The sequence below is a fragment of the Papaver somniferum genome, chromosome 3 (assembly GCF_003573695.1).
Source record: "Papaver somniferum cultivar HN1 chromosome 3, ASM357369v1, whole genome shotgun sequence".
NCBI lineage: Eukaryota > Viridiplantae > Streptophyta > Magnoliopsida > Ranunculales > Papaveraceae > Papaver > Papaver somniferum.
In genome coordinates, this window is record NC_039360.1 from 7,005,117 (window position 1) to 7,077,205 (window position 72,089).

A 72,089-nucleotide genomic window follows, 5' to 3' on the forward strand; every position below is an offset into this window, starting at 1 on the left:
ATATCATAGAATATTATCAGGTGTAAAAAGGAACAAAATATTTTAGGTCATTTTTACGAAAGCTAAGCATGTGCTACCTATGCTTTTCTTTAAAAATTCGGTTTTGCTCTTTGGACCTTCAATTCCAGTAAGAACGAAAAAAGGATGGCTCCTTTGAAAGTTTACATATCATAGAATAATATGAAGTTTAAAAAAACAAAATATTTCAGTTCATTTTTAGGTAAGCAAAGTGTTACAGCTGCCTATGCTTTTCGTTAAAAATTCGGTTTTGCTCTTTGGACCTTCAATTCCATCAGAACTAGAAAAATGAAGGATCATTAGAAAGCTTACATATCATATACCAATATCAAGTTTAAAACGAACAAAATATTTCAGTTCATTTTTAGGAAGCAAAGCGTGTAAAGCTGCTTATGCTTTTCGTTAAATATTCGGTTTTGCTCTTTGGACATTCATTCCAGTCAGAACTAGACAAATGATGGATCATCAGAAAGCTTACATATCATAGAAAAATATCAAGTGTAAAAAGGAACAAAATATTTCAGATCATTTTTACGAAAGCAAAGCGTGTACAGGCCTATGTGTTTCGTTAAAATTCGGTTTTGCTCTTTGGACCTTCAATTCTAGTCAGAACTAGATAAATAATGGCTCATTTGAAAGATAACATATCATATAAAAATATCAAGTGTAAAATGGAAAAAAATATTCAGGTCATTTTTACGAAAGCAAAGCCTGTACAACTGCCTACGCTTTTCGTTAAAAATTCGGTTTTGATCTTTGGACCTTCAATTTCAGTCAGAACTAGACAATGATGGCTCATTGGAAAGCTTACTTGTCATAGAATAATATGAAGTTTAAAAGGAACAATATATTTCGTTCAGTTCATTTTTAGGTAAGCAAAGCGTGTAGAGCTGCCTATGCTTTTCGTTAAAAATTCGGTTTATCTCTTTGGATCTTCAATTTCAGTCAGAAATAGAAAAATAATGGCTCATTAGAAAGCATAAATATCATAGAAAAATATCAGGTGTAAAAAGGAACAAAATATTCAGGTCATTTTTACGAAAGCAAGCGTGTGCTGCCTACGCTTTTCGTTAAAAATTCAGTTTTGCTCTTTGGACCTTCAATTCCAGTCAGAACTAGACAACTGATGGCTCATTAGAAAGCTTACATATCATAGAACAAATCAAGTTTAAAATTGAACGAAATATTTCAGTTCATTTTAGTTAAGCAAGCGTGTATAACTGCCTATGCTTTTAGTTAAATTCGGTTTTTCTCTTTGGACCTTCAATTCCAGTCAGAACTAGACAAATGAGGATCATTAGAAAGCTTACATATCGTATAACAATCAATTTAAAAGGAACAAAAAATTTCAGTTCATTTTTAGGAAAGCAAGTGTGTACAACTCCCTACGCTTTTCGTTAAATATTCGTTTTTGCTATTTGGACCTTCAATTTCAGTCAAAATAGGTACCTAATGTATAATTAGAAAGCTACATATTATAGAAAAATATCAAGCTTAAAAGGAACAAAATATTCAGTTCATTTTTAGTTAAGCGAAGCGTGTATATGCTTTTCGTTAAAAATTCGGTTTTGCTCTTGGACTTCAATTCCAGTCAGAACTAGACAAATGAGGCTCATTAGAAAGCATACATATCATAGAACAATATCAAGTTTAAAAAGGAACAAAATATTTCATTTCGTTTTTAGGTAAGTAAAGCTTGTCCAGTTGCTTACGCTTTTCGTTAAAAATTCGGTTTTTGCTCTTTGGACCTTCAATTCCAGTCAGAACTAGACAAATTATGGCTCATTAGAAAGCTACATATCATGGAATAAGATGAAGTTTAAAAGTAAAAAATATTTCAGTTCATTTTTTGGGTAAGCAAGCGTGTACAGCTGCCTACGCTTTTCGTTAAAAATTCGGTTTTTGCTCTTTGGACCTTCAATTCCAGTCAGAACTAGACAAATGATGGATCATTAGAAAGCTTACATATCATATAAAAAATATCCCGTTTAAAAAGGAACAAAATATTTCAGTTCATTTTTAGAAAGCAAGTGTGTACAACGCCTACGCTTTTCGTAAATTCGTTTTTGCTATTGGACCTTCAATTTCCAGTCAGAAATAGATACTAATTCTAATTAGAAAGCTTACATATTATAGAAAAATATAAAGCTTAAAAAGGAACAAAATATTTCAGTTCATTTTTAGTTAAGCGAAAGCGTGTATAACTGCCTATGCTTTTCGTTAAAAATTCGGTTTTGCTCTTGGACCTTCAATTCCAGTCAGAACTAGACAAATGATGGCTCATTAGAAGCATTACATATCATAGAAAAATATCAAGTTTAAAAAAGGAACAAAATATTTCAGTTCGTTTTTAGGTAAGCAAAGCTTGTAAGTTGCTTACGCTTTTCGTTAAAAATTCGGTTTTGCTCTTTGGACCTTCAATTACAGTCAGAACTAGAAAAATGATGGCTCATTAGAAGCTTACATATCATGGAATAATATGAAGTTTAAAAAGGAAAAAATATTTCAGTTCAATTTTGGGTAAGCAAGCGTGTACAGCCTAGCTTTTCGTTAAAAATTCGGTTTTTCTATTTGGATCTTCAATTTCAGTCAGAATGAAAAATAATGGCTCATTAGAAAGCATAAATATCATAGAAAAAATATCAGGTGTAAAAAGGAACAAAATATTTCAGGTCATTTTACGAAAGCAAAGCGTGTGCTGCCTACGCTTTTCGTAAAAATTCAGTTTTGCTCTTTGGACCTTCAATTCCAGTCAGAACTAGAACAATGATGGCTCATTAGAAAGCTTACATATCATAGAACCAATATCAAGTTAAAATTGAACGAACTATTTCAGTTCATTTTAGTTAAGCAGCGTGTATAACTGCCTATGATTTTCGTTAAAAATTCGGTTTTTCTCTTTGGACCTTCAATTCAGTCAACTAGACAAAGATGGATTCGAGAAAGCCTACATATCATAGAAGAATATCAAGTTTAAAAAGGAACAAAATATTTCAGTTTATTTTAGGTAAGCAAAGCGTGTCACTGCCTATGCTTTTCGTTAAAAAATTCGGTTTGCTCTTTGGACCTTCAATTCCAATCAGAACTAGACGAAGATGGCTCATTAGAAAGTTTACATATCATAGAACAATATCAAGTTTAAAAATGAACAAAATATTTCATTTCGTTTTAGGTAAGCAAAGCTTGTATAGTTGCCTATGCTTTTCGTTAAAAATTCGGTTTTTTGCTCTTTGGCCCTTCGATTCCAGTCAGAACTAGATAAATGATGTCTTCTTAGAAATATTACAATCATAGAACAATATCAAGTTTAAAAAGGAACAAAATATTTCAGGTCATTTTTACGAAAGCAAAGCGTGTACAGCTGCCTAAGTTTTTCGTTAAAATTCGGTTTTGCTCTTTGGACTTCTATTTCAGTCATTAAATAGCAAAGCGTGTACAGCTGCCTAGTTTTCGTTAAAAATTCGGTTTTGCTTCTTTGACCTTCTATTCAGTCATAAATAGACAAATAATTTCTAATTAGAAAGCATACATATCATAGAACAATATCAAGGGTAAAATTGAACAAATAATTCAGTAAATTTTTACGAAAGCAAAGCGTGTACAGCTGCTTATATTTTCGTTAAAAATTCAGTTTTGCTCTTTGGACCTTCAATTCCAGTCAGAACTAGACAAATGTATTCTTATTAGAAAGCTTAAATATCATGAACAATATCAAGTTTAAAAAGGAACGAAATATTTCATTTCATTTTTAGGTAAGCAAGCTTGTACAGTTGCCTACGCTTTTCGTTAAAATTCGGTTTTTGCTCTTGGAACCTTTAATTTCCAGTCAGAACTAGACAAATGATGCTCATTAGAAATATTACAATCATAGAATAATCTGAAGTTAAAATGGAACAAAATATTCAGTTCATTTTTAGGTAAGTTGTACACGCCTCTGCGTTTCGTCAAATTCGGTTTTGCTCTTTGGATATTCAGTTTCGTTAGAAATAGACAAGTAATTCATCATTATAAAGCATACATAGCATAAAACATTATCAGGTGTAAAAAGGAACAAATATTTCAGGTCAGTTTACGAAAGCTGCCTATGTGTTTCGTTAAAAATTCGGTTTTGCTCTTGGGACATTCAATTCTAGTCAGAACTAGATAAATAATGGCTCATGAAAGATAACATAGCATAGAAATATCAAGTGTAAAAATGGAAAAAAATATTTCAGGTCTTTTTACGAAAGCAAAGCGTGTACATCTGCCTACGCTTTCGTTAAAAATTCGGTTTTGCTCTTTGGACCTTCAATTTCACTCAGAACTAGACAAATGAGGCTCATTAAAAAGGTTACATATCATAGAACAATCTCAAGTTTCAAAAAAGAACAAAATATTCCAGTTTATTTTTAGAAAGCAAAGCGTATACAACAGCCTATGCTTTTCGTTAAAAATTCGGTTTTGCTCTTTGTACCTTCTTTTCAGTCAGAAATAGACAAAAATGTCTCATTATAAAGCATACATATATCATAGAACATATCAAGTGTAAAAAGGAACAAAATAATTCAGTAAATTTTTACGAAAGCAAAGCGTGTACATCGCTTATGCTTTTCGTTAAAATTCGGTTTTGCTCTTTGGACCTTCAATTCCAGTCAGAACTAGACAAATGATGCGCTCATTAGAAGATTACACTATCATAGAACTGATATCAAGTTTAAAAAGGAACAAAATATTTCAGTCATTTTTAGGTAAGCAAAGCGTGTACAGCCCTATGCTTTTCGTAAAAATTCGCGTTTTGCTCTTTGGACTTCATTCCAGTCAGAACTAGAAAAAATGATGTCTCATTAGAAAAGCTTAAATATCATAGAACAATATCAAGTATAAAGGAACAAAATATTTCATTTCTTTTTAGGTAAGCAAAGCTTGTACAGTTTGCCTACGCTTTTCGGTAAAAATTCGGTTTTTTCTCTTTGGACCTTCAATTCCAGTCAGAACTAGACAATGATGGCTCATTAGAAAATTACATATCATAGAATAATAAGTTTAAAAGGAACAAAATATTTCAGTTCATTTTGGAAAGCAAAGCGTGTAGCTGCCTATGCATTCGTTAAAAAATCTCGGTTTGCTCTGTAAATCTTCAATTTCAGTAAGAAATAGACAAATAATGGCTCATTATAAAGCATACATATCTAGAATGTTATCAGGTGTAAAAAGGAACAAAATATTTTAGGTCATTTTTACGAAAGCAAGCTGTTGCTACCCATGCTTTTTTTAAAATTCGGTTTTCTCTTGGACCTTCTATTCCAGTCAGAACTAAAAAGTATGGCTCCTTTGAAAGTTTACATATCATAGATAATATGAAGTTTTAAAAAAAACAAAATATTTCAGTTCATTTTAGGAAAGCAAAGCGTGTAAAGCTGCTTATGCTTTTCGTTAAAAATTCGGTTTTGCTCTTTGGACCTCAATTCCAGTCAGAAACTAGAAAATGAAGGATCATAGAAAGCTTACATATCATATACAATATCAAGTTTTAAAACGGAACAAATATTTCATTCATTTTAGAAAGCAAAGCGTGTAAAGCTGCTTATGCTTTTCGTTAAAAATTCGGTTTTGCTCTTTGGACATTCAAATTCCAGTCAGAACTAGACAAATGATGGATCATCAGAAAGCTTACATATCATAGAACAATATCAAATGTAAAAAGGAACAAAATATTTCAGGTCATTTTTACGAAAGCAAAGCGTGTACAGGCCTATGGTTTGTTTTTTAAAATTCGGTTTTTGGCTCTTTGGACCTTCAATTCTAGTCAGAACTAGATAAATAATGGCTCATTTGAAAGATAACTATCTATAAAAATATCAAGTGTAAAATGTAAAAAATATTTCAGGTCATTTTTACGAAGCAAAGCCTGTACAACTGCCTACGTTTTCGTTAAAAATTCGGTTTTTGCTCTTTGGACCTTCAATTTCAGTCAGAACTAGACAATGTGACTAATTGGAAGATTACTTGTCATAGAATAATATGAAGTTTAAAAGGAACAATATATTTCAGTTCATTTTAGGTAAGCAAAGCGTGTAGCGCTGCCTTGCTTCGTTAAAAATTCGGTTTTTCTCTTTGGATCTTCAATTCAGTCAGAAATAGAAAAAATAATGGCTCATTAGAAAGCATAAATATCATAGAAAAATATCAGGTGTAAAAAGGAACAAAATATTTCAGGTCCTTTTTACGAAAGCAAAGCGTGTGTGCCTACGCTTTTCGTTAAAAAATTCAGTTTGCTCTTTGGACCTTCATTCGTCCAGTCAGAACTAGACAAATGAGGCTCATTAGAAAGCTTACATATCATAGAACAATATAAAGTTTAAAATTGAACGAAATATTTCAGTTCATTTTTAGTTAAGCAAAGCGTGTATAACTGCCTATGATTTTAGTTAAAAATTCGGTTTTTCTCTTTGGACCTTCAATTCCAGTCAGAACTAGACAAATGATGGATCATTAGAAATCTTACATATTATAGAAAAATATAAAGCTTAAAAAGGAACAAAATATTTCAGTTCATTTTTAGTTAAGCGAAGCGTGTATAACTGCCTATGCTTTTCGTTAAAAATTCGGTTTTGCTCTTTGGACCTTCAATTCCAGTCAGAACTAGACAAATGATGGCTCATTAGAAAGCATACATATCATAGAACAATATCAAGTTTAAAAAAGGAACAAAATATTTCATTTCGTTTTTAGGTAAGTAAAGCTTGTCCAGTTGCTTACGCTTTTCGTTAAAAATTCGGTTTTTGCTCTTTGGACCTTCAATTACAGTCAGAACTAGAAAAATGATGGCTCATTAGAAAGCTTACATATCATGGAATAAGATGAAGTTTAAAAAGTAAAAAAATATTTCAGTTCATTTTTGGGTAAGCAAAGCGTGTACAGCTGCCTATGCTTTTCGTTAAAAATTCGGTTTTGCTCTTTGGACCTTCGATTCCAGTCAGAAATAGACAAATAATGGCTCATCATAAAGCATACATATCATATAACATTATCAGGTGTAAAAAGGAACAAAATATTTCAGGTCATTTTTTACGAAAGCAAAGCGTGTACAGCTGCCTATGCTTTTCGTTAAAAATTCGGTTTTGCTCTTTGGACCTTCGATTTCAGTCAGAACTAAATAAATTATTGCTCATTAGAAAGATTACATATCATAGAAAAATATCAAGTTTAAAAAGGAACAACATATTTCAGTTCATTTTTAGGTAAGCAAAGCGTGTACAGCTGTTTCGTTAAAAATTCGGTTTTGCTCTTTGGACCTTCAATTCCAATCAGAACTAGACAAATGATGGCTCATTAGAAAGCTTACATATCATAGAATAATATCTAGTTTAAAAAGGAACAAAATATTTCAGTTAAAATGACCTGAAATATTTTGTTCCTCTTTACACTTGATATTTTTCTATGATCTTTAAGCTTTCTAATGAGCCATTATTTGCCTAGTTCTGACTGGAATTGAAGGTCCAAAAAGCAAAACCGAATTTTTAACGAAAAGCATAGGAAGCTGTACACACTTTGCTTTCGTTAAAATGACCTGAAATATTTTCTTCCTTACAATTTATATTTTTCTATGATATGTAAGCTTTCTAATGAGCCATTATTTGTATAGTTCTGACTGGAATTGAAGGTCCGAAGAGCAAAACCGAATCTTTAACGAAAAGCATAGGCAGCTGTACACGCTTTGCTTTCGTTAAAATGACCTGAAATATTTTTTCCTTTTTACAATTGATAATTTTCTATGATATGTAAGCTTTCTAATGATCCATTATTTGTATAGTTCTGAATGGAATTGAAGGTCCAAAGAGCAAAGCCGAATCTTTAACAAATAGCATAGGCAGTTGTACACGCTTTGTTTTTCTAAAAATGACCTGAAATATTTTGTTCCTTTTTACACTTGATATTGTTCTATGATATGTAAGATTTCTAAAGAGCCATTATTAGTCTAGTTCTGACTGGAATTGAAGGTCCAAAGAGCAAAATCGAATTTCTAACGAAAAGCATAGGCAGCTGTACGCGCTTTGCTTTCGTAAAAATGAACTGAAATCTTTTGTTCCTTTTTACACTTGATATTGTTCTATGATATGTAATATTTCTAACGAGCCATCATTTGTTTAGTTCTGACTGGAATTGAAGGTCCAAAGAGCAAAACCGAATTTTTAATGAAGAGTATAGGCAGTTGTACACGCTTTGCTTTCATAAAAATGACCTGAAATATTTTGTTCCTTTTTAAACTTGATATTGTTCTATGATCTGTAATCTTTCAAACGAGCCATTATTTGTCTAGTTCTGACTGGAATTGAAGTTCCAAAGAGCAAAACCGAATTTTTAACGAAAAGCATATGCAATTGTACACGCTTTGCTTTCGTAAAATGAACCTGAAATGTTTTGTTCCTTTTTACACTTGATATTGTTCTATGATATGTAATTTTTCTAAAGAGCCATTATTTGTCTAGTTCTGACTGGAATTGAAGGTCCAAAGAGCAAAACATAATTTTTAACGAAAAGGATAGGCAGCTGTACACGCTTTGCATTCGTAAAATTAACCTGAAATATTTTTTTACTTTGTACATTTGATATTATTCTATGATATGTATGCTTTATAACGAGCAATTATTTGTCTAGTTCTGACTGGAATTGAAGGTCCAAAGAGCAAAACCATATTTTTAACGAAAAACAGAGGCTTCGCGTTCATAAAAATGAACTGAAATATTTTGTTCCTTTTTACACTTGATATTTTTCTATGATATGTAAGATTTCTAATGAGCCATTATTTGTCTAGTTCTGACTGGAATAGAAGGTCCGAAGAGAAAAATCGAATTTTTAACGAAGAGTATAGGCAGTTGTACACGCTTTGCGTTCATAAAAATGAACTAAAATATTTTGTTCCTCTTTACACTTGATATTGTTCTATAATCAGTAAGCTTTCTAATGAGCCATTATTTGCCTAGTTCTGAATGAAATTGAAGGTCCAAAAAGCAAAACCGAATTTTTAACGAAAAGCATAGGCAGCACACGCTTTACTTTCGTTAAAATGACCTGAAATATTTTGTTCCTTTTTACACTTGATATTTTTCTATGATCTTTAAGCTTTCTAAAGAGCCATTATTTATCTAGTTCTGACTGGAATTGAAGGTCCAAAGAGCAAAATCGAATTTTTAACGAAAAGCATAGGCATCTGTACGCGCTTTGCTTTCGTAAAAATGACCTGAAATATTTTGTTCCTTTTTACACTTGATATTGTTCTATGATCTGTAATCTTTCTAACGAGCCATTATTTGTCTAGTTCTGACTGGAATTGAAGGTCCAAAGAGCAAAGCCGAATTTTTAACGAAAAGCATAGGCATCTGTACGCGCTTTGCTTTTTGTAAAAATGACCTGAAATATTTTGTTCCTTTTTACACTAGATATTGTTCTATGATCTTAAAGCTTTATAACGAGCCATTATTTATCTAGTTTTGACAGTAATAGAAGGTCCAAAGAGCAAAATCGAATTTTTAACGAAAAGCATAGGTATCTGTACGCGCTTTGCTTTCGTATAAATGACCTGAAATATTTTGTTCCTTTTTACACTTGATATTGTTCTATGATCTTAAAGCTTTATGACGAGCCATTATTTATCTAGTTTTGACAGGAAATGAAGGTCCAAAGAGCAAAATCGAATTTTTAACGAAAAGCATAGGCAGCTGTACGTGCTTTGCTTTCGTAAAAATGAACTGAAATCTTTTGTTCCTTTTTACAGTTGATATTGTTCTATGATATGTAATATTTCTAACGAGCCATTATTTGTTTAGTTCTGACTGGAATTGAAGGTCCAAAGAGCAAAACCGAATTTTTAACGAAAAGGATAGGCAGCTGTACACGCTTTGCTTTCCTAAAAATGAACTGATATATTTTGTTCCTTTTTACACTTGATATTTTTATATTATATGTAAGCTTTCTAATGAGCCATTATTTGTCTAGTTCTGACTGGAATTGAAGGTCCGAAGAGCAAAATCGAATTTTTAACGAAGAGTATAGGCAGTTGTACACGCTTTGCGTTCGTAAAAATGACCTGAAATATTTTGTTCCTTTTTAAACTTGATATTGTACTATGATATGTAATATTTCTAGCGATCCATTATTTGTCTAGTTCTGAATGGAATTGAAGGTCCAAAGACCAAAATCGACTTTTTAAAGAAAATCATAAGCAGCTGTACACGTTTTGCTTTCGTAAAAATGACCTGAAATATTTTGTTCCTTTTTACACTTGATGGTGTTCTATGATCTGTAAGCTTTCTAACGAGCCATTATTTGTCTAGTTCTGACTGGAATTGAAGCTTCAAAGAGCAAAACCATATTTTTAACGAAAAGCATAGGCAGATGTACACGCTTTGCGTTCGTAAAAATGAACTGAAATATTTTGTTCCTCTTTACACTTGATATTGTTCTATAATTAGTAATCTTTCTAATGAGCCATTATTTGCCTAGTTCTGACTGGAATTGAAGGTCCAAAAAGCAAAACCGAATTTTTAACGAAAAGCATAGGCAGCTGTACACGCTTTGCTTTCATAAAAATGACCTGAAATATTTTGATCCTTTTTACACTTGATATTGTTCTATTATCTGTAAGCTTTCTAACGAGCCATTATTTGTCTAGTTCTGACTGGAATTGAAGCTCCAAAGAGCAAAACCATATTTTTAACGAAAAGCATATGCAGATGTACACGCTTTGCTTTCGTAACAATGACCTGAAATATTTTGTTCCTTTTTACACTTGATATTGTTCTATGATATGTAATATTTCTAACGAGACATTATTTGTCTAGTTCTTACTGGAATTGTAGGTCCAAAGAGGAAAACTGAATTTTTAACGAAAAGCGTAGGCAGCTATACACTCTTTGCGTTCGTAAAAATGAACTGAAATATTTTGTTCCTTTTTACACTTGATATTTTTCTATGATATGTAATCTTTCTAACGAGCCATTATTTGTCTAGTTCTGACTGGAATTGGTCCAAAGAGCAAAGCCGACTTTTAACGAAAAGCATAGACAGCTGTACACGCTTTGCGTTCGTAAAAATGAACTGAAATATTTTGTTCCTATTTACACTTGATATTGTTCTATAATCAGTAAGCTTTCTAATGAGCCATTATTTTCCTAGTTCTGACTGGAATTGAAGGTCCAAAAAGCAAAACCGAATTTTTAACGAAAAGCATAGGCAGCTGTACACGCTTTGCTTTCATAAAAATGACCTGAAATATTTTGATCCTTTTTACACTTGATATTGTTCTATGATCTGTAATCTTTCTAACGAGCCATTATTTGTCTAGTTCTGACTGGAATTGAAGGTCCAAAGAGCAAAGCCGAATTTTTAACGAAAAGCATATGCAGATGTACACGCTTTGCTTTCATAACAATGACCTGAAATATTTTGTTCCTTTTTACACTTGATATTGTTCTATGATATGTAATATTTCTAACCAGCCATTATTTGTCTAGTTCTGACTGGAATTGTAGGTCCAACGAGCAAAATCGAATTTTTAACGAAAAGTATAGGCAGGTACACGCTTTTCTTTCATAAAAATGACCTTAAATATTTTGATCCTTTTTACACTTTATATTGTTCTATGATCTGTAATCTTTCTAACAAGCCATTATTTGTCTAGTTCGAACTGGAATTGTAGGTCAAAAGAGCAAAACCGAATTTTTAACGAAAAGGATAGGCAGCTCTGTACTCGCTTTGCATTCGTAAAATTAACCTGAAATATTTTGTTACTTTTTACATTTGATATTATTCTATGATATGTAAGCTTTCTAACGAGCCATTATTTGTCTAGTTCTGACTGGAATTGAAGGTCCAAAGAGGAAAACTGAATTTTTAACGAAAAGCGTAGGCAGCTATACACTCTTTGCGTTCGTAAAAATGAACTGAAATATTTTGTTCCTTTTTACACTTGATATTGTTCTATGATATGTAATCTTTCTAACGAGCCATTATTTGTCTAGTTCTGACTGGAATTGGAACAAAGAGCAAAGCCGACTTTTAACGAAAAGCATAGACAGCTGTACACGCTTTGCGTTCGTAAAAATGAACTGAAATATTTTGTTCCTCTTTACACTTGATATTGTTCTATAATCAGTAAGCTTTCTAATGAGCCATTATTTTCCTAGTTCTGACTGGAATTGAAGGTCCAAAAAGCAAAACCGAATTTTTAACGAAAAGCATAGGCAGCTGTACACGCTTTGCTTTCATAAAAATGACCTGAAATATTTTGATCCTTTTTACACTTGATATTGTTCTATGATCTGTAATCTTTCTAACGAGCCATTATTTGTCTAGTTCTGACTGGAATTGAAGGTCCAAAGAGCAAAGCCGAATTTTTAACGAAAAGCATATGCAGATGTACACGCTTTGCTTTCATAACAATGACCTGAAATATTTTGTTCCTTTTTACACTTGATATTGTTCTATGATATGTAATATTTCTAACCAGCCATTATTTGTCTAGTTCTGACTGGAATTGTAGGTCCAACGAGCAAAATCGAATTTTTAACGAAAAGTATAGGCAGGTACACGCTTTGCTTTCATAAAAATGACCTTAAATATTTTGATCCTTTTTACACTTGATATTGTTCTATGATCTGTAATCTTTCTAACAAGCCATTATTTGTCTAGTTCGAACTGGAATTGTAGGTGAAAAGAGCAAAACCGAATTTTTAACGAAAAGGATAGGCAGCTCTGTACACGCTTTGCATTCGTAAAATTAACCTGAAATATTTTGTTACTTTTTACATTTGATATTATTCTATGATATGTAAGCTTTCTAACGAGCCATTATTTGTCTAGTTCTGACTGGAATTGAAGGTCCAAAGAGGAAAACTGAATTTTTAACGAAAAGCGTAGGCAGCTATACACTCTTTGCGTTCGTAAAAATGAACTGAAATATTTTGTTCCTTTTTACACTTGATATTGTTCTATGATATGTAATCTTTCTAACGAGCCATTATTTGTCTAGTTCTGACTGGAATTGGTCCAAAGAGCAAAGCCGACTTTTAACGAAAAGCATAGACAGCTGTACACGCTTTGCGTTCGTAAAAATGAACTGAAATATTTTGTTCCTCTTTACACTTGATATTGTTCTATAATCAGTAAGCTTTCTAATGAGCCATTATTTTCCTAGTTCTGACTGGAATTGAAGGTCCAAAAAGCAAAACCGAATTTTTAACGAAAAGCATAGGCAGCTGTACACGCTTTGCTTTCATAAAAATGACCTGAAATATTTTGATCCTTTTTACACTTGATATTGTTCTATGATCTGTAATCTTTCTAACAAGCCATTATTTGTCTAGTTCTGACTGGAATTGTAGGTCAAAAGAGCAAAACCGAATTTTTAACGAAAAGGATAGGCAGCTCTGTACACGCTTTGCATTCGTAAAATTAACCTGAAATATTTTGTTACTTTTTACATTTGATATTATTCTATGATATGTAAGCTTTCTAACGAGCCATTATTTGTCTAGTTCTGACTGGAATTGAAGGTCCAAAGAGGAAAACTGAATTTTTAACGAAAAGCGTAGGCAGTTGTACACGCTTTTCTTTTCTAAAAATGAACTGAAATATTTTGTTCCTTTTTACACTTGATATTGTTCTATAATCAGTAAGCTTTCTAATGAGCCATTATTTGCCTAGTTCTGACTGGAATTGAAGGTCCAAAAAGCAAAACCGTATTTTTAATGAAAAGCATAGGCAGTTGTACACGCTTTGCGTTCGTAAAAATGAACTGAAATATTTTGTTCCTCTTTACACTTGATATTGTTCTATAATCAGTAAGATTTTTAACGAGCCATTATTTGCCTAGTTCTGACTGGAATTGAAGGTCCAAAAAGCAAAAATGAATTTTTAACGAAAAGCATAGGCAGCTGTACACGCTTTGCTTTCATAAAAATGACCTGAAATATTTTGATCCTTTTTACACTTGATATTGTTATATGATCTGTAATCTTTCTAACGAGCCATTATTTGTCTAGTTCTGACTGGAATTGAAGGTCCAAAGAGCAAAACCGTATTTTTAACGAAAAGCATAGGCAGTTGAACACGCTTTGCGTTCGTAAAAATGAACTGAAATATTTTGTCCCTCTTTACACTTGATATTGTTCTATAATCTGTAAGCTTTCTAATGAGCCATTATTTGCCTGGTTCTGACTGGAATTGAAGGTCCAAAAAGCAAAACCGAATTTTTAACGAAAAGCATAGGCAGTTGTACACGCTTTACATTCGTTAAAATGACCTGAAATATTTTGTTCCTTTTTACACTTGATATTGTTCTATGATCTTTAAGCCTTCTAACGAGCCATTATTTATCTAGTTTTGACAGGAATTGAAGGTCCAAAGAGCAAAATCGAATTTTTAACGAAAAACATAGGCTTGTACACGTTTTGCTTTCGTAAAATGAACTGAAATATTTTATTATTTCTTTTTACACTTTATATTTTTCTATGATCTTTAAGATTTCTAACGAGCCATTATTTATCTAGTTCTGACTGGAATTGAAGGTCCATAGAGCAAGAATTTTTAACGAAAAGCATAAGCAGCTGTACAACGCTTTGCTTTCGTAAAAATGACCTGAATATTTGTTCCTTTTACAATTGATATTGTTCTATAATCTGTAAGCTTTCTAACGAGCCATTATTTGTCTAGTTCTGACTGGAATTGAAGGTCCAAAGAGCAAAACCTATTTTTATGAAAAGCATAGGCAGTTGTACCCGCTTTGCGTTCGTAAAAATGAACTGAAATATTTTGTTCCTCTTTACACTTGATTGTTCTATGATCTTTAAGCTTTCTAACGAGCCATTATTATCTAGTTTTTTGACAGGAATGAAGGTCCAAAGAGCAAAATCGAATTTTAACGAAGAGCATAGGCAACTGTACGCGTTTTGCTTTCGTAAAAATGAACTGAAATATTTTATTTCTTTTTACACTTGATATTTTTCTATGATCTTTAAGCTTTCTAACGAGCCATTATTTATTATTCTGACTGGAATTGAAGGTCCATAGAGCAAAACCGAATTTTTAACGAAAAGCATAAGCAGCTGTACACACTTTGCTTTCGTAAAATGACCTGAAATATTTTGTTCCTTTTACACTTGATATGTTCTATAATATGTAAGCTTTCTAACGAGCCATTATTTGTCTAGTTCTGACTGGAATTGAAGTCCAAAGAGCAAAAACCGTATTTTTAACGAAAAGCATAGGCAGTTTGTACCGCTTTGCGTTCGTAAAAATGAACTGAAATATTTTGTCCCTCTTTACACTTGATATTGTTCTATAATCTGTAAGCTTTCTAATGAGCCATTATTTGCCTGGTTCTGACTGGAATTGAAGGTCCAAAAAGCAAAACCGAATTTTTAACGAAAAGCATAGGCAGTTGTACACGCTTTACATTCGTTAAAATGACCTGAAATATTTTGTTCCTTTTTACACTTGATATTGTTCTATGATCTTTAAGCCTTCTAACGAGCCATTATTTATCTAGTTTTGACAGGAATTGAAGGTCCAAAGAGCAAAATCGAATTTTTAACGAAAAACATAGGCTGTACACGTTTTGCTTTCGTAAAAATGAACTGAAATATTTTATTTCTTTTTACACTTTATATTTTTCTATGATCTTTAAGATTTCTAACGAGCCATTATTTATCTAGTTCTGACTGGAATTGAAGGTCCATAGAGCAAGAATTTTTAACGAAAAGCATAAGCAGCTGTACACGCTTTGCTTTCGTAAAAATGACCTGAAATATTTTGTTCCTTTTTACACTTGATATTGTTCTATAATCTGTAAGCTTTCTAACGAGCCATTATTTGTCTAGTTCTGACTGGAATTGAAGGTCCAAAGAGCAAAACCGTATTTTTAATGAAAAGCATAGGCAGTTGTACACGCTTTGCGTTCGTAAAAATGAACTGAAATATTTTGTTCCTCTTTACACTTGATATTGTTCTATGATCTTTAAGCTTTCTAACGAGCCATTATTTATCTAGTTTTGACAGGAAATGAAGGTCCAAAGAGCAAAATCGAATTTTTAACGAAGAGCATAGGCAACTGTACGCGTTTTGCTTTCGTAAAAATGAACTGAAATATTTTATTTCTTTTTACACTTGATATTTTTCTATGATCTTTAAGCTTTCTAACGAGCCATTATTTATCTAGTTCTGACTGGAATTGAAGGTCCATAGAGCAAAACCGAATTTTTAACGAAAAGCATAAGCAGCTGTACACACTTTGCTTTCGTAAAAATGACCTGAAATATTTTGTTCCTTTTTACACTTGATATTGTTCTATAATATGTAAGCTTTCTAACGAGCCATTATTTGTCTAGTTCTGACTGGAATTGAAGGTCCAAAGAGCAAAACCGTATTTTTAATGAAAAGCATAGGCAGTTGTACACGCTTTGCGTTCGTAAAAATGAACTGAAATATTTTGTTCCTCTTTACACTTGATATTGTTCTATAATCTGTAAGCTTTCTAATGAGCCATTATTTGCCTAGTTCTGACTGGAATTGAAGGTCTAAAAAGCAAAACCGAATTTTTAACGAAAAACATAGGCAGCCGTACACGCTTTACTTTCGTTAAAATGAACTGAAATATTTTGTTCCTTTTTACACTTGAAATCACGGCTGGACAACCTGTGCCAGTTGAGAAGATAAAAAAGCATAGGGAGATGATTGATAATGTTGATAATGAAGAGTATGCAACTGAGTTTGGGGAAAAAGTGACGAAGAACCCGTCCAAGAAAAAAACATCAAAGACGAACAAAAGATCTCAGGCTTCTTCAATCTCTCTTGCTGAAGGAAATATTCAGGGAGATGAAGGTGATGCTGGTGATAATGCGGGTCGTCCGGATCATGTTAAGGGTTCCAAAATTTTAGCTAACAATACTAAGAAGAAAACTAAGTGATAATGTGTTATTCGATGTTATGGATTATGTTGTTTAACAGTTTCATTCGGATTATGGTGTTTTAAATACTTGTTTTGGATTATATCTTCTTAAGTTTATGGTTTATGAATGTATTTTGAGGTATGTTTATTACTTAATTGTCAGAAACTGCTGAATTTTTCACAATAATCGGAGGATAAATATCAAACTTACCTACCGATTCTGGTAAATTTTTAAAAAAATTGTCAGATATGTGCAGAACCGGTAGTAATGTTATCAACCTTAACTACCGATTCTGGTGACTTTTCCAAAAATTTGTCAGACAGGTCCACAATCGGAAGTAAAAATATTAACCATTTCTACCGATTATCGTGGTTTCATTTTTACAGTTCTTCTGACCAAAAAACCCTTATAATCGGACACAACATTTTCTTATTGTCTACCGATTAACACAGGGTTTAAAATCGGTAGGTTAGGTGAACTTCATAAGCTACCGATTATGGTAGTTCCCAAATTCGAAAAATTGAGATTTTTTCAAATTTCATTTTTGGGGCAACTTAAAATCGGTAGGTTATATGAACTTCATAAGCTACCGATTATTGTAATTCTCAAATTCGAAAAACTTGAGAATTTTTCAAATATTATTTTTGGGGCAACTTCATAATCGGGAGACATGGTAAATAAATACCCTCCGATTGTAGTTTCTTTTTCAAAATAACAAAACTTTCAAACCACGTATGTACACAATACCCTCCGATTATCCTAACATCTACTGATAGGAACATTTATGTGTCTTATATAATCTCAATTGTATATATTATTAATGCTCGATTTTATATTTATTATGGCTTTTTATGTCCATGTAGGTATTTTTGGAGAAATAAGCTTTTGCGGCGAAATTGGCTAAAAAGTGGTTTTTGCGCTCGTGGGAGAAAATTACTATACGGACTCTTACTTTGGATAAGGGGTAAAATAATTACTAAGGGGCACCCCATTTCAGGGCATGTACTAAAGGGACACCGGAACTGGATAGGGGGAGGTCATCTTCAAAATTCAAAACAGAAATTGGCGGGAAGAATAGGCAGCAACGACAACAGTTTTTGAGCAGAGATTTGAGCGACTTAGGAGGAGACTCAATGGGCATATTTGGTAACTACGGACTCTAGGAGACATAACAGGCCTAATGCAATCATCTAGAACCATCCAATTGGGCTGGGTAAGTCGGAAAATCCACACAAAGTCAAGACAACAACACGGTCCCTGTTTAGGGTTTGAGATTAGTTTGACAGATTTAAGGGATTTTCTTGCGTGGGATATACTTCAAATAAGTTGAGTCCAAGTCCTAGAAGATATTTGAGACGAGAGAATAGCTAAAAACAGGGTGGAACGCAACAAGAAGATGATTATTCTTCAAACTTCCCGTAGAGAATAATGGAGATTTTCAACGAGTTTGATCGAGTTTCAAGGTGATTCAAAGCCTATAAATAGTTGGCTTTACGTCATAGAAAGTTTATCAAAGTTTTGGGTCGAGCCAGATCCAGGAGGAGCGAAGAAGAAGGAGTAGCATCAATGTTCACCTGCTGCTGCTGCTGCCATTAAAAAGCTTCAAGAACACGAAGAACAGACTCTCCAGGACAGTCTTATTTTCAGCAGCTCCAGAACAGTCTTATTTTCAGCAGCTCAACAGCAGAAGAGGTGTCGCAGTTTGCTGCAGTTTTCTGTTGTCTTCTTTTCTGGACGTGTTTTGTGAGTCTCAGAACTACTATTTTATAACTTTTGACTCTTTTAATCACACTTTGAGATTTGAATTAATATGTTGAGTCTGTGATTGATATGAATAGATAAACCCCAATACTGGGATGATGGAGGAAACCATTCTTTATGCATGAATAATTTTTTTATTTAATTCTTTTATGACTATTTGCATTATTATGAATTGAATTATGATTTTTCTTAATTATTTGTGATTTCATTTGATGGTTTATGCTTGGGACTAATCCTTTTGATAGGCCATGCTTAAGATTTACACTTAATATTTTTAAAATCTATTTTGGCAAATAAAGAGTCGATGTTTAGAAGCTATAACTGTTTAGAATAAATACATGAATCGCATGAGTATAAGAATTGGTGAAATCCTGAGTCCTAGTATCTCTTGATCCTGTGAAAATTTTGTATATATTTTTGTTTTTAAATCTATTCAAGTCCGAGCATTGAATCCGTATTTACCGCAATCTTAATATTACAACATCTACCGATTAAAACATTAAACTACCGATTGTTGCATTATCTACCGATTGGAAGGGTATATTTGCCATTTCAAAAAATCGGAGATAAGTGATGACTTCATTTTTAGGTTTAAATGATCCTATTTTGTTTTATTAATCGCCCCCTAATGATGCCAAGTAATTATATAGGAAACAACATAATAAAAAGAGCTTGCAGATTTAGCATATAAAGCTATGCGGGGTAGCATTTTCCTTTGATTTTAAAGATAGTAGATGGGGTAACGATGTGCAAACATTTTGACTAAGCAAGCTAAAGATTAGGTTTTTGACCTTAACTGAGTTGAGCATCTAATATTAGGAGTGGAATCCTCCCTCTGTAATATGTTCAAACTTTAAACTGTTTTCTGTTTTATGAAAACGGTAAAAATGGTGTTTGGTACGGCTGTTTTCTGGATTCAATTTGTTTTAAAAAAGTGAAAGTTATAAATATCGTTTTCTGGAGTTTCTTCTTAGTTTATTTCCCCTCTTTCGTTTATTTCTCTGCCACTCCGAAATCAGATCTCTCTTTTCTTCAGAACTTAGTAATCTCACTTAGTTCAGTGAACGCGTCATCTTCCTCATGCACTCTATAATCAAATACAACTTATTTCTCTTAAAATGCTGGAAAGAGCACAAGTTTCCATTTCGAGTCGTGTTGGTTTGGGAAAAATCGAGAAAAAAGACACGATATTTGTTCGAAGAAATTCCTGTTAAAAGAAATGTGGTGGGCTTCTTTACTTGACAAATGAGTAAGTGGAAAGAAACGGAATTTGTTGCTATAATCGATGTATAGAAAACTCTCAGAAATGATGGAGTTTTTCAGACATAGGGATATTAAGAGGTGCTGAAGTTTTTAGACTTTTTTGTTTTTGTTTTTCATTCGTTTTTGGAAAAAAAGGAAACCGCCATAAGTTCTAATTGCTTTTTTATCTATTTTTAGTTCTACCTATTTCAAGCCAAATAACTGGTGGAATTTGAAACGAAATCACCTGTTCTCTGCTTTAAATGAATAGGAGAAATAGTGGAGATTTGTTGTTTATAATCTGGAAATCGATATCACCAAGGATACATAGTAACTGTATTTTCGAAATTTAATTAAAAACGTGTATTTATGACCTATATATCTAGGTTACTTTCTTGTACATAGCTTTTGAAAGCTTCTGAAGAAAATGGGGAAATCAAGTTTTGGAACCCAAGCCAATGCTTTGTTTCTGAAAAACATTGCATTTCAGGTAAATAACACAGGAATATTATTCTGAAAGGATCAATATCAATTTTGCATTTTTTTTTCCCATTAATTTCTGATTTTCTTAGGATTTTGTAATTTTGATTGGCTTTGCAGCAAAGAAATCTTGGAAAATATTAGGCTTATTCTATTCCCTGTTCTTCTATGTGCTGGGATTTTGGTGGCGCAATTCGTAGCCTCAAAATTGAGAAACGTTCATGCGGATGGCAAGGATAATCCGATGTCGATAGTTCTCGGTACTTCTGACGCTGTACTAACACCTGAAAAGATCCCTGCATTTTTGCAAATACCTCTTCCTGAAGCTCGTGCAGTGAGAACCGGGTTTATTCCATATCAAGACTTGCCTGATAAATCATGTAAAGCAACAGGTTCCTGTCCAGTAACAATACTTGTTACAGGGAAGAATGAATCTCTTGGGAAAAGTATATCTCAAGCACTCCTCTTTATTACAGTTTTTGTTTTTTCTTTTAAGGATATATATCTATTTGTTTGTATTACTAATCTAATGTGTTATCAGGTGTCATAAAGAACCTATTCAATAGTGCACATTTGAGCTTTTCTCCGCGGGTTAGTCTTATTTTGGTTTTTAATTTGTTTCATCGTTACGGTAACATATCGATTTGATTCAATAGAAATGATTATATTAGATTCAAAATGCATAGGACAACTTTTTAGCTTTTTAATATTAGTATTAACTTCATTCATTAGAATTGAAACTGACTTTGTAATTTACGTCGATTTTGCAAACTTTCAGAGGCAAGTTTCCTTGAATTCTTCAACTCCTATTGATACAAATGATCTTCTCCTGGTTAGTTTTTCTCTCTCATTCTCTTTATCGTTAGGATGAAAGCTGTGGGTTGAGAAAATAAATGATTTATTGGATTCAAATTAATTAGGCAGCAAGACTGAAATTTATTGGTTTCAAAGATTTTAATGTTGGGTTTATTGACTACGATCATCATGTTGATTTTTGTAACTGGCAGGGGGAACGGGAACATATACCTAGTTACATAAGAGCTGTCAAAAAGATGATTTCAAAGTACGAAGTAGTTAAACCCCAGTGCAAACATAAAGCTAAAGTTCTTATTCTTCTCCAAACGGCGTCTGTTAATGATACAGCAGGTAGGCTTATTGTATCCGAGATCTACTGCTCCTTTTTGTTTTTATCACCTTATTTCACTTTCTCAAGTGTTTGCTTACCTTAGTAAATTGTGAAATGCATAGTGGCTTAAATATCTTTGACATGATGTTCCCGATTCCACAATAGGTTAAGCTTTCATTTAAGTGTGGTAGATCTGTCTTGGTTACTAATGTTATGCTTTTACATTTAAAGATGGATTAACCCGCCCTGCGTAGTCTGAATATTTTATTTTATCAAAAATCTTGAGATAGTGCAACCATTTATGTGAATCTAATTGTTTCAGTTGTAGTTATATACGGTGTTAATACGTGTCATTAGTACTATGAACTATGAAGTGGTTGACTGTCTTAATCTCTGCTCAATCTCTTATTTTATTGATGTTATTTATGCATGATGATGCTTAACTGTTATTATTCTTGAACTGGAAGCAGAGGTAACGTGTGTTCCAGGTTTAGGCCTTTGGCGAAATAGCACTTTGTTGGTAAATGATGAGCTCTTTAAGGGCTATGCGGAAGGAAATTCAGAAAATGAAGCTAACGAGATCCTTGGAGGTAGGCCTTAAAAATTAAAATATGTTTCTTTGTTTAACGTTAAATATCCTTCTAGTATATATGAGTCACGTGTAGCTATCGAACTATTGTTGCAGCTTATGATTTCTTAAACACCGATGAGACTAACTTCAATTTGAGTATCTGGTATAACTCGACATATGACAAGCATTCTACGATACAACGTGCTGTGAATATGGTAAGCATCACAATTCACAATCTCACAAATGTTTTCTATCTTTTAATCTCAATTCATGCATTCATTCATCTCATTGTCTAATGTCTTTTTTTTTCATTTCTTTTGTTAACACGCCCACCCCCTGCTAGTTTCATTTGCATTAATTTGTTTTTTTCCTTCAATAATACAAATCCTAACACTTTCAGTACTTGGTTAAGCTAGTTGTGTATGAACCACATTCTACTTCAACCCATTGAAATACATGTACATGCATACATGCATGCAAGAATCATGCCAAGTGGTGTAGCATCTTCTACACTCCTTTGTACAAATGGAAATATCTTGGTTCCTCTTCCATTAGACCCATGTCTTCCTTGAGGACTTGGTATTTATGTGTATGCTTATATACTACTAGCTTGGCAGTGCCTTTTATCTATTTAAAAGACTAGCAGTTATGTGCATTAGATTGTTAAAAGAGTATTTAGCTGTTTGAAATCTTTTACTTGTATTACTTGTTAAGGTTACAGGGTGTTTATTTATTCAAAAAAAATCGATACAAAGTTTTCTCTTCCAAGGTGAATGTGCATACTTTATGTAGTGATTTTTGGGAAAATAACCTCTTGAAAACTTGTTTTTGTAGAAGGAAATGGTTTGTAATCTTTCTTTCTAATTGAAGATATGTTGCTACAATTCCTAAAAGGGCCAATGTGCACTAAAACTTCATGATATGTTTCTCTTAGCTCTTTCTGATATTTGGGCCATTTTGCAATTAATGTCTGCCCTAAATGTCTTGATGATGCATTGTTCCTGCTAACTGTTTGTTTTTTGTTTTTGTTTTTTAATATTATCATATGTGTCTACTCAAATGGTTGTTGTTGTTTTTCTTTTGTATATGTGTCTGTATCTGTGTCTGAATGATATGTATCTGGTTTACTACTTCATAATATTCTACATGTTTAATAGGCTTCCAATGCGTATCTCAAATTCTTGAATGGCACGTTTATAAAGATGCTATTAGATTTTGTGGAAGGTATGCCCATGCCTCCTCAGAATGACTTGGCAGGCGGATTGGATTCATTCATTGGTGGTTCTCTTCCACTCTTCTTCACATGGGTCATCTTGCAGCTTTTTCCTGTAAGTAGGTCTAACCTTGACTTTCTACATTACAAGTGCTGTAGTTGTGTTTTAAAAAACCTATTGATATAGACAGGTAATTATGAAAATCTTATTCCTGAAATGTTACAAGTTCTCAAAGAGAATGGGTCATATAACAACCTCGCTTTAAGAGTAGTACATCCCCTTAAATAATATTCAGAAGGACGGGAGAAAACACTCATCAAAGAAATAAAATAATTAACCAAAGAATAATAATACTTCGCAAAATAAATTAACAGTCCTGCATCCCTCCTTATAGTTGGCATCCCTTGGTACCATATCACATGTGAAAGTAACATGCACAAGATGATTACAAATTTCATCTACTACTCATTTAGTAGTAAAATGTCCATTGTCGTCATAATTTTTCCCAGCACCAAGATTTGAATTAAAGTTCTAGGTAAAGCTTTGCCTTGCACGTGCAATGCACTTTGCTGTTTTTGATTCTCTTTTGCACCAATGCATAGTACGACACGAACTCACGCGCCTCAACTGTGCATTGTTCTCTTACCCGAATTGGGGCACTTGTATGACAATTTGGTTGTTCATGGTTCACACATATCTATACTCATCAAATAATTTGTTGGTCATCCATCAGAAGCTAAACTTAGATTATTTATTTAGTAAATATTTCGTTAAAATTTTAATTTATGTGTTTGTTACAATGTGCCTCTTGATGAAGGTTATAGTGACAACCCTGGTTTATGAGAAGCAGCAAAATTTAAGGATGATGATGAAAATGCATGGACTTGGAGATGGTCCTTACTGGATGATAACATATTTATATTTTCTTATCCTTTCTTTTGCCTACATGTTATGTCTTATGGTATCCGGTAATCTCATAGGTAAGAAATTTCACATTTCATTCGAATTTTGTTGCTTTAATTCACGTCCTATGCGCTCAAGAATGTCACTGATTGAAAAAGCAATAATCTCCTTTTCACGGATGTCGATCTTCAAATTTACTGAACTGAGCGTACAATTTGCATTCTATTTCATATACATAAACCTACAGATTTCTTTTGGTTTTCTATTGGCGACAGCATTTTCAAATGTTAAAACAGCTACAGGTCTGTACCCTTCCACCCCCCTTACATTCTATTCCTCGTATTATATAACATATTTGAATTTGGTGTCACAGTAATGGCGCACATGTATGTATTTGGATCGGGACTCATTGCAGCGTTTGTATTCAAGAGTCTCGTCGAATCCACATCGTTTTCAAGTGAGTTGATCTAATTTAGGTAGTAACAGAAGGAGGGAGAAATTAGTAAACTAATAAATGACTAATATTCTCTTCTTCGCATTCTCTTATATACATGTACATCCTTACTGTACAATGTATACTACACTTGTTTCTTAGGAATTTATACTTCCATTAATGTGGTCTAGAATCATCTTATTACATCTTATGGTATTCCCTAACTACATTCGAATGATCTTATGTTGTTATAGGAGGTTGGATAGTCATATTAGAGACGTGTCCTGCCTTTTCTCTATATCGTGGGCTTTATGAATTCCAAGACTACTCCCAAAGAACATCTTATGTAGGTCATCTCATTAAAATGAGTTGGAAGGATGTGAATGATGGTGAGGATGGGATGAGAGGAGTCTTTCTTCTCATGATCGTAGAGTGGATTGTAATGCTTATTGTTGCGTATTATTTGGATCAAGTTGTATCCGCAGGTAGTGGTGTTAGAAAGCATCCACTGTTTTTCCTAAAGAAATCGACCGGCTTCTTATCAGCAACCAACAACCCAGACACAGCATCCAAACGTTCATGTTGAAATTGAAAAACCTGATGTTTCCCAAGAGGTGAGTCTGTTCCTTCACAAGCAGTGCATACATTGCTCATTCTTGATGCACTAAGATCTAAAAGGTTGGAATGTGTTGATAAATCCATGAATCGATATTTATTAGCGTGCAGATTTATAGTAACTCAAAGCCACCTATATTAGCAGTATAGACTAATATTTTGCATCGACTCAAAATCTAAGTTCTTTGGCTTAAGCTGTGGCCTATAGATCGGATTCCCATTGTCTCCAGAAGTTTTCTTGTCTTTTATCTTCTATCCTCTGTTACTTATGCTAATGTTATACTCTGTGCAGAGGGAAAAGGTAAAAGAGTTAATGCTCAAAAATGATACAAGTCATTCCATCGTCTGTGATACACTCAAAAAAGTTTATCCAAGTAGAGATGGTAACCCTGAAAAATTAGCAGCAAGAGGGTTGTCTCTTGCTTTGGAGGGAGGGGAATGTTTTGGTATGCTCGGTCCTAATGGTGCTGGTAAAACCTCTTTCATTAGTATGGTGAGTTTTCAGCATTGTGGATAAGTTAACATTTAGAGGCTTCATTTATTCTTCTCCGGTACCCCTGCAAACATAGAAAAAAATAGAACTACCGTCTGTTTACAGCCTCACAACAATTAATGGTTCGACTCTCAGATGATTGGGCTCACTAAACCAACCTCTGGCGTGGCATTAGTTAATGGATTGGACTTAGCAACTGAGATGGACGAAATATATTCCAGCATGGGTGTGTGCCCCCAACATGAGTATGCAACCATCCTTTTCTTAATTTTCTTTGTTGAGGCACTTTGTGTTATGTATTACCAGCACTGTGAAAAAGGATAGCAATTGATTTTGCTTTACGGACAACAACAGCCTGCTCGGGGAATGTCTAACAGCTAGAGAGCACCTTTTATTTTATGGTAGACTGAAGAACCTCAAAAATTCAGCCTTAACGGAGGTAAGTTTTTTTATTAGTGAGCAAAATCGTTGGCTCTCTTTTTCGTTTCTTATTATCCATTTACTTGTACTAGCACCATTACCTACCATCATCTTGGAAACATTTTGATTTGTTCTTTCTTCCTTTTGTTTTCATTCTATTACTGTAGGAAGTGGAAGAATCTCTAAAGAGTGTTAACCTATTTCATGGAGGTGTTGCCGATAAACAAGCTCAAACTTATAGTGGTGGGATGAAGAGGCGGCTTAGTGTTGCCATTTCGTTGATTGGTGATCCTAAGGTTTTGATTTTCATCTGTTCTTATTTGCAATATTTGTTGTTTGGTTTGCGCTGTTCATCATGAAAAGCTCATGGTGTGACAGGGAACTTAAAATGATCAGCAACTTGTATTTATTAGTTTCAAGTCTTGGCTAATCACGTGGTTTGGTATTCTTCTTAGTGAACACGAGTAACTAATTAGTGAATTTTTCAAGCTAGGTTGTTTTGACCTCTTCATGCAGTTTTCAGTTTTCATATCATTTAGTATTTTTATGTTAGTCTTGTTTTCTTCGTGAAAGGTGGTTTATATGGATGAACCTAGTACGGGACTGGATCCAGCTTCAAGAAACCAGTTGTGGAATATCGTGAAACGTGCAAAGAAAGACCGGGCTATTATTCTTACCAGTAATTAAACTTAAATCCAAGAGTTTTACTAATTTTACTACCACTACTGTTTTCTATAAAATTGCTGAAGATAAGTACTTGATGGTTTCAGCTCATTCAATGGAAGAGGCGGAAGCACTATGTGACTGGTTGGGAATCTTTGCAGACGGAAGCTTGCAGTGCATAGGAAATCCGAAAGAGGTAAGATTAAGAATCTTAATTTAAGATTATCTTACATTTCTTCATCTACTCTGTTTATTTACTCTTAGTCATCCTTACTCAATACATTTTTTTTCCGGTTCAACGCAAATAGAAACACAACTAAGAAACTTACCATAAAAGTAACTTCTTTAGTCGAAAGTCATCCTTCGGGTTGATGCTGACAAAAATCATCACAATTTCTCCCAATTGATTTACAATTTCTAATTTCGATTCCGGAAATTTGTTATAAATGCCAGCTAAAAGCCAGATATGGAGGATCATATGTGTTTACAATGACAACATCTGTGAGCCTAGATAATGAAGTGGAGAACTTGGTACGTCAGCTCTCTTCAAATGCAAACAAAATCTACCACCTGTCCGGCACCCAAAAGTTTGAAATTCCTAAGAAAGATGTAAGGATTGGAGACGTTTTCCGATCAGTTGAAAATGCCAAGTCGAGGTTCACGATCAATGCATGGGGTCTGACTGATACCACCTTGGAGGATGTTTTCATCAAGGTAGCTCAAGCCGCACTTGCATCAACATCCACCATGTAGTAGTTGTAAAAGCGTCTCCTAGTCTGAATTAAAATCATTGAGATTAGCCAAACTGTTCAAATTGGTTGTAAATGTATTTGATAGTTATTGTCTGTAGAGAACCTTCTTTCCGTAGGTAGATCTGAAAGAAAAAATATTTTTTCAGTATAGAGCTTCTATACTTTCTCCATGTACCTCTGATTCAGATGAACCATTTTGGATGGAAACATGAAATTGCATTTGGTTCTCAGTTCTTTTATGATAGTTTTATCAACCCCCCCAATAAGTAAAATAGCTAAAGTTTGAGGGAAAACAAAATCGTCAGCGGACTAATCTTTGTGCATCTTCTACAAATTGAGAGAAATTCAGTTTCCAAGTACATTTTTGTTTCTGCTTGAACATGTTCTGATATTATGCCCTTTTCCCTGACATAAGCTGCAGATGTGAATCCTTCTATTACTACCTTCAGAAGATATTAAACCTATCTTTGATTCAACAACTGGTTTCACTGTTTCCTCAACCCCATTAGCAGTACGGCATGTCCTGCTATTATGTCCACTTCGACCACAGGTTCGACAATTTCGCAGACCTTTAATACTTCTTGTCTTGATTTCACTTGACCTCAACTTGTAGCAAGTTTTTCGGTTATGTCCTCTTTCTCCACAAATCCCGCATTTGAATTTTCTAACTAGTGATCCATCCTTGAGAAGTTCTGGACAGTAATGTCTTCCCTTCCGCAGTTACTGCAGTAAAATCTGACGCCTGCCAAAAATTGGAGCTTATTTATATTAGTTACTAGACAAGTCTGTAACAACCTTTTTAACCCAAAAGTACAGATGTAGAAGAGAAACAAAATGCATTATGTTTTGGATTCAAAAGTTTGCACCTAAGATTTTGACTAAGCTCAACAGTCAAGTGCAAGTTCCGAAAAAAACATACTGTATCGCACAAAATTCGGTTTAGTATTTGCAGTACTCGCATATGAATGATCATAAACAAGAAAGCAAGAAGTACCTTTCATTGCAATGCTTCTCTTGCGACGATTTACAGGATCAAGGAAGAAAGCTTTCACAGAATCAGATGCCCTCTTCCTTGCTTCAGCAGTCCCTTTAGCTTTCTACAATGCAAAAAATTAGTAATTCATATGCGATGAAGTTCTGTAATTGTTCTTCAACCAGATTACGTTCAGATGTTAAGGTTTAACAGCAAGCATCAGAAATGTTCTGGCATCCCAGACCTTAATTGCAGCCACTCTCTGAGCATGAAGCTTTGGATCGGGATGGAGAATCTTCATTCGTTTAGTAAATAATCCTGTTTTAGCATTCAGATTCTGCAAGCATGCATCCAACTAAATAAGGAAAATCAAACTTATGATTGTCTCTCCACATAATCTGCCTATGCTATTATCAAAAAAATTCTGTGGCAATAAGCAGATGCAAGTAAAGCTTGTGGACTCAGAACTGTTGACTTGACAAATATCTACTAGGCGTTTACCTTTTTTTTTTTCCAATACACCTACGTTCTACTACAATTCTATGTGATGAACATGAATCTGAGAATAGATTCCTAACAAACTCAATCATTATATGAGAAATGACAAGCAAATAGTGGATATGCAGTCAGAAAAGAAAACACATTTCAAAGGAAAAAGAGAACTTGAGACGACAACTTGCATATGCAAGAGAGATTGAGTTGTAAACTAACTTTTAGTGATCTGCTGATCTTCAATCCAACTTCAGGAGAAGGTGAATGGTATATCCGTTTGGACTTTTTCCTGACATCAAACTTTAGTCTACCTCATCGTCTTCCTTGACTTTGAGTGGAGATCTGCATAACGAACATCAGGCAACGATGAGCATACTCTAACTTGCACAGAGACACTCTTTGAAAAATTCAAATTTCATAGCCACAACTCATTTGTGGTGCAAAATATTGGTTGCAAAAATCATCAGACCATGCAAAAACTGGCAATTTGACCAGCATGCAATCTACTACTAAGAAGAAGTGGAAACAAGGTTGAACGATTTTACATTGAGCGAGCTTTTTCCCATGGTTGCTCGTCGATTTTACAATCTCCCAAGCATTTACTACACGTTTTTATACCCTGGAACATGTAAACCAAATATGATGCACGCATTCTCTAATAAGTAAAGGTTTGATGCTCTTCAACAGCTAAACTTCAAGGACCCCCGTCAGGATAAATGCCTGGCATCTATGGTGATTAAGCCACCACATGCACCAAGTACTCGAACATTCTCGCAACAACAAATGATGTTTAGCAAGTCCTTGCTTATTGGCATCTAAACTATCAAGAACATAACCAATTTGTCTATTTTCTTCCTAGCCCATATGAGAAAATAATCACAAAAAAATAAAAATAAAATAAAATAAAAATAAAAAAATAATGAAAAAAAATGAAGAAAAAAGAAAATGTAATATGTGAAAATGTGCACATACCTTTCCATTACAATGTGAACAGTCTAATTTAGACCTTTCAATGCCACACTCAGTACATGGTGTATAACCTCTACCCCTACAACAAGACAATTCTCTGATGAATTAAGAGCCCGTTTGATTGGGAGAATTAAAATCCTAGGAATTTAATTATGGGGTAATCCAATTCTTGGAATTGGATTCCCAGGAATTTGATTCCAATCCAAAAAATTCATGTTCGGTTAAGGTAATTCAATTATCTTTGTTATTACTCCGGAATCCAATTTCATTGCATCATTGGACCAATGCAATGGAAATCTACCATTTTGGAGGGAATTGGATTCCTAGGAATTGAAATTCCCAATTACGTAGAGTTCATTTGCACCGTTCGGTTCAAGAAATTGGGCGCATTCCCTAGGAATTGGATTCCAAGGATTCTAATTCTCCCAACCGAACGAGCTCTAAGTTATTTTTTACTTAATTTTTACTTATTCAACAAGTTTTTTAATAAAATAAAATAATAAAATGCATTATTTAGAAGCATTTTATTTGATAATATTAAGTAAACCAGTCTTAAGCATTTTATTTCATACTTATTTAGAAGCATTTTATTTTATCTAGAAAAGAAAAAAATCTTCAGATTTTGGAGATTTCAGTATAAACATACATTCAAATTATTTTCATAATTCCATTACAAGTAAAATAGACTCACAGATCTCCTAAATGCTTCACATACGTCTAGATAAATAATCTTCTGTTCTTGCATTAGAATCTGCATTTGATGATTAGGAGGGAAAATCAGAGCTGATGTATATGCGGTCAGAGAAGTAGAGCTGATGTATATAGGTTTAAAGATAAAATAATCTTCTCTTCTTTCAGAATCAGTTCAAGCAGAGATGCTTATTACAGAACCATTTAGATGTGAACTCCGATGGTTGAGATGTTGAAAATCAACATATTGAGAGGAGAAATCATAATGCTTTTTGGTGGTGGTGATGCTGGAGTTGAACCACCACTTGCTTCAGCCATGCATTTGTTGTTTCCGTCACAGGTAATGAGTGAACTGGTGTATTTTTGTTTTAGGGTTTCTTTCCTTCTACACAAATGAGGGAGGCAGGGTTTTGGGATGCCCTAGCCACAAGGAAACTATATATATACTGCTTATAAAGTTTGGGGATGAGGAAGGCACGGTTTTGGGATGCCCTAGCCAGAAGCAAACTATATATATACTGCTTATAAAGTTTGGGGTTAATTTGATTTTTTGATCTAACGGCTAAAAAAGTACTATAACTAACAACTCATTTTTGACCGGCATATCAAAAATGAGTGAGTCAGTAACAGAGCCAGTTGAGAGCACCCAACAGCTTCCAAGCCTAAACTTTTTTAAAAAGTGGGATTTAAGTCCATTTTTGCTCCCCCATAGTCACATTTCTGGCTCCGTTGCTGCTAGAGGCCAACAAGTGAAGATTACCCTTTGTTCCCTTAATGCGATCGGGTTGGGTGGTTTTGGGAAGAGCTAATCCGCACCGTTTAGACCGTGAGTGCTGCAGATATTTGATGTCCCGCCGGCGTGGCCAGACCGCCTCAGCGCCCTTGTTGTTAAGGGGAACACTCTTCGCTCAACCAACTATACCGACAATTCGGCTTTCCATCTCGCTTCAAATCTCCGCACCAATCCGCTTCCCAATGCATCCCTTCCATGTACATCCCGCCCGACTGATGTTGTCCGATCCAGAACAGCTGCCCAGGCTAAATCCATCGAGCCGCTGCTTTGGCCCGGCCATCATCGGTGTCCGACCAGTCGTTTTTTTTTTTTGGGGACTAACTGACCTGCCGACAAGGAATTTACCGCCCTTGTTGCTAGAGGCCAACAAGTATCAATCCAAATTGACGAAATAAGATAGAAGACAAAATTATAAATCATGTATAGATATCAGTTACGCGCTAATTATATTCACGTGTTATTGCTCCTCCGACGGAACACAGAACTCTGAAACTTTAACCAGCTGAATTGAATAATCATCTACAGAGAAGAAGAAGAAGAAAATGGCACGAGTGATCAAAGTATCACAAGATGGGAGTGGAGATAACAAAACAGTACAAGAAGCAGTATATTGTATTCCATTAAGGAATGCAGCCAGAATTATCATTCAGATATCACCTGGTATTTATAAACAACCTATTTACATTCCAAAAACCAAAAATTTCATTACTTTTTCATCATCCCACCGTGAAGATACAATTCTTACTTGTGATAACAACGCTACCAAAATTAATCATCATCAGGTATGTATCCCTTCGAGGCTTTACCTTATTGGGCCGACCGAGCGAAGCAATGGAGGACTTTTATGTGGCCATTTTTTTTGTAAATAGTAAGTGATCAATTGACACAAAAAGATTAGATTTGGTGTCCATGGTTGGTATTTTTCACTTGACACAATTATCCCTCCTTTTTAGTCTAATTTCTATAACTCCTATTTTTTAAGGGTATATCTTATTTTTTAAGGGTATAATTGAAAAGCAAACTTTAATATAACATATCTAAAAATCCGTGCCTTGAAATTTTACAAATTTTATCTCGTTAGAAAGGTAATAAAAAAGTCTATGCAATGGGTACAAACAATAGTATCAAATTTAGAGTTTTTAAGAAAAATTCGGAGGTAATTATCATTTTAGGCACAATTTTAGAAAATTAAATGCATATCCATTATGCAAACCACCACAAAGGATACATAAAATTTCATGTAGCCATATTTTGATTTATGCATCAACTAATTTTCCGTTGCAACTAATAAAACGATGCACTCCCTCCGTTTCAAGAAAAGTGATACTTTCATTTTAGGCACAATTCTCAAAAATTGAATGCATAAGCATAATCATTATGCAAACCGCCACAATGAATGCATAACGCATCATGGAACCATATTTTTGTTTATGGATCGACTAATTTTCCATTTTAGAAAATGTGATACTTTCACGTTCCGCTTCAGGAAAAGTGATACTTTCACTCAGTTTCGGGAAAAGTGATATTTTCGTCCCGTTTTGGGAAAAGTGATACTTTCTCTCTGTTTAGGGAAAAGTGATACTTTCGCTCTGTTTAAGGAAAAGTGATATTTTCTCTTTGTTTCGGGAAAAGTGATACTTTCGCCCCGTTTCAAAAAAAGTATTACTTTTTCTGAAACGGGGCGAAAGTATCATTTTTTCTGAAACGGGGCGAAAGTATCACTTTTTCTGAGACGGGGAGAAAGTATCACTTTTTCTGAGACGAGACGAATGTATCACTTTTTCTGAAACGGGTGAAAATACCACTTTTTCTGAAACGGGGTGAAAGTATCACTTTTTTCGAAACGGAGCGAAAATGTCACTTTTTCCTAAACAGCGCAAAAGTAGTCGCAGACCAACCCCATCTTCAGATTCTTCTTCGGTCGGCCGTTCCACCGTGGAGACGGTTATACTAGTTAACAAACCCTTTTCTTAGATGCTTGGTTTTGTTAATTTTTGTTTTTGTGGGAAATTGAAATTAGGGTTCAAGGTTGATTGGAACTGGAACTTTTGGGTGTGATAGTGTGATTGTGGAAGGTGAAGATTCCATTGCTGAGAATGTGACCTTTGAGAATAATACTCCTCATGTAGTGAATTTTTGGAATTTTTGTAATTTAGCCAAAATGGATCTTTTCTTTTTGTTGTTATTATACTGGAAATATTTGTTGTGTTGATTGTGAATTTTGAAATGTTTACTATTTTTATTGGGTTCAGGACAAGCTGTAGCTCTTAGAGTAACTGCTGAACGGTGTGGTTTCTACAATTTTAGATTTTTGGGATGGCAGGTATACCTTTTATTTGTTTTTTTGTTCGATTTTGCTTCGATTATATTCTTTATAATTTGATTCCTCCAATAAATACATTAGCTTGCTTGCAATTGAGTCTGCTTAGTATCTTGTTTCGATTATTAGCTGTAATTTGATTTCTTCAATGGAGACATTATCTTGCTTGCAATTGCACTTCAAATGTTTTCCAAGTGATGCAATTTTTGGGTGTTGTAATGAAATAAGATGTTGTAAGGATGTATTTGATGTTTTCGCTTGGACATAAATATTATCTTGATTCTCCTGCCAAATTTACATTGGATTGAGATATTACGATCAATTTAGGCGTTGATTAACAAATTGAGAGCTTTGTTGTTGAGACTTGAGATTAGTAACTCTAACTCAATACAGTGCCATAGGACCATATATCGGCTTTGTTTTTGAAGTCATGATACGGAACTCTATATTTTCAGTACTACTAATTTGGTTTATCGGGTAGGTTTACAGGACATGAATATTTTCTTGTTCTCTTTGTAAGTGTGTTCTTTGCCGTATGCTTTTGTGCAGGATACCTTGTATTTACATTATGGAAAAAACTATTTGAAAGATTGATACATTGAAGGAAGTGTGGACTTCATCTTTGGAAATAGCACTGCTCTTTTAGAACATTGTGATGCCGTACATCATGCACACTTCCTTGCAGAACAAGCTTAATTGCTTCCTTTCCCTATTTTTAGTTTTCTTAGAATTCTATTCTTAGTTAAACTTTGTTTCTTAAGTTAGTCTTTATTTCTTTGTTTAGTTTTCTAGTCGGTTAACTCAAGTCTATTTATATCGAGTCCTGTTTTTGTTTATAGACACAATTATTATTATTCAACAATTGCTTCAAAGATTATTGCTTATCAGCTTCTCTTTTTTCTTCCTGCAACTTAAATTTCAATCTTATTTCGTATCTTTTCTTTTCATTCTCATCCCAGCAATATCTGAATTGCCTTCACCTCTATTAGTTCTACATTAATTGGTATTCAGACCTATTTTCTTAGATTTTTATCTGTGATTCGACCATTTACTACGCTTCCGCACCTCAAACTCAAACCCTAAATTTTTCAGCATTTTTTTTTTGCAATGGCTAATCCTTTGGAACAAAAAGTGGATACTCTCTCTATTGTTGTTGAAACTATTAATGGAAAACTATCCACGCTCGAGGAGCTTCCTGCCCTAATATCTGGATTGATGGATTTCCTTGGTATTCAACCAAGACACGGAGCTGAGTCTTCGAAACAACTATTGAATCATCAAAAAGGACTTTTGGTTTTGTTTACACAGAGGATATACCAGAGAGTTCGCACAGGAAAAAGAACAAGGAAAGGGACGTTGTTAGTCATGAAACCAAAAAGCCAAAATCAAATTCAGAACATGACAGTGATGATGATGATTCTGTCGAAGAAAAAGAACATCAGAGATGGACTGAAGAACGACGCCTTTGAACTGGACCAAACCCTTATAGTTCTCTGCCAGAGTATAAGTTGAAGGCTGATATTCCAACCTTCAATGGAAGTTTCAGAATAAAATAACTTTTGGATTGGCTTTATGAAGTTGAGGCCTTTTTTCAGTTTATGGATGTCCCTGAATAATCAAAGGTAAAACTCGTAGCTTACAAACTTAAAAGCGGCGCTGCTGCATGGTGGGAAAATATACGTGACGATAGAATCAAATACAATAAACCTCCAGTACGTACTTGAACACTCATGCGTAAGTTTATTCGAGAAATTTTTTTGCCTCTGGATTACAAACAACAAATTTTTGTAAAAATACAGAATTGTCATCAAGGAACTCGACCTGTGGAGGAATATGTTGCTGAGTTTTACAATTTCATTGCTCGCAATGAAATACATGAAACTGAGGAGTAGTTGGTGGCACGATTCATTGAGGGTTTGCACAGGGTAATTCAAAACAGCATGACACAATCTGTGTTCACTATGGTAGAAGCCATTCAACAAGCCATCAAGATTGAGAAATGTCTTTTGCGTACTTGTAGACTTCCTCAACCTCGTCAGTCTCGTTATGGTTCCAATTATAGACCACAACAATTTTACGGTAACACTTATCGTGATAATTTTGTTCCTTCAGCTCAAAGTCATAGTTATTATGAAGAAGATATTTCTACACCTTAGCATCAATCACAACCACCCATTAATTTCACTTATTCTCAAACACCTCTACCTGCTAATACTTCACCTATTCTTCCACAACCTACTGAGAGTACATATATTCTTCCAAATCCACCCAAGTCTACACCTATTCGTTTTTCTAACCGAAACCAACAACAGTTTCCTCCTCCTTCAAAACCAACAAATATGTACTCTAAATTTCGAGGAGAGATGTGCAATAGATGTCAATTACATGGACATACTTCTGCTGAATGCCGAAAATTTAATGGTTTTATTGGAAATACCAAGCATAATGATGAATCTCAAGACAATGAGGATTGGGATGATGAATATAATACTGGTGAAGCTACTGAAATTCATGATGCTTATGGTGAACATTTGGTGGGAATAGTACGTCCACTTTTAATCAGTCAACCATGTCTTTCTCAAAGACACGGTATTTTTAGAGCTAAATGTACCACTGGAGGCAAGGTATGTGATATGATAATCATTAGGGGTAGTGTGGAAAATTATGTTGCTGCTCATGTGGTTAAAAAACTTGGTTTGGCCGTTACTCCACATCCAAATCCATATACAGTTGGTTGGGTTAATGGTTCTTCGACTCAAAAAATTTCTCATCAATGTGTTGTCAATTTTTCTTTTCCGGGATATGAAGATTCTGTGTTATGTGATGTCATTGAGATGTATGATTCTCATCTTTTACTTGGAAGACCCTGGCAATATGACATTAAAGCAGTACACAACTGTTTCGATAACACTTATACTTTTACTCATCAAGGGAAGTTAAAAAAATTATATCCTCCAAAGAATTCTTCGACTATTCAAGAACATAGTGATGGAAAGACTAGCGCTTTGGTAGATAATATTGCTCGTTCTTTACTTACTTCTCATACTCTTAGTTCTCATGAAGAAGACAAACCAATGATTGACATTCCAGAGAAGGTACGTCCATTACTATCTCGGTTTAATGCTTTATTTCCTGATGAGTTACCTGTGACATTACCTCCATTAAGAAATCTTCAACATGGTATTGACTTCATACCTGGTGCATCTCTTCCAAAATCAAGCACATTATTGGCTAAGCCCAAATGAACATGAAATTTTACAAGGCCAAGTCAACGATTTATTGGCTAAAGGATTAATTAGACTTACCAACAGTCTTTGTGATTGTCCTGCATTTTTGGTGCCAAAAAAGGACAATGGATGGAGAATGTGTATTGATTGTAGAGCTTTGAAACGAATAACTATTTCTTACATATTTCCAACTCCTCGTATTGATGATATTCTTGACTTGTTAGTTGGTTCTATAATTTTTTCCAAGTTGGATTCGAGAAGTGGTTTTCATCAAATTCGTATTCGTGAAGAAGATGAATGGAAGACTGCTTTCAAAACAAGATAAGGGATTTATGAGTGGCTTGTTATTCCTTTTGGATTATCAAATGCTCCAAGTACATTCATATGACTTATGAATCAGGTTCTACAACATTTTCTTGGTCAATTTGTTATTGTTTATTTTGATGACATATAAATTTTCAGTCCTAGTGCAAGAGAACATCTGGTTCATCTATCAAAAGTGTTACAAGATAATACTTTATTTGTGAATCTAAAGAAGTGTACTTGTTGTCATCTGAAGTTACTTTTTTGGGATATGTGGTTTCTGATAAAGGCATTCATGTTGATCCTTTTAAGATTAAAGCTATTCAAGAATGGCCTACTCCTACTTCCATACAGGATATTCAGAGTTTTCATGGTTTGGCTTCATTTTGTAGAAGATTTATTAGAAACTTCAGTACTATTGCTGCACCTATTACTTAGTGTCTCAAACAAGCAAAGTTTGGATGAACTGAAGAGGCTGATAAGAGTTTTTAGTCTCTTAAACAAAAGTTATGTACATCTCCAGTTCTGGCTTTACCTGACTTTTCTAAACCATTTTAGATAGATTGTGATGCTTCTATCCTTGGCATTGGCGCAGCATTATCCCAAGAAGGACACCCTGTTGCTTTCCACAGTGAGAAGAATTCAGATACTCAGAAGAAGTGGTCTATTTATGAACTTGAATTACTTTCTTTGGTTCAAGCCTTGAAACAATGACATACTTATTTAATTCATAAAGACTTTGTTGTCAATACTGATAACCATGCCCTGAAGTATTTACAAACATCTTCCAAGATTAACAGAATGCATGATCGTTAGATGTCCACAATCAACAAATATACATTTTCTGTGAAGCATAAAAGTTGGAAGACAAATCAAGTTGTTGATGCTTTAAGTAGGAGAGCTCATATACTTGCATACATTCGTAATGAGAGCTTTTCATTTGATTATATTAAAGACATTTATGCAGAGGACGAAGATTTTAAATCCATATGGGAAAAATATGGTTCTTCAACTAATTGTGTAGATGATTTCCTTATTCAAGATGGATTTTTATTCAAGGTAATCGCTCATGCATATCTCAGGGATCATTACGTCTTCATCTTATTAGAGAACTTCATGGGAGTGGACTTGGTGGACATTTTGGCCGTGACAAGAATATTGCTCTTGTAGAAGACCGTTATTTTTGGCCTTCTTTAAAGCGTGATGTTCATAAATACGTTTTAAGATGCATGGTTTGCCAACAAGCTAAAGGTACTATTCAAAATACTGGATTATATACTCCATTGCCAGTTCCAGATGCACCTTGGGTAGATGTAAGCATGTATTTTATTTTGGGATTGCCTCGTACTGCTAAAGGTAATGATTCAGTCATGGTGGTGGTTGATCGATATTCCAAAATGGCACATTTTATTGCCTGTAAGAAGTCTACGGATGCATCTAATGTAGCTTCTTTATTCTATAAGGAGATTGTTCGCCTTCATGGAGTACCAAAATCAATTACCTATGATAGAGATACAAAGTCTTTGAGTTACTTTTCCAAATCTTTGTGGATACGACTTGGAACTGCATTACAGTTTAGTACTACTTCTCATCCACAGACAGATGGTCAGACATAAGTAGTTAATCGATCTTTCGGAAATTTAATTCGAGTCAAGTGCATGAACAACAACAAACTATGGGATGTTCTTCTTCCACATATGGCATTTTCTTTTAATACCTCTGTGAATCGACCTACTGGTAAGACTCCTTTTGAGATTGTATATTCTAAAGTTATTAATCATGTTTTGGTGCTTCCTAAGTTACAGAACTCAAATACCAAAGCTGATGCAATGATTGAACGAGCTTCACAACTTCATCATGACGTAAAGAACAAACTTGAGGAGTCAAATGCTAAGTATAAGGCAGCTGCAGATGAACACAAGCGACTTAAGATGTTTAAAGAGGGAGAAATGGATATGATTCACTTACGCAAGGAGAGTTTTCCAGTTGGTACTTAAAATAAAACCAAAATGAAGAAATATGGTTCATTTAAAGTCTTGAAACATATCAATGACAATGCGTATGTCATAGATCTTCCAGCTAATAGGAACATATCCAATGTGTTCAATGTTCAAGAATTTTTCAATTTTCATGGAGATAATGAAGTGTTGTTGCTTCCAGATATCTCCAGGACGAGCTCAAATCAAGAAGGGGGGACTGATGCCGTACATCATGCACAGTTTCTTGCAGAACAAGCTTAATTACTTCCTTTCCCTATTTTTAGTTTTCTTAGAATTCTATTCTTAGTTAAACTCTGTTTCTTAAGTTAGTCTTTATTTCTTTGTTTAGTTTTCTAGTCGGTTAACTCAAGTCTATTTATATCGAGTCCTGTTTTCGTTTACAGACACAATTATTATTATTCAACAATTGTTTCAAAGCTTATTGCTTATCAGCTTCTCTTTTTTCTTCCTACAACTTAAATTTAAATCTTATTTCGTATCTTTTCTTCTCATTCTCATCCCAACAATCTCTGAATTGCCTTCACCTCTATTAGTTTTATATTACGTTGCCATATTCACTGCAAGTCTCAAGGATACATTACAGCACAAGGTAGGAAATCTGCTGACGAACCCACGGGTTACGTTTTCCTCAGGTATGATTCTTTTTAATACCTTCATGGATGTAAGTGTTCCATTTATGATGGACGCATTTCTTCTTTCGTTCAACCATGGATGTATCTGAGAATTGTTTCATATGCTTGTCACTAATTAAAGTTAGAAAATCTTGTTAGATGTTTTCTATTAAGGTTAAAGATGAGTTTTACCAAAAAAAAAATGTTTTTTTGTTTTACATATATCCAACAGAAGCTCCCTCTCTAAATTTGTAACTTCTCCCATACATTGTGATTTGTTTGTCGCCCTCAAAGATGTCAATCGTATGTCTAGAGATTGTTAGCTCTTGTTTGGATCATTATTGTGTCCTTTTTAAAAAAAGGCAAGATTGAAATAAATAAGAAAGAATGCTAAGATAACACCCTCCAAAGATATAAGAAGAGAGGTGAACAGAGAGTTTACAACAAACTACTTCCTAAACAAATTCACCCAATCAAAAACGAAATCATCAAGCTAAATATTCTTAAACGGATCAACATTGATAGTCCAGCTAAGTAACAACAACTTGATATCTAAAATAAGAGAACTTAAAGTTTTTTTTCTTTGTTTCTTCGCTATTAGGATATCATTTATTTCCAACCAAATTGACCACCAAATCGCAAACGGCAAACAATATCTCATAAAATTAAGTGGCTTAGTCGAGAACTTCAATTTCCATTTCCATAGGAACTCGATGACTGTATTAGGGTGCCTCCAAACCAAACCTAGCTGCTATAAGAAGTGGTTCCAAATCTGCCCAATAAAAGGACGGTGAAGAAACAAGTGCTCCACTGACTCTTGTTATCACAAAACCCACAGCTATTTACTAATGTCATGCCCCTTCTTGACAACATTGACAGAGTAGGAGCAGCTCTATTTGCAGCAGCCCAAACCAAGAAACTAATTTTAGGAAGAATTGTCTTATTCCAAATGTATTTAGAAGGAAATTTTGGAGGTATAATTTGTCCCTAATCATGCATGAGCCAAGCATAGCAAGAACTAACCGAAAAAGTACCTTTTGGATTGGACCTCCACTCCCGTTTATCGTCGTCTGCCACAAGCTCTCTTTGATCATCTAAAAGTCTTGAAAACTCCATTACCTCTTGAATTTCCTGATCCTTAAGCCTTCTACAAGGATAATGTTCCAACACGGTCCGTTACCATTTTCATGGTACATGTCTTCAACTGTTGCTTCCTTTTTTTCACTCACTTTCCAGAGTTTTGGAAACAACTCTTTAAGAGTTTTCTCACAATACCATACATCATCCCAAAAATTAGTTTTGTTTTTTCTTGCTATTGAAATTTTTGACCCGTTTTTAAGAAAAGCAAAATGATTAAAAATACCCCCCATAACCCCCATCCATAAGTTCTCTTTGAATCTTTAGGTAACCAAGCCATTTCGACCCCACCAAACTTCTCAAGAATAACTTTCCTCCACAAACTAGTCTCCTCCTCTCCATATCTCCACAACCATTTGGTTAACAAAGACTCATTAGTAATCTTCAAGTTTCTGATGGCCAGGCCGATTATTATGTCCTTTAGACATTGTAAAGTTGTGTTCATCTACTCCTCTGCTGCTTTTGTGTGTGCGGATATGTGCTTAGACTTGTTATTTCTTGCAATTTATAGACTCTTTCAACTTCTAACGAAAGTAATACCACTGTTGTATATTGCTTTACCACAATTTTCTGGATTACTTTTTACTTTTTAGATAAGTCTTAAAATTAAAGTGCGGGTATGTGCCCTCTGACACCATTTGGTCATCTGTTATCAGACGAAATCCCAATTAAAGTGCCATAAACCAGTAATCCCAATTGAAATGCCATAGGCCATTAATTTCAGGCAAGCCTTAACACTAAAGTTGTGGATCTAGAGCAAAACCATCTAATATCAATGGAAGACAGAGAAATAATTCGGTGCATGAAACTTTCTGGCTTAGTATGTTGGCATCAACTTCTTGACAAATTTTGATGTCTGATACTTGTGTAGGTGTTTCGGACCTGGTTGTTGCCCCTCAAAGCGGGTGAATTGGGCTCGTGAATTGATGAAAGAAGAGACACAACAGTTCCTGATGCATCAATTTGTTGATCCTAGTTGGGAAAAGCCATGGATGGCCCAAAGGATGGGACTGAAGATACCCTATTCTGCATGATCACACTTCTTACCAGGGAGCTGCCAAGAAGATGTCTATCTCGACAATGTCAATGGAGTTTTTCAATAATGTCAAATAAGAATAAAGTCGTAATTTAGTGAAATAAGAAAGACTTAGCTGGTTGTATAAAGCTAATGTCCCAACTGCTTGCAACTCCTACTTTCATGTACTTCGGGTTCCCATTATTGTACCGGCGGATAAATCATTTGTATTCAGTCTACTCTGCCTCTGTCTCCCTCTCTCGACTTTGTTAAGACCTGGAAGTTACCAATTTAGTAAACAAGTTTTGCTAAATTTGGGACATCAGCTAGATTTGCAGGGTAGAACTAAAGTCTGTTATGTCCAAAATACGCCTGTTTCCTATTCTGAATCCGGTTTCCAGAATACAGACTTGCTAAAAGTGATCTTTAGCCTCTGTATATAAAGACTAGAGCCAAAGCTAGGCCAATACTTTTTTTTTCTACAGTATTAGGAAATTGAGAGCTAGCTTAGGATTAAAGAAGAAGCAGAGAAGAGATTCTACGTACTGAAAAGAGGGTTTACGGAACTAATCATGGCACAAGTATTCCATCAGAAACAAGAAACCAGTATAGATTTTTCAGAAGCAAGGCTTGAAGCTGCTGTCGAGAAGATGTGTGCTGGGTATCAAAGCATAAGGAATGGTAATCCCTGTAACTACTAAGCTTGTTTGTTTGTTTGTTATGTTTGCTTGTTTATATTCGGTATCGACTGATTTATATACAGTAGTCTTAATTTCTTATTGTTCTTCTTGTCTACAGCAAAAAAACAAAGGAGCATTGTAATGTTGAAAGCCAATAATCCGAGGAGCAAGACGAGCTGTACAAATCGTGGGAAAACGGTTCTAGAACGCATTGAGTGGACGCTTCGTCAACTAAAACGTAACAGAAGGCGGTAGATAGTCCGAGATTTTTATTGAAGTCTTTAAATTTTGTCTATATGAAATATCAAAGATTACCCGGGTGGGTCTATTCCTTGGAAGGCAATTATCCTAACCGTTGGACTACAAACGCTGGGTGTTAGTAATCCATCCTATGTTGCATTTCCATTTCTTGTTTTCTGTAAGCAATCCTATGATCAAAAGTGTTCTTTAAGGAGCTTGCCAAGAAGATCCAATAGAGTTTCAAATATCAATAAAGTCATAAACTAGCATGTTTGGAAGTAAATCTGCTTCTGACTTCTGCTTCTTCAGAAATAGAAGTCATAAGCAAAAACATTTTGTTTCATAAAAAGTTAACTCTTTTTGTTTTCGGAAGTCATTCTCAAATTGTTCACCCAAACTAACTTCTTTTTTGCTTCCAGAAGTCGAAGAGAAACTTCTTTATGACTGTATGTGTATCCGAACGCGCCCAATTGTACAAAGGGAATTTTGATAAAGTGACCCAGTTTTGAATTAGGGTAAAAAAAGTGTCCCCGCTTTTTTGCACTTTCCTAAACTGCCCCGTTTTTTTCAAATAACGCTTTCCATCCCGTTAAATGCAAGATGACGGTTATCTCACCTGTTAAAAGGTCATATTTACCCCTGAACTATGTCGTGAACTATGAAGCCTAACCATGAACCCTAAACCCCTAACCCTGAACTATATCGTGAACCATGAACAACGAAGCCTGAACTATGAATCCTAAACCCTTAACCCTGAACCCTGAACTATATCGTGAACCACGAACCCAGAACCATGAACTTTGAACCCTGAACCCTGAACCTTAAACCCCTAACCCTGAACCCCGAACCCTAAATCCATGAACCGAGCTCGACGAACCTGAAAAATGAAGTAGAAGATAAACGTGACAAGTAAAGGGTAAATAAGTAAAAAATTGGATGGAAAACTAAATTAGATGGAAAAGTTAACAGTGGGGGCAGTTTTGAAAAGTTGAAAAAAACGGGGGCAAATTATTAATCCGAAATTGAAAGTGGGGCAGTTTATCAATATTCCCTTGTATAAAGCTAATGTCCCAACTGCTTGCAACTCCTACTTTCATGTACTTCGCGTTCCCATTATTGTACTGGCCGATAAATTCATTTATATTCAGTCTACTCTGCCTCTGTCTCCCTTTGCAAGACCTGGAAGTTATAATTTTAGTAAACAAGTTTGTGGATAAAATTCATACATTTTGCTTGGTTTCTGATTTCTCACTAAATTTAGACTCTCTAAAACTGTGAATGTGCTTCTTTCTCCTATCTTTTGTTTTTCTTATCTCAGCGTAATAATAATATATCATCTGAAATTCAACGGAAACTGAAATCTATTGTTGGTTTCGCGGAACAAAATATACAGAAAATCCCAAGAGGGTTCTTATGGTTGAAGACGTACATAAGGACGATGAAACTGGTGCACTATGCATGGCAGATCATTCGTCTGAACCTACTATGGATACCGCAACAATCCAGGTTTTGGTAGGAATACCTCTATTGATACAGCAGTTCGGAGCATTGTTCAAGAAAAACATAATATTATCATTGAGGAATAAGAAAGCGTTTATCGGGCAACTTTTCTCACCGGTCGTCTTCATACTCTTGTTGGTTGGTGTTGAAAAAGTTCTGAATTCTGGTTATATGTCTAGCAGAACTACAGATGTCCGTGATCCGGAACCTCTAGTTATCCCACCAATTCCTCCATGTGAAACCAAGTTCTATGTCCAGCTTCCTTGCTACGATTTCGCGTGGAGCGGAAATGCAAGTCCCAGGATTCAATCAATTGTGGAGAAGATCATGTTGAATAATCCTGGTAGGCCTATTCCTTCGATCAAGGTAATTGAACATCATTTATGTTCTTGGTTGTTATTGCAATTAAAAAGACAGCACTCGAGTTTTAACATTTTTCGGTATGTTGGAATCGGCAGGTGAAATCATTTAAAACGAGTGATGATGTAAATGCTTGGCTTTACAGTGAACCTCTGCATTGTGCTGCGGCCTTGCACTTTGTTGAAAAAAGTGCTACTGTAATAAGCTATGGGATACAAACAAACGACTCAGAAACGATATTGCGAGGAGTAACTGAAGACCCTGTGTTTAAGTTTCAATTACCACTTCAAATTGTTGCTGACCGTGAAATTGCGAGGGTTCTTGCTATAAGTAACTCATCGATTCGTACGTCTCCTTTGTTTTTATGACTCCTATTCTGATGTTTTGTCATTTATTTTGCAGCTCCGAAGTTAAATTGGAATGTGGAACTGAAGGAATTTGCACATCCTTCGACTGAATATGTTTCTGCAATGGCCAGTGCAGGATGGGTTTTCCTTCTTGCGATAACAATGTTTCCTTTCATATCACAAATAGGTTCTTTGGTTGCAGAGCGAGAACTTAAACTCCGTCAGGTTTTGCGCTAGCATTTCTTTTACGTATTTTCGGTCGGGTTTAAGAAAGAAAATAAACTTGATGACAAGCGCATTGGTACTCCCCTTTACAGGCAATGTCAATAATGGGTCTTTATGAATCCGCGTACTGGTTATCATGGCTTGTATGGGACACTGTTATGATATGCATTGCATCACTTCTTACTATTATCGTCGGGATTATATCCCGGTTCGACTTTTTCGTGCAAAATAGTTTTGTGGTTCTCTTCTTGACTTTCTTCCTGTTTCAGTTCAGTATGGTAAGTATCTTAAATTTCCTTCGATATAATGCATGGTTCACTTTCATTTTTTTTTACGTATTTGCATGCATGCATGCATGGTTCTTATGCTACGCATGATGCTAGATTGGTTTCGCATTTGCGGTTTCCACTCTCCTTAGCAAGTCATCAGCAGCAAATACTGTCGGTTTCTTTGTATTTATCGTCGGTTCCTTAACCGGGGTAAGATCTGTCTCATGCTCCCCGTAGATGCACACAACGTTTTGGTGCTGTTAAAAATGATAATGCATGGTGTTTGTGTTGATGTAGATGGCACCAAGTGAGGTTGTGGATCAGTTTTCAAAAATATTCAGAATTTTATGGAATTTCTTCCCTCCTAATATTTTCGGTCAAGAGGTTACAAAGCTTAATACGGCATCAATGACTGGTAATGGGATTGCCTGGAGTGGTATCAATAAATGTCCACTTCCTGGGGCTCCGTGTTCAACAATGGTACGTATGTTCGCGCTAAACTACTAGAGCATCCTTACTTATGCTATCTTTGCAATCTTGTTGGGGATATCCTGGTATTAGACAACAATATAAAGTCCGAACCCTCAACCCTGAACCATGATTTTGATAGGGGGTATCACTTAAATGGAACTTGGCAAACTTCATTGTGTGGTTTCTTTTGGCACTCTACTTGGACAACGTTATCCCGAACTCATCCGGTGTAAGAAAATCAGTCATTTATTTCTTGAACCCGGGCTACTGGACTGGAAGCAGTGCTGGTAATCCTTTGAGCTTTTTCCATCCCCGTCCGCGTTATCTAGTTATTATCATGCCCACTCAAATATTTTCTGTTCTTGTTTCCCAGGTGGTAGCACAAGTGAGATTCCACTACTAGATGAAAAGAACTCGGATAGGGATGAAGATGTCCTCGAAGAGGAACGCACGGTGAGAGACCAAATGAAGGAAGATTACAAAATGAGTAACGATTCAAATATTGCAGTTCAAATACGTGGTCTTGCAAAAGCATATCCTGGGAGAACTGGAACTTATCATGCCGTCAAGGTAACCAAATTAGCGTCCCGAGCTTGTGCAGAAGATGAGTTGAATATATACATGTTGTTGCTTCAAGTATGTTGCATAATTGTTTTCAGGGTGTATGGATGAACTTTGAAAAGGATCAATTGTTTTGTCTTCTTGGACCTAATGGAGCTGGAAAAACTACAACAATAAACTGTTTGATCGGCAATATACCCGTGACGGGCGGAGATGGTAATGGCTTCTTTATCAGGATACTAGTTATATGGTTTTATATAAGCATGTGTTTTAACAGACCTGATCTATGTTGTGTGAGGTCTAGGCGAGCCCTAGGCGCCCAGAAAAGAATAAAATATAAATACTTAAATAGTGTCTCACATTTTTGCGCCTTGGGCGTTTTATTATCTAGGCACCCCTGCACGATGCCTAGGCTCCCTTCAAAAATAAAATAAAAAAAAAGACGCCTAGGCGAGCGTCTAACTCCACTTTCACAACATAGGACCTGATTTACCTTTGCTATCCATAAACAGCTTTGATATACGGAAATTCAGTTAGAAGCTCAATCGGCATGACAAATATTCGAAGAATCATAGGAGTTTGTCCCCAGGTTTGCATCTTGTATACGTTTCAGCTCAACAACATTATAAATTGTAGTCTGATGACCAATGAATGGCAATTGTTTGAAATTGTATGTGCTTGTTTATATAGTTTGATATTCTTTGGCCGGAGATATCCTGTGAGGAACACCTCCGTCTCTTTGGAAGTATCAAGGGTCTACCCCCTTCTTTGCTCGATTCGGTACATTCTCTGTGATTCTGACAATCTGTAGTTTCTGTTTGCCATTATTCCTTTTTAATAGAAGGGGCAGCTTGAGTTAACTTTATGCAATTGTTGCTGGGAATGCAGATTGTTAAGGAAGCACTAGCAAATGTAAAGCTTGTTGGTGCAGCAGGAGTAAGAGCCGGAAGCTGCAGTGGTGGGATGAAGCGTCGCCTCAGTGTTGCTGGTGCTCTTCTAGGGGACCCGAAATTGGTCATCTTGGATGAACCTGTAAGCATTTATTTTATAGACATGCCTCAATGGGTTTATGATTTTATTTTTCATTTAAATCTGAAAATACTTTCCTGTGATGTACAGACCACAGGTATGGACCCAATTACTCGTAGACATGTATGGGACGTAATAGAATACGCGAAGAAAGGCCGGGCGATTGTTCTGACAACTCACTCTATGGAGGAAGCTGACATATTAGGAGACCGCATAGCAATTGTTGCAAAGGGTAAACTCCGTTGCATTGGTACGTCAATACGGTTGAAATCACGGTTTGGGACTGGTTTAGTTGCTACGGTTAGTTTTGCGGAGAACACTTCGAGACAATTTCCCGTGGATGGAGATGCAGTCACTGATGAACCTCATCATCTGGCTGTGAAGCAGTTCTTCAAGCATGTATGCCATCTATTCAGTGCTGATGTTTTTATTTATTGCAGCAAATTCCTGAAGTATAATATGCACTGACTTGCTGATATTTGAATTTGCAGCATTTGAATGTGGTACCTAAAGAGGAGAATAAGTCATTCCTGACTTTTGTTATTCCTCGCGATAAAGAGAAACTTTTATCGGTAAGCACGGCGAATTCTCTCACTTCCTTTTGATCGAAGAGAAATTTGTTACTGTAAACCTTCTTTAGCTTTATGTTTGTGATGTGTGTTTGGGTGACAGGATTTTTTTGATAAGCTTGAAGACCAAAAGAATGAGTTTGGGGTAGGAGATATCCAACTTGGGTTGACAACACTGGAAGAGGTCTTCTTGAATATTGCCAAAAAAGCCGAGTTTGAAAATGCTTTGAATGAAGGCAACTTGGTTACTCTGACACTAACATCCGGGAAAAAATTACGGGTGAGATCCTTATCTATCTTTCATTAGTTTATTATAAAGAATACGATGCTGGCGAGTTTCGAATTCAGGTCGCTGGTATTATTATAAGCTTTTTGATGGTGGCGAGTCTCCAAATCAGGTCGCTGGTATCACACTGATGAGTTCCGAACTCAGATCACTAATTATTTTGTTGATTATTAAAACCGAAACTTGATTAGTTGGTGATGTTATGCAGATACCCAAGGGTGCGAATTACGTAGGAATTCCAAAGACAGATTCCGAAGAAAATCCACGGGGAGTGTTGGTTGAAGTAATCTGGGAGCAAGATGAAAATGGGTTTCTCAAAATGTCAGGTCATTCCAAAGAATACCCAGTACCGCCAAATGCTAAAATAGTTGCTTCAAATGCAAAACCCTCGGAAGATCCACAGGTAGATCAACCAGAAGTAGGGGTCATTTATGATCTTACGGATTCCGAAGCTTCAAATTTAAGGAGTCTAAGTAGGAAAATTTTGTAGTATATTGAAGCCTATGAAGGCATCGTTTTATCAACGACCAACCCCCGTTTCCAATAACAAGTACCGGGTTGGGTAGGAGACAATGTTAACTCCCAAAAATAAGACATAGTTTTTACGCCGGCCTGATCAGGCCTTGCGCAACCCATAGGCATTGTTTTATCATCAGTGTAAAATGTATTAACAATGAGATGATACGAAACCCAGTTATTTTTAAAGATTTAAGGGTACAATTTTACTCCACAAAACATCATAATAAAAACTGTTCAAAAGAATTTTCATTTCTATATCAGTGTCCTCCTTACTGCGTTACAATGGAGCCTGCATTTTAAAATTCCTTCCTTTGTTTTAAGAGGAGAAAACAAAAAAAATATCTCCATCACCCAATCAATATCTGAACCAAGGCCCCTAGTAGCCTTAACTTTAAATTGGCCTTGTAACTAAATCTTTTGATGTGTCCAAAGTATACACTGTGACCCCAATTTTGCACTATACCCAAATGTCATATTATTTATTTATTTATTTTGGTTACAAACGTCATCAAAATGCTTATTAGTTGGGTGCAAACATAAATGTTAATATTAAAATGTAAATGTAAGTTGTTTGTGAGGTTAGATAGGTAAATTTTTTAAAATAGAATTTAAAAGAGATTTTGTTTAATAACCTTGCCTCCATAACTCTCTTTTGTTTTTTACTCCGTCGATAAAAATCATAAAAATAAATAAAAATAAGATGTACAGGGAGCTATGCCATTCTAGCTAGCCGCAATGGCCACCTAAAAGGACATCAAAATGCTTATTAGTGGGTGCAAACATAAATGTTAATATTAAAATGTAAATGTAAGTTGTTTATGAGGTTAGATAGGTAAATTTTCTAAAATAGAATTTAAAAGAGATTTTGTTTAATAACCTTGCCTCCATCACTCTCTTTTTTTTTTTACTCCGTCAATAAAAATCATAAAAATAAATAAAAATAAGATGTACAGGGAGCTATGCCATTCTAGCTAGTCGCAATGGCCACCTAAAAGGACATCAAAATGCTTATTAGTGGGTGCAAACATAAATGTTAATATTAAAATGTAAATGTAAGTTGTTTGTGAGGTTAGATAGGTAAATTTTCTAAAATAGAATTTAAAAGAGATTTTGTTTAATAACCTTGCTTCCATCACTCTTTTTTTTTTACTCCGTCAATAAAAATCATAAAAATAAATAAAAATAAGATGTACAGGGAGCTATGCCATTCTAGCTAGCCGCAATGGCCACCTAAAAGGACATCAAAATGCTTATTAGTGGGTGCAAACATAAATGTTAATATTAAAATATAAATGTAAGTTGTTTGTGAGGTTAGATAGGTAAATTTTCTAAAATAGAATTTAAAAGAGATTTTGTTTAATAACCTTGCCTCCATCACTCTTTTTTTTTTACTCCGTCAATAAAAATCATAAAAATAAATAAAAATAAGATGTACAGGGAGCTATGCCATTCTAGCTAGCCGCAATGGCCACCTAAAAAGACACGGCCTATTTAAAGTGATAATAAACCTTGCCAGGACATTCCTCGGACGAAATGAAGTCTGACATACCCTCATAAAACTCATAAATATCCTAAGTCATCAAACATGTTTGTTTGACCAAGGTTTCTACTGAGAAATTAGCTTTTCTATAGTTGTGAGCATAAAGAATATCTATAAAAAACCTTCGCTAACTTCCACTTCTGAACCAGCTGCCACGGCAACTCCCCATTCTAAAAAAGCTTGGATGCAACTCATCGAATCTGATTGAATGCAAATATTTCTTACATTCCATGTCTTGGCTAGCATCAAACTATAAATAATAGCACACACTTCCGAATAATAATTGGTTTGCCAGCTAAGGCCAACACAAAGAGCACCAAGTACCGTTGCATTGGCATCACGAAAAATAACTCCAACACCGGCCTGGAATGGATTTCCAAGAAATGCACCATCACAACAAATCATAAGTTAACCATGGTTAGGTGGAGACCAACTAACCTCAAGTAAGTAGAATTCCTACGCGATCTATGATGCACCTTGAAATAGTTTAAGATGCGCAAATCCTCTAGATTATTAAACATACTGCCCTTCATTCTAATAGAGTTATCACGAATTACCTGATAAACCCTACCTTTAAAACCAAGCCAATTAACTTTGTACCTTCAAGAAAAGCTTTATTGCGCAGCTTCCATAATTCCGTGACAATTGCAAGATTCGAAATCAGCCAAAAGTCCTTTATCATTCTACTACGCCCTTTTGCAGCCTTGTTAGAGGCCACCGGATCTTCATTCGGTTGCAGGTTAAAAATGCCATCCGCCCATGCCCAAAATCGTTTAGCAACTCTGCAATGCCAAGTAATATGGCTAAGAGTCTCGCAACTCTTTTTGCATAAACTGCACATACTAGGCATGCTCCTACCCGTTTTCTTAATTATATTATCCTCAGTTGCACATCATTCCTTCGTCAATATCTTCCGATATTGTACACCCAAAGTAGGATGCACAACCGATCTAGAAAAAAGAACATCACTTGGCTGCACCTCAAAAGACGTCCTAATAGCCTCATTTGCAGACTTGACTTAAAAAACTCCTTTGGATTCCAAATCCCAAATTTTATAAAGAAAACAAATTCTTCAGGTTGAGAAGCATATTTATGTCAACCAAATGAACAATCTAAGCTTATTCAGACATATTCAGATTTTTCATGTGATTCAAATCGCAAACAAATACCGAGAACTACGAAAAGAAGCAGTTACTAACCTCGTAAATTATTGGTCAGCATGTATACCATGGCCCCAGAATATACACCTCCAGGAATTTATATGCTTTAAATGGCAGTCAATATCAGTGGTTTGATTACCAGAAGCGTACAAGATTCTATCAATTAGCACTACCTGCTGATTCATTAAAAAACATTGGAAAATTTTGTTGTTGTGCCTGCAAATAAACGCACAACAGGGTATATTGACAGAAAAAAAAATATTAAGATAATACTTATAAATTTCAAATAAGTTCAGTCAGCAATTGAAGTTTAGAGTATGCCACCTGAATAAAAAGATGAGCAGAGAAGAATTCGATTTAAATGCTTCAAAATGATGTCCTGGTTGGAGTCTACCTGCAACCACATCTGACAGCTCTAAGACATATCAGTTTGTGTGCCTTGTCGCTAATTGGTTCCTCATGATCATACATCTCTACATATCCTCTCAAATGAAGCTAAAACACACAAAAGAAAGTTGAATAAGACTAACTCCAACTATCCAACTCAACAAAACCAATAAATTCACTAGCAAAGAAGTCACTGTAGACACTACTCTAAAAAATGAATTGTAGGATTCCATTTCACCAATCTCACAATTCAAATTTAAAAACAGACCGAAACAAGATTCAAATTATTCCACAGTGTATAATCTGAATTGAAACTATAACTAGTATCAAACTCTTATTGAAAGGAAGACTAAACACCTACAACTCTAAGATTCTAAGTAGTATTTATAAGTAGATTATAGGAAGCACTGGAGAATCACTACCTACAGTAGCAATTTGATTTCACTGATCATAATTTCAACATAATCCAGTTATCCCAGCATCACAGAATTCAACGTGTGTAGTCACCCATTTGGATTTTAGATCTAGGATTTTTACTCAGACTTCTAGCTTCTATTTCCCTCCTATTTGAATTGGGGAGAATTGAGATCTTTTCCTTTTATACCTAGTAAAGAGATTTTGCCATGTTCTAGCCTTGTTCATTACGAGGTAGAGGGACAACTCAATATCTACACAGGGAAGCTCATTACTACAAAAAATTCTTAAGTACACAACTAGACCTCAATCACGATTATTACCAACCCAGCTTAAGTTAAGTGAATCCTGATTTGCTGCTAAACCATTAAAATGAAAAAAATTTACACCCTTCTAACGATGTATCATTATTCCATAAGAACCAATCAGAACTATAGATCATTATCATTAATGCATAAGAACCTATATTATGCACAGTGTAAAAGTTTAATAGTGTTACAGTAATGCCTTGAAGCGCCAGAATTGAGCTAAACTGGAAAGTTAGAAGATCATTTTCAATGTTATACTAGGGGTGAATGGCAATTCTCAGCTGGAGGATTAATGACCCAGATTGCTTGTGCTCTCTCTGTTGGGTTGAGATCTTGAAGCTTCTTTCTTTCTTGGAGGTCCTTTACAAATTGGATTGGATCTTTCACTTGTGCCCTTTTTCACTACTTGGCTCCTCTTGATTACCTGTCATATATCCTCTTGAACATATGAAAACAGTAATTATGTTAGGACACCAAAAATATCAAATCCTAAATGTACAACCAGAAAAGTGATTAGACCTTTTACCTAACATGTTAAGACAATTTTATGACTCTAATTAATAGTAATACAATGGATATCAAACACCCTGCCTTGGAAACTTGTAATTTGGCAATCCTTCTATTCTCCGCTTCATTTTCACACTCTTGTTTCACACTTTTCTTTGAAACTTGTAGAAAGCCGCGGCTTCACTGCAGCTGGAAAACCCTACAAAAACTTAGAGGTAAAAAATCTCAGCTAGTTTGTAGCACCATATGAGATCTGAGAGAGGTAACCTGCAATTTCATTAAGAAGAGTTGAAATCAATTATCTAAATATCTATCTAACCAAAACTGGTTGTGGAATAATCATATGTTAGAGTATCATCCCCAACTCGAAAACCTTGTAATCTTCCTAACAACTTCTAAGAAGGGCATGCTGGTATTCTCGCCAGATAAAATCTGAAATTCCGAAGAAGATTCTGGAATAACGAATCTGAATACCAGAAAGAGAATTGATGTAGGTGAATCGTCGAATTCATAAATGTAGAGGAAATATATACGTGAGAGTAGATATGATTATGCTTGAACGCATCTTATTTGTTGTTGATCATGAACATCAAAAGCCATGATCAGCCGTGATGGTGGTGGTGATGTTGAGGCCGCGGTGAAAATGAAAACCAAGGAAGAGAATGAGAGTAATAAAAGTAAGCCCTAACACAGATGTTGTTTATATACTAGGGTAAATAATTAGTTCTTATTGCGTTATTGCCACTGGTATTTACAAATGGGCTTGGTGGTCACACTTGCAGTAAGTTAGATACCTGCTTGTCCTGCTACACTCTCTAGCCACAGCTGCCATGGTGTGAGCTTGAGACTGTCTGAAATTTCTTAGGTTGGTTGGCATTTCTGATATTGGAGAATCAACTATGGCTATGCTCAGCGCTATCAGTATTGAAGCACTAGCACCGGTGCACCAGAAGGATTCAGCTTCGATAAGAAAATAATGCAAATAAATTTTTGTTTATAACACTTGTGAGGAAACAACGAAAACAACAACAGGTGGATGAACCTGCAGAATCCTTTTGTAAGAATGTGCTTGGAACTGCTCTTGGTCCAGTTCTCCCACCAAGTTGTTTATAAATAGTAGTATTGTTTTAGATATACAAAAAATAACTTGATTATTATTTGGGTTGTTAAGGTCTGATGAAATGGGCTTGCCAACCCTGAGAGTGCAAACATTATCATATTCCTTCAATAGATCCTCAACCATGGTCTTTGAACAGAATGAACCAGAGATATTGGGTGCGTCTTTCTCCTTGAATCCGTCACCTGGTCCTTCTCCATACACAGCCAGTAAAAAGTCCATCACCAGCAATCCAATCCGTCTACAAACATCTGCCAAGGTCAAGGTACCAATAACGTTGGTTATTGTGGGCTCAGCTCTGTGATCCTCGCACTAGTCAATGTTGATCCACAAGTCACACCTGCGGAATTGAGTAGACTTGACCTCCAAAATTTGCTGAAGGGCAATAAATGAAGTATAGAATACACAAACATATTACTGCATAAGAACTTATATTATGCACGGTGTAAAGTTTAATATTGTTACCATAGTTCCTTGAAGCGCCAGAATTGAGCTAAACAGGAATGTTAGAAGCGGTTTGAAGGATCATTTCAATGTTATACAAGGGGTGAATGTCATTCTCAGCTGGAGGAGATTAGTTGCGCTTTTTTCCTTCTTGCCTTCTTGGAGGTCCTTCACAAATTTCCTTGGATCTTTCACTTGTGCCCTTTCTCTACTTGGCTCCTCTTGATATACTGCTATGTATCCTAAAACATACGAACACAGTAATGATGTTAGTACACAATATATTTCAAATACTAAATGTACGATCAGAAAAGTGATTCAAGCAGCACAAACTCACCAAACCATATTTACCAATGTCTGTCTTTTAATTCTTAATCTATCTCTGGTTTGTGTACACTTATATGGATATGGAACTCACCGTTCTGATTCAAACACCCTGCAATTGGCGTCTTGGAAAGGTAGGATCATAGACTAGAACTAGTACAAAAATGATAGGGTCTTGAAACATAACATACACAACTGGAAAACTGACTAGACCTTTTATAAACTCAACAAATGATAGCAGCACAAACTCATCAAACCATATTTATCAGTACAGTTAAGACAAACGTGTATCATAGCATTACATGTTACAAAGTCTAACCTGATCTATCTCTCAATTGTTAATTGACTTCTTTGAAATGTCATTCTAAGAAAAATTAGGCATGATCCTTCATTTGCAGAATAATAACGTTTTTACTAGTTACTTATATCTGACCATCCACACTCAAATATACAATTTACATTCCAGAAGTCACATGCTCAGCTTGTAAGTTGTCACCACTCTTTCTCATAGTATATACTGTAAAAATTAATAATCATCAACACTTTGTTTGCCCAAGTGAAGGACAACGCTCATTTTCAAGCACATTTACCACGAAAAGTCATGTCGTTGGGTAACTTATCTACCATGTATCAAATTCATGTCTTGCCTTATAGCAAGACATGAATTTCCTACAAGGAGTAAAAGTAGTCTAAACTAAGGTTAGAAATCACACTCAGCACCACTGCATAGAAAAAGTTCTATTTAATACAACTACTGTAAGAAGACACTAAACCCATGTTTGTTATCTTCATGGTTGAAATGAACTGATTCCTTTTCAGTATTCATTTTACCAATTATTCAATTTGAAGGCCTCAAACCCGTATACAAGAAAATGCAGAAATATGAGAATGTCTGCCAATATATATGTACAAGAGTATGAAAGCGAACCTGTTAAGTATGAGTTATCTTGCATATCACATAAAAGCCAACAAATTCCTGCTAGAGGAGGTAAAAAGAGCATAAACTCACTTTTTATTCCAACCCTAAAAGAGAAAGACAAGGTTTCATTAGTTAGAAGTGTTCCCAATAATTCCGTTACTCAACTTCCATCACTTGGCAGTAAAAAAGGGTTACTGGGAAACAGAATGTGTAACAAAAAATAAAAACAAACATAAGAAACTAAACTCACTTGGTAATTAATTAAGTATTTCTTTGTATTATCAAAAAGATTATGAATCTCGACTTTTATGACCTATCAACAGAGAATGAAGATCTAAGTCATGACAGTACCCAAATAATGATTTCACCATCAAAGAAGAAGTAATGTATTTAGATTCTAAAAGGTATGAATTGCAAATAAACCAAATTAATGTTGCTTTCTAATACAAACAACTCGACAACTGGAAATTTTAACTTCATAATTTTCTTCATGTGAAAGAAATTAGGAATCACTGCATCTCCTAAATATATACTGTAACCAGCGTAACAGGAGGCCCTCTTATGGTGACTAAAATTGATCAGTTACAAGGAAATGTACGTACAACTTCACTAGAATTTCCTCCCATTTCACTGCATTGTTATTTGGAATTCCAATACATTCGATGTTATAAAACACGCATCCTTGGGTATAAACACGCATATTTCGACTCTTGATCAAGTTTTAGAGAATCAACAATGCGGTTGTGCATATTGTCACCAAGCCTTAAACACTATCAATGGTCCCAACTGGCTCAGGTATCAAAGAATTCCTTGAGCACAATATTGCAAACTAGCAACATAATTCTTAATTTTACTATATATTGACAACTAATGTGAACCAAAACTAAGAACTGGAAACAATGATTGGAAACTTAAACTGTAATTATGAGAAACGACAAATGTATTTTGGGCGACTTATGTGGTCTTAAATATTATCATATGATCTATGTAGCATTTTGCTCAACCTTCCCAAATCTTGGAAGCTTGCAGCATGATCATATACATTTTTTTTTTCTTAAGTTTGAAGTTCAAGGGGCCATAATGACAAAGGTTGGTTTGTCTGTACCATAACAAAAAGGTATAGTCAGAAACCATCTGAATGGATATTAAAATTAGCTTCATCAAGAAGCCAATAACTTCGGTAGCAAAGAAATTAAAAGTTATTATCTTATTATCCAAGCATATGATAAACTATCAAACTCACCAGCAAACAAGTTGAAGTGAAAATGCCTAGGTGATTAGATATTAGCAGCATAAAGATACCAGAAAGTAAGACACAACAACAATGAAAAAATCTTTAGAAGTCTTCATTTCATTGCAATCTTTTACAACAATTAGCAGGAAGGAATACAACATCCCCTTACTCTATGTTACCAAGAACTTCCTAGTGTGCATGGTGACTATTGTAGTAGTAGAAAATCCTACTACTACACCCCTTCGATAATTTATCAACTTCACTATGAAATCATGACGAAGAACACTTTGAAGAATCTTATTAAGTTTAGAAATCAATACAAGGAAAGAAGATAAAACCCTAACTTGGGGAGCAAATAACTTTCTCTCTCTTAAAGTTCTATCTCAACTTTCCCAAAAGATCTCTCCCTCAATACAATGGTGGTTGGTCCTATATATAGGAGTTTACATAGTGGAGGACAGCTAATAAAGCCCCTATTTTCGGATCTGATGTGCGAAGTCTTCGCACACTCGTATTGGATCTTCTCGCACGAACTCTTGAACTTCCCACATCATGCACACTTTACTCGTGACTTTGTGATGTCATTGATTCCGTCATAAGGGATATGCTACGCGTGAGAGTAGTTCGCTCCTTTATTATATCATTACTTCGCAGAATTGCTATGTGTGTGATATCTGGCCCCTACATTTTTCCTCTTCTCTTAGCTGTCTTTGCTGAAGAAAGAGCGATGAGAGAAAATTTTCTTGACCACTTTCACACCCTTAACTAGCATTTTACTCTCCATATTAGCATTTCATATTCCTTAACTGACAATACTCCGAGATCCCGTACTTTACTGCTCCACGCGTCACTCTCGTCGTCTTATCTTTGGACACGTTGTGATTAATCCCTGCAGCTGTAGTTTTATATCTTCTCACCCATTAATGCATTCATAAAAGAGAATTTCAAAAAAGGAGATAAAATCATTTATATACCCCTTCTCGTTTTCATCCCTTTCTTTTTACTTTTTTCTTCAACCTCTGCAAAAAAAAAAAATCTTTTCTTACTATGGTTTCTTTTTACCGTTCGATCTTACTTCTTCTTCGTTATAACTATCATTTTAATCTCTTGTTCATTGTATTATTTCGCTTGTTTGATCATGTTGATTACCTTGATCTTCATCTCATATCTATAATCCCATTCTTAAGAAGTACTAATGGGTCACAAGGCAGGATGGAGAATGGTGGAACAGTTCGAAAAGTTGCAGGTTGAATTTAGGGATAAAGGTTTCAAATTATCCGCTCCTCCTACATCAGGACCTACTTTGACGCTTAACCGTAAATGGATCAAGTCTGATCAATGGAATGATCAAAAAATCATTATTTTCGTAGGGCAACTACTTTCCGGTCTCCCTATCCCTCTCTTAGGTCCGCGAATTCCTCTGTTTTACAAAATCTTATCCCATGATGAATTTAAGCGTGCGATTTTTCAGTTGAGTGGAGACTCTATTAGGATTATGTTGGAGTTCGTTCTTCGTGCGGCTGGGTTAGGATCCCTTTACCCTAAAAAATACAAGAACGAATTATATGCCGATCTAGAAATTATTCCTTCTGATTATAGCGTTGAAAGCTTCTTCGCTAACTACGAAGTTGTGATTATGAAGTGTGAATCATCTCGCTGGGCTGTTCGCCTGTCGAGAAAAGATGTCCTTGCAAAGAACGAGAGGATTATGCGAGATGTGGACTTTCATGATAAGACGAACCTCACCGCACGGAGATCTAATGATAATCGCTGGGATGTTTACCCTGTCATTTTAGAAGGCCCATACATCACTGGTTATGGTGACAGTAGGTCAATAAATCCTCTTCCTGGGGTTTTTTTCAGTCTGCTCTCCTTGGGAGTTTAATTGGACCAAGGAGGTCAAAGTGGTATGTCATTCTTAGCTTCGTGTCTTTACCGTCCTTTTCCCTTTCTTTGTTTCACCAATTTCCCTTTCTTCAGATTGCCAAGCTGAAAAAGGACTACAATTCTCATAGGAAACAAAGCACACTGGAAGATCTACGTTCGATCACTGATGAAGTAAGAAATACTTCTAGTTTTATTTTAAAAATATTGTTGCTTATATTTCTTATCTTTATCTATGTGCGAAGGTGGACGATTTAGACATTGATGGCATTGATGATGAAGACTCTTCTGAGGGTGAGGAGGAAACTTCTTCTCGTGCGAAGTCTAAGGGTAAAACAGTTGCTTCTAAGTCCTCTGTGAAGGATGTCAACAAGAAGAGTAATCCCAGGAAGAAAAGAAATCACTTCTACCACTTCTTCCCCTACTCCTTTAGCTCCTGGTTTCCAGGGAAATGAGTTACCATTCCCTGGTGAGTCTATTTCCTCTTCCCTCATGGCCCAATTGTCACTCATCTTCAAAGACTCCTTCGCAACTGCCGGTGATGACAACTAAGATCGCACCTGTAGCATGGTTTCTTCTATATGCAATGCTCCCACTTTGAGACATGAATCTCTGCGAGGGTCTGCCTCGACCATATCTCCATAATTTCTATTTTCTATGGGTTCCATGGTGCATTTTCTCTTCCTCTTGTAAATTTGGGTGATCTTGATCTAATGCTTCGTCTTCGTTCTTTAACTATTTTGAATTCTCTTGCCCTTTTATCACTTCAAATGGCGCGATCTTCTCATGAGGTTGTCTCTGACTTGCATAGAAAGAATCACTCCTTGGAGGCTGAGCATACGAATATTAGAGGAGAACTTCTGAGTAAAACACAGGAGGCAGATACAGTTCGCCAAAGAAACATTCAACTGATAGGTGTGCTTCTTTTCGCTCCCTTATACTTAGCGAATTTTTGTTATGTCTTCATATTTTTTCAATTACTTAAACCTGCAGAAGTTTATAATTTGACCGATGAGGCGGCTACCTAATGATAATGATGCCCTTCTTGAGCGTCTTAATGCTTCTTTGAAAAACTTTCCTATGCGTGGTTTTGAGGATCTTAGTTTGGAGGAATTGAGGTTAAAGTATGAAGCCCTCATTTGTGACCATAGGCCATGTTAATATCTAATAAGACCTTTCAACGTCGCCCCCGTAAGGATAAATAGAGAATTAGAATTTTAGAAGCCAAAAAAAATAATACTCTTATCACTAAGAAAGATTTGGTAATTGCTAATGGTACGAAGGCTTTGAAGCAGTTTCATGAATCTCAATTCAAGATTCAGGTAGAAAGGGATCGTGCCATAATTGAGAAGAATATTCTTCTTGCTCGTGAGAGTGAGCTTCGCTCTCGTCTTCTAATAGAGAATGATGTTGAGTTTGAGTGGGCTGCTAAAGTCCTTGATAATGCTAGGATGGGGTTGGCTACAAATGTTAGTTTAAAATCTGACCATGAATCCCTACTCGAAACCATCATTTCCGAAAAAGAAGGTTTCCCATTATCCTTGTTTTATAACCCTGCCTCAGTTTTATCTTTTGAACTATGCATGTGCGATTTTGACCCTTATTCTTATATCTTCGCAGCCGCTGAAAATGAATTTCTTGAGAAGGAGAAGAAGTATCAGAGAGATATTGAAAGTCTACAAGCGAAGTTCAATGCTGAAATTCAAAGGCTGTAAGAGAATTTTGAAGCTCGTGATACCAAGTGTTTCGTCTCAAGAAAAATCTCAAGGTCACCGTTTCCAATTTTACCAAAGATGCAATTCGCATACATGACGAAGCTATTAAAGGGGAAGTGGGCGATCTATGTGCTGAACATGACATTCCCTTTCCATCGCACTATGAGTTTAAGGATCCTTCTGATAATGAAGAAACCTCCGAGATTTCCGATAGTGATGTTGAATATGGAGATTCTGACAAAGAAGATCGTGATTCTGATGTTGATGAAGATGACGCTGGCAAGAAGTAGCCGTCCACTTTTTATCTTTCTTTTATATTTTCTCTATTGTACATACGCTGGTTATTCTTCAGCCTTTTAATAAATATCATCTTCCTTCCTTATTTGTGCTTCTTTATCTTCTCCTGGCTATTTATCAAAAGCATAATGTTTCCCTTTCTAATAATTTATGTATGTTAGTCTAAAAACAACTTACTAGCACGAATATAACAGCATTTTCGTGAGTCCGTCATACATATGCGAATTATCTACTTACGTATGCGAATTATCTGCTTACTTACGTATGAGTCCGTCATACATGAGGCTATCGTGCAAGCGCGATTAACATAAATTTGTTGTGTTTATAATCCCATTCTTGCCTCTGTTATTTGCACGGGTACGATTTCCTCTGTTAAGTCCTTAATCAGGTATAATACCTTTGTAATTCAAAATCATGTAACGTTGTATTTTATGTTTTAATCATACCTTCGCATCTGCCTTTATTCCATCCTGCTAAAATAATATTAGTGCGGTCTTTTGTGTTTTTTCATGAGGTCTTATTGAGCCTCCCTAAGTAGAGGTCTTAATCATCCTCCCCTATTAATAGGACTTATTCTTGTCGCAGGGTATTCACTTTGGTCGTGCGACGAAATTGCAGGAAGTCTTTACGCTTTCGCACAATGACCCATTGATCTCGTCTTATCATCTTTCGTATTATTGCCTATGTAGGATGCTTTTATGCGCCAAAACAACAGGCGTATACTCTTGTTTGAGTTACAGTGCCATGATATTGGCGTCTTTCGACACAATTCAGCTCCCTAATGGAGGTTGTCGTCCTTATCTTCCCCCTAATTTCCCGTTCATCCAGGGATGCACACATACATGTGTAATCGTGAAGCCATATACTTAATATACATAAGAAAACTTTTACACTGTCTAGTGTTAATTGGGAAGTCTTCTCATCTTATTTCAATTGAGTTTTTTTATATATTTTTATTAGCTTCTGAATTACATTAAATGTCAAAAAATAAATTTACACGATGAAACGAAAACCACAGGGTGATCTTAATAATGCTTTATTGAAACTGTAATTAATTTCATTCACAATGTAGAGTATGGTTAGTCTACGACCCCACTGCATCAACTGCATCTTCTATGATCCGGACCCTAATTAGCTCCAAAATACATAATCCTTTTATAAAATATCTTTTTTTTTTGTTTTATGTTCATTGTTATCACTTTCATGTATTGCTGGATGGAAATTGGTGGTTACTAAGATATCATGTAAAGTTAAGCACATGAGCCCTTGCTAGAGTTGTCATAGCACAAGGATTCGAAGCTCGACTGCGTATAAGGGTCCGAACATCAACCTATGTACTGTTGTTTCTAGTATTCGCACAGTTATAGAAAGTTACATTTAGTCTTATCCCTATCTAATCCAACATACATATAATTATATAAACACACCGTGACACTAGTCTCTAGTTGTTCATTGGATCAATCAACGTTGTTAACCACTGAACACCACCCACAAAGGATAAGAGAAGGAATTCATAAAAAGCAACTTTCAATGTTGTACTCGCTTGGTATGCACAAAAGATGAGAACAGCAATGAGTCGTGGCAAAACTACAAAACTTACTTAACCCAATATTCTCATAATCAATCCACTTATTAACTACAATTTTTAACTTGTCCCGAACAAATACAGAAAAAATTTATAGTAACCAGAAGCAAAATATTTTTTATTTTTTCATTTTTTTGTTGACTAAAGGATTCATTGTAAAAGAGGTACTTAGGGGCACCTCAACCCAATAAATACAACCGACATAAAAAAGGAAACCGACTGTGGAATCAATCACTCAAAGAAAAATACAAAGAATAAAATGCCAAGCGAGAAAAACAAGAAAATAAACACCAAACGTCTCAAATCCAATTCAAAATGAGATAGAAATACGAGACTCATAAATAAAAAATCAATCAATGAAAGTGATGGAAGCTAATTTCAAGTATTGGAGTTTAAGTCGAAACACAAACTGAGTTGCATTTTTGGGTCATAGTGCAATCTAAGATTCTAAATCACGGTGGTAAATTTGATTTGGCTCGTGCTGACATCCTGTAGCGAGCCCTAGTGGAGCTTCTCCCGTGCCTCGTCTCATGGGCCATTTAGTATCCTTCCAATATAAGGCGTTAGGGTTCACCAAATCCACCTCATAAAAACCACAACAAACAGTTCCTTACTTGTTACCGCGGCGCATTGATCTTGCCTGCATCTTCTTCCTTATTAGCACAACCACCACCACCACTTAATGAATGGGGGGTTTTGTGTCTCATATACCATGAAAGGATGGAGGTAAAATGATTGATTTGGATAATAATTGGTACGTGCGGAGTCAGAAATTTTCTTTTGTAATTTTCCTATCTCTTTAGAGGCCTTTATAATTCCTCTCGCTTCCAGTAACGTTACTCATTAGGGTTTTCAAATCGTTAATGCACTTAACCTTCATCGTGACAGTATAAGAAGAAAATCATTTGTAACTCAAAACCAATTGGCTATGAGTGGAGTGACTCCATACCTTATATATTAAGATCTAGGTTAAGGAGTTAGCTATGTGGGACTATCTTATAGTTCATGCTCTCCCTCCACGTGTAGGGCGGAGATTAAGCCACTACAACGTGGACTCTGTACGGGAGGATGGGCAGTCCTTTGGATCTACTTCTCATTCCACTCTTATACGGTCCTAGCTCTGATACCATGTTTGAAGTGTGTGGGCTTCCAACTCAAAACCAATTGGCAATGAGTGGAGTGGCTCACCACCTTATATATTAAGATCTAGGCTAAGGAGTTAGTTATGTGAGACTATCTTATAGTTTCTCCAACATGCTCCCCCTCCACGTCTAGGGCGGAGATTAAGCCACTACAACGTGGACCTCTGTACGGGTGAACGGGCAGCTCTTTGGGTGTACTTCTCATTCCACTCTCATACGGGCCTAGCTCTGATACCATGTTTGAAATGTGTGGACTTCCAACTCAAAACCAATTGCCTTTGAGTGGAGTAGCTCCACACCTTATATATTAAGATCTAGACTAAGAAGTTAGCTATGTGGGACTATTTTATAGTTTATCGAACAGTATCAATAGATTCACTCTCTTTGTGGAAAATTAGTCTTGTTAGTATGTGAATGTCCTGCACCACCAAATGAGTAAGTTATTTGTGCTTTGGGTTTCAATATTTGTTATTTGACATCCAGGTTTAGAGAATAACCATGAAAAAGAACTGTTGTTGTGGATAGGGGAGAGTAGAAGTGTATAGTAGAGTAGGATAAAAGTGGTTCAATGTTGGAAGAAAGTTTGAGTAAGAGAATCAAGTTATAAGCAATTTAGCTTTTTATGGCATTTAACATTGTCGTATGGAATGCAAGCTGGATGGATTCGGCATCCAAGGTGCACGCATTGTCGTATGGAGAAGTCCTATCTGTCTCACCTAGTTAATGACTCGAATCTACACAATTGAATGGCGGATTATGTTTGGGGAAGTGTCTTCAACACTTGCACAAGCTCTTGGAAGCGTTAACTAGGGAAATAATATCGATTTAATAGTAATTCCTTTTGTGAAGCTAAATGTTACTGACATCATCATCAAGAGAACTAGAACATCTAGGTATAGAGAATAAACATGAAAACATGTCTTTTAGGTGTAGTTCGAGATTAGAGGAGTTTTATCAATGACTTTCCAAAACTAATATTTTCAATTGTCAAAGGAATGTGCCTGACTGAAGCCCTGAATTGTTACATTAAGGTTATTAAAAAGTTGATACTTGGGAAAATTGGGAAAATGCCCAAATATGAGGTGCAATGTTGGAAATCTTCCCCAACATTTTCCCTTGATACTTTTGTGTACATGAGAACGTTTGCGATGTGGTGTTCTAGTAATGGATGATCAAGACTTCAGTTAAAGAACTGCCCGAATTTTTGCAACCAAAATGTACTGGATTTCCAACTAAATTTGCTTGCTCTGGTTACCCAATTATTTGTCTTCTTCAAATTGTTCTGCAAACAAAATTGATATCATGACTTTATTATGTGCAGAAATGCGGAACACAATAGCTTCGAAATACCTTACAGATGATTCCCCCTAAAATTGCGAGGCTGAACAAGTGACATATTGAGATCAAACTTCAGTTGGAAAGGCTTAAAGACAGTGCTTGTCAAGCTGAGGACCTAAACATGAATACTCTTATAAAAAAACCTCTAAGCCAATATATAGAGGCGGGTTGAAGTATATGCGATTTCTGCTCATCTCCCGAGTTTGTTTCAAGTTTCGATAAATTTGCATAGTAACAAAAAAAATTAAAGGTTCCACAATGGCATCTCCTCTCATTAGTAAGTCAGGTGTTTCTCGTTTTCATTGATTTTGTCTGAATTTTACTTGATTCTTGAGAGATTGGTTTGAGTAGTTCGACTTGCTTAATATGTCTGAGTATGTACGTAGATCTTAATAAGTGGTTTTTAATAATTATATGTACATAGATTCTTACCAATTGCTTTTTGGCCAACTGACTTTTCTAGGCAACAAAATGATGAACTAAAAGAGTTAAGTGCAAATTTGCAAAGAATTGGATGTGTGGGGCTTACTGTACACGAAGAACTTACTGGAAAGGTAAAAATTTCTGACTGTCATTTCTTTTATAAGGTTGAACTATTGTCTTGTTTGTTGGAATTTGAAGATACTAGGTTGCTGAAGTCTCACCATTGCGGTCTAGCATTAGCAATAGTTACAAGATACTAAGTTCTCTTCCTCTGCAGTCACAAGTCATGTTAACTTGTCCACTATAATATCATACGTTATTTTTATTTTTTTGATAAAAGTTAAAATTGTTTCAAAGTGCCAAGGAGGCACAAGGGGAACATAGAGTAAAACACTCCGTCATCAAAGAGACTGGCAGTGCTAAAAGAACCTAGCTGGGTGCAAAATTACATATAAATCTTTGCTGCCCAATTATGTACCAAATCATCAAAATACAAACCTTTAAAAGCTTGAGAGGGGAGTCCCCATTGAAACAGAAGTGATTTAACAGCTATAATTACATCAGTTGGTTCGGAATCCTTGTTGTGAAAAGTCCTTCTATTTCTTTCGATCCATAGAGCCCACCATATTGCATAAGGAAGGTTGTTCCATATGAAGTTATGAATTGCATTTGGAAATTTCTTTTTCCATGACTTAATGCAACCTTCCGTTGTCTCATTCATCGCGAAGCCAACTTTACAGTATTCAAGAAAATATGACCACACCTTATAAGAGAATGCACAGTGAAGTAGCACATGATGGATTGTTTCGTCGTTGACTCTACACAAGACGCATTGCAGAGACCTCACTCGCATACCTCTTCGAGATAAGTTATCTAAGGTTGGTGCGGCATTCCAAAGAGTAGACCAAATGAAAAATGAAACCTTGGGAGGTTCTGTAGCATTCCAAATCAATTTTGCATCTATGAGTTTATCAGTATTTGGACACCAGTTGGACATCATAGAAAGATTTCGTCGAGAAGTTACCTGAATCTGAAGGGAGCCAATTTCTACTGTCTTCTTGTGACGTGATGAGCTCGGGATTTCCTATATCATCCACCAAGTTAATTGCTTCTTGTATTTCCGAAAGCCTCAAGTCCCGACTGAAGTGAAGATTCCATGCTGAATTCGAATGCGCCCATGTTACAGCTTGATTCACTGTTGCCTCCTTAGCTCTACTCAGCCTCCATTGAAGAGGATACTTTTCTTTCAAAGGGAGAGTATTGCACCATCTATCCTTCCAAAAGCTTGTTTTTTTGCCATCATTAACCGTGATGCGAGAGTTGTCTTGAATTAACTGCCTGGATTGCATAATCCCCTTCCACAGCCCATAACCATGTGTCGTGGAGACCTCGTTTGGTAACCACGTTTCTGAGTAGCCCCCATGCTTTTTTTTCGATAAGCTTTCTCCACAGCTGATTATTTTCACCCCCATATCGCCAAACCCACTTTCCCAGCAGAGCTTTGTTGGTTTTTTTTATCCTCCGAATACCCAAACCCCCCTTTTCTTTAGGTTTGAAAACTCTCTTCCAGCCAACCCAATGCATTGTCTTCTTTTCAGCTGTATCCCCTCATAAAAAGTCTTTTGATATTTTCTCAATTCTATTGGCTACAGACACCGGTATAGAAAATAACAGACATATAATAGATGGGAATACTAGCCAAGGTACTCTTTATTAGCGTCAGCCTTCCGCCCCTTGAGATATACTTCTTTTTCCATGGTACTAATCTTTTTTGAATCTTCTCAATTACTGGTTCCCAAATAAGAATTTTCCTAGCTTTCGTGCCAAAAGGTAGTCCAAGATACGTGAACGGGACCTCTCCGCTGGCACAACCAAGAAGTTCTGCTGCTTGTAAACCCAATGCCTTGTCTTGTTCATTGTTGCTAATCACCATAAGACTACTCTTAGCCAAGTTTACTTTTAGCCCAGTAATGGCTTCGAACAAAACAGAATAGTTTTAACATGTTGTATCTCCTCTATACTTGCATCCACAAATAAGAGAGTATCGTCCCCAAATTGTAAGTGTGTTATACTCTCACTATCATGGCTAACCTGAAATCCTGAAATAAGGCCTGCTTCTCTAGCTTGTTGTAACATTTTTGCCAAGATTTCCGCTACTAACAAAAAGAGGAAAGGTGACAGGGGATCACCCTGTCTCAATCCCCTAGAGCTTCGGAATTTCTCTGTTGACACACCATTAATAAGAACCGAAAAATGAGTTGTTTTCAAGCATCCTCTAATCCATTTCCTCCAAATATCTCCGAAACCAAATCTTCCCAGCATATAGTCCAAGCAGTTCCAATTCACCCTATCATAAGCTTTTTCAATATCGATTTTGCATATAAAACCCGCCCGTTGTTGATTGAGTCTAGAATCAATTAGCAAGTATCTCCTTAACGAAAGCCCCTTGACAGTTGGAGATGAGTGTAGGAAGTACCTCCTTAACTCGATTAGCAAGTATCTTGGTAATTATCTTGTAAACCCCCCCTATCAGACTTATAGGCCTAAAGTCTTTGAAAGTAGATGATCCATCTTTTTTGGGTATTAAAAATAAAAACGTGCAGTTTAATCGCCAATCAATCTTCCCGCCATTTTGAAATTCTTTAACCACCTTCATAAAATCTTCTTTAATGATACTCCAAGTAGATTTGAAAAATTCATTTGTCATCCCATCTGGACCTGGAGACTTATCGGATGGAAGTTTGTTGATGACTTGCAGCACCTCATCTTGAAGAATTGGAAGTTCTAAAGCTTTTTTCTCTTCAGTTGAGAGTGAAGGAAATTCTAACATATCTGCTTTAGGTCTCCACTCTTGGTCCTCAGTGTATAAAATAGAATAAAACTTGATTGCTTCTTCTTGAATATACAAAACCTTGCCTGCAAGTCCTTCCAGATTGCATATGAAGAGGCTGCATATAAACAGCTTGCATGAATGTCTGGGTGGACGGAATTGAGGAGCCAACTTCCTACTAGATCATCACAGCGTTTCCAGTAGCGATGAGTGAGATCGTCCTCCGGTGGTGGTAAAGACCCATCGACAAAGCCTAGTTTGCCCTTGGCGTTCAAAGATTTGGTAATCCCTCTAACCCAGGCACCATAATTATCTCCTTGCAGTAAAGGTGAAGAAAGAACTGTAGCGGGATTATCAGAGGGGTGAATAACATATGGGTCAAGAACCCTAGAGTTAGGAGGAGGTGGATTTGATTGATGAGTTGGGGAACAAGGCGAGGATTGATCTGTTTCAGGCATGGTTTTAAGAATAAGCTAGGGAAAAAAATTGATAGTGATACAGAGATGAAGCGGAAGAGTTGAATTAAGGTTCCTAGGATCTACAAGGATACCATCTTAGATTTCTAGATTTATATGTGGAATAGTCTCACAATAATGTCGACTGTATCTTTTCATTAGGTATTTATATGAATACAAGTATAGAGAATAGCTCAAAGAATCATTCCTAATCTAAACAACTTATGACGAGAATACAGGTAAGTTACAACTAGATACAACAACAATGACTGCACATGACTCGGACTTTGCTGAAGACTTTCCCGTTGTTATGACTGCAGCGACCTGCACTTTGCTAAAGACTTTCCCGTTGATATGACTGCAGTGACCTGCACTTGGTTATTGTGCCGCAGCAGTGGCACATTGTATGTACACGTCCAATAAATGTTGTAGTGGTCGTGCGTTCTGTTTAACTTGAATTGGTCTAGATCGATAGCTTACTTTTATTTTGAAACTAGAGTTCTTATTTTGGCAGTGTTAGTGACGGCGAGTAGTGACTTCGGTAGTATATTATTCTTAGCTCTCGTTTTGGTAGAAAGTAAATACTCCTGCCTGTGCTGGCGTTCGCTCATCTCTCATAAGTACGTGTTCTTGGATTTAAAAAAGTTTTGATTCCGAATAGTCTTATTTGTTGATTACTGTTGTTGATCAGGTTCATGTTATATTTGAGAACCTTTTTAAGTTATCACAAATACTTACCAGTCATCTCTTAACCTGCAGACGGCTACCAAATATTGCTTGGGTGTTATCAAGACTTCATCTGGGAATTTCATTGGCTGTAAGTATCTATCTGGTATATATATGATTCTAAGTATGTGTTATTCGGCCTATAAAATGTACGAGGTTGGATATATACTCTGCCAAATCATGATACATCTGGTATATGATTCTCTTACGTAAACTTCTGTCTGCGACAGGCATTAGTTTGTTGAGCATATCGTTTCTTTGTTAACCTATATACCCTATAAAATTCCACAGAAAAATCTGTCGGGTATTTTATCAAGACCAAGTGAAAGGCGGAAGGATTTATTGGAGGAGACGAGGTCAACCATCATTGGCGCTGCAGCTTCTGTACCGTCCTATACTGTCTTCAAAACAAAACACCGATTCCCGCTCCTTTTTCCCTCCACATAAGATCAAAAGAATTTACCTATTCTTTTAACCCATAATTTCAGCAAATCGAAATTCTAAATTGAAAATACCACGTAAGATCATATGCAGGCCATTCAGAAGCACCAGATTAAAATTTCTGGTGTTCCTTGATTTCCAATGGCAAAAGTTATTTGCAAGACCAGGTGAACGTGGGACTTTTCTTTCAAGTCAAAAGAAAACATTTTCACTGTCTTCAAAACAAAATCTCACCGGTTCCCGCTCCTTTTTCCGTCCACATAACTTCCATAAGACTATTTTTTTTTACCTATTCCCGCCTCTCTTTATACCATAATAATTTTCAGGAAATCGAAATTCTAAATTGAAAATATCACCGCTCCTTTGTCCACCATAATTTACAGTAAAATTGAATCTTCCAACCATTATTTGCACCTGGGTTGGCGGTGTAGTTATTTTTACATCTCAATCAAGCCAGGAGAACCTTTATTTTAAATCTGGGAGAACCGGGAATACTCAATACATTTGATTTCAAAATCAAAATCCCAAACACAAACAAAGATCAATGTGGTTATTGTTCATTAATCTGTAGTTCAAGATCTATTTTCATTTTTGTTCGTTCTTGAAGTTGAAGATCCAAACGATTTCGATTCAGTTATATGTTCTCTTATTTGGATAGATTTTGATTTGAAATTTTAAGACAGTGAAGAAACCAATTTAGGAAATTCTACAAAGTTGTAAAACTAGGGCTCGAAACTTGTAAAGACCGTCCATTTTCTAAAGACTAATCCAATGGTCGAAAAAGAGTTGAAAGCCATACCCTAAATTAAAATTGTAAACCTTATAAAAGGAATAGTTGTCCCCCCGCCCGCCGCTCATTTCTGTTCACTCCTCCCAGATCCGTGTAGAAGAGAAATAGAGATTCAAAACCCTAAAATTCAAATCATCATATCCGATTCTTCAAAAGACAACTCCCAGTTAGTTACAGGCCGGCAAAGGCTTGTTACGCTTTGAGGATGATCAGATTAGCTTTCTGCAGGGTGCCATCTCAAATCCAATTGATAATTATATTTCTGGAATTGCATCAATTTTGAGTTCTAGTGTTTGTTAGAGTGACAGGTTTCGGAAAATTAGAGGTGGTGGTAGCAGCAATTGATTGCCCAGCTGCTATTAGTGATCCTCTCTCTGTCTCAGAAGGGTAAAAAGCTTTTTCCGTTGTTCAAAATGGTGGAAGTAATATTACTACCACCGTAAAACAAGCTAATGACTGGAATAGTGGCAATCTTGTAAAGGAAACACTTGTTATGGAGGATCATTCAGTATTGCTGCTACAACAAGGTGAGATTATCTGGAGCAGAGATGATGGCTTGCTTCAATTCTAGATATATATATATGACTGCATCAGAACTTGTAGTTGAAAAGGAGGCTGTATCTGTTAAAAATCCATTTTGTTTACATGTGTGTTGTGTTTCAATCTTGGGTTTCTTGTATCTGTACCATCTTCGATTTAAATTAGTGCTAAAGGGAAAGATAAAGGTCGTGGCAACAAAAAGAGATAATTTGGTTGTCTGTAATATCTTGTGATAAACTTGGTTGTCCGTTTAAATCTGAATTCGCAATGGTTACTCTTAACTCTTAAGTCTCCACTTGATACTCCATATTGTCTCTACTTAATAACTTTAAATCTGTGCCTTTGCGTTTATGTGCTTTCTTGCCTT

General features: G+C 35.6%; 2 protein-coding genes and 3 pseudogenes across 3 annotated transcripts; 3 read left to right on the top strand and 2 right to left on the bottom strand.

The window, feature by feature from the left end:
- The first annotated feature begins 20,225 nt into the window (after positions 1-20,225).
- On the top strand, positions 20,226-27,882 carry LOC113355243 (annotated as a pseudogene).
- Positions 27,883-27,961: 79 nt separating this feature from the next.
- On the bottom strand, positions 27,962-31,788 carry LOC113358967 (annotated as a pseudogene).
- Positions 31,789-32,075: 287 nt separating this feature from the next.
- LOC113360889 lies at positions 32,076-43,245 on the top strand (annotated as a pseudogene).
- A 1,142-nt stretch (positions 43,246-44,387) lies between these two features.
- LOC113355244 (ABC transporter A family member 11-like) lies at positions 44,388-49,445 on the top strand. Of its 2 annotated transcripts, XM_026598064.1 has the most exons (16): positions 44,388-44,932; positions 45,025-45,256; positions 45,329-45,498; positions 45,591-45,776; positions 45,882-45,977; positions 46,065-46,247; positions 46,378-46,525; positions 46,612-46,808; positions 46,898-47,015; positions 47,312-47,388; positions 47,490-47,579; positions 47,688-47,831; positions 47,919-48,227; positions 48,320-48,400; positions 48,501-48,677; positions 48,892-49,388. In XM_026598064.1, exons 1-16 carry the CDS (start codon positions 44,480-44,482, stop codon positions 49,171-49,173), a joined length of 2,943 nt encoding a protein of 980 aa, XP_026453849.1. In that variant the 5' UTR covers positions 44,388-44,479; the 3' UTR covers positions 49,174-49,388. The 2 variants fall into 2 exon arrangements, with proteins under 2 accessions (XP_026453849.1, XP_026453848.1); XM_026598063.1 differs by having other exon boundaries at positions 47,688-48,227; positions 48,892-49,445.
- Positions 49,446-66,385: 16,940 nt separating this feature from the next.
- LOC113358968 lies at positions 66,386-67,412 on the bottom strand. The gene is made up of 2 exons (XM_026602675.1): positions 66,965-67,412; positions 66,386-66,873 (listed from the first exon to the last, which is right to left on the bottom strand). Exons 1-2 carry the CDS (start codon positions 67,410-67,412, stop codon positions 66,386-66,388), a joined length of 936 nt encoding a protein of 311 aa, XP_026458460.1.
- Positions 67,413-72,089: the final 4,677 nt, after the last annotated feature.

Bases quoted from the DNA above. Each gene is read 5' to 3' on its own strand.
- LOC113355244 (XM_026598063.1), top strand. From the start codon at position 44,480: ATGGTTGAAGACGTACATAAGGACGATGAAACTGGTGCACTATGCATG. The intron at 47,016-47,311 runs GTAATGGCTTCT...ATCCATAAACAG, and splicing joins ACCCGTGACGGGCGGAGATG to CTTTGATATACGGAAATTCA. The intron at 48,228-48,319 runs GTATGCCATCTA...TTGAATTTGCAG, and splicing joins TGAAGCAGTTCTTCAAGCAT to CATTTGAATGTGGTACCTAA.
- LOC113358968 (XM_026602675.1), bottom strand. From the start codon at position 67,412: ATGGGGGTGAAAATAATCAGCTGTGGAGAAAGCTTATCGAAAAAAAAG. The intron at 66,874-66,964 runs GTAACTTCTCGA...GGAATGCTACAG, and splicing joins TTGGCTCCCTTCAGATTCAG to AACCTCCCAAGGTTTCATTT.